The sequence below is a fragment of the Paramormyrops kingsleyae genome, chromosome 12, assembly GCF_048594095.1.
Source record: "Paramormyrops kingsleyae isolate MSU_618 chromosome 12, PKINGS_0.4, whole genome shotgun sequence".
Taxonomy (NCBI): domain Eukaryota; kingdom Metazoa; phylum Chordata; class Actinopteri; order Osteoglossiformes; family Mormyridae; genus Paramormyrops; species Paramormyrops kingsleyae.
This window is the reverse complement of record NC_132808.1, coordinates 9,245,332-9,306,279: the sequence shown is the minus strand read 5'-3', so window position 1 is coordinate 9,306,279 and position 60,948 is coordinate 9,245,332. Positions and strand designations below refer to the sequence as shown.

The 60,948-nt window shown below is 41.0% G+C and overlaps 1 protein-coding gene and 1 long non-coding RNA gene across 4 annotated transcripts in view; one reads left to right on the top strand and one right to left on the bottom strand.

Annotated features, from left to right (window-relative positions):
- Positions 1–226: 226 nt before the first annotated feature.
- dnaaf9 (dynein axonemal assembly factor 9) lies at positions 227–31,439 on the bottom strand. Of its 3 annotated transcripts, XR_002836216.2 has the most exons (38): positions 31,284–31,439; positions 28,262–28,341; positions 27,266–27,385; positions 26,646–26,770; positions 24,446–24,542; positions 23,894–24,000; positions 22,948–23,025; positions 22,598–22,699; positions 21,487–21,536; positions 21,221–21,356; positions 20,715–20,796; positions 20,046–20,082; positions 19,763–19,847; positions 19,271–19,347; positions 18,496–18,540; positions 18,243–18,288; positions 17,966–18,077; positions 17,725–17,795; positions 17,185–17,235; positions 12,386–12,476; positions 11,837–11,940; positions 10,571–10,717; positions 10,228–10,319; positions 10,000–10,101; positions 9,645–9,762; positions 9,452–9,540; positions 9,196–9,339; positions 7,996–8,121; positions 5,799–5,836; positions 4,734–4,869; positions 4,565–4,651; positions 4,170–4,276; positions 3,993–4,064; positions 2,164–2,333; positions 1,788–1,853; positions 1,487–1,640; positions 1,047–1,140; positions 914–930 (listed from the first exon to the last, which is right to left on the bottom strand). XR_002836216.2 is itself a non-coding variant. In XM_023795637.2 (37 exons), the coding sequence occupies exons 1-37, from the start codon at positions 31,355–31,357 to the stop codon at positions 824–826; spliced, it is 3,465 nt and encodes a 1,154-aa protein (XP_023651405.1). In that variant the 5' UTR covers positions 31,358–31,439; the 3' UTR covers positions 227–823. The 3 variants fall into 3 exon arrangements, 2 of the variants coding, with proteins under 2 accessions (XP_023651405.1, XP_072574729.1); XM_023795637.2 differs by lacking the exon at positions 1,487–1,640 and having other exon boundaries at positions 227–930; XM_072718628.1 differs by lacking the exons at positions 914–930; positions 1,047–1,140; positions 1,487–1,640; positions 1,788–1,853; positions 2,164–2,333 and adding an exon at positions 2,370–3,906 and having other exon boundaries at positions 3,945–4,064.
- A 26,866-nt stretch (positions 31,440–58,305) lies between these two features.
- The window catches only part of LOC140593613 (uncharacterized), a 7,086-nt gene continuing 4,443 nt past the window's right edge, over positions 58,306–60,948 (top strand). The window contains exons 1-2 of the long non-coding RNA XR_011994025.1: positions 58,306–58,651; positions 59,688–60,948. The exon at positions 59,688–60,948 is cut by the window's right edge and continues 417 nt beyond it. This is a non-coding gene — a long non-coding RNA (uncharacterized lncRNA). The remainder of the gene's footprint in view (positions 58,652–59,687) is intronic.

Below are 60,948 nucleotides of genomic sequence, written 5' to 3'. Positions count from 1 at the left end.
ATAAATACTGCTGGACCCCTCCTCCAATTAGGACTAACTAGGTCTGTCACTGAAACAAGAGAAAGTCATGCATAGGACTAAAGACACAACAGTTGGAGCGCAGTGCTGCAACTAACCTACTGTTGCAGAGGATCAACTGTGCAAGCACACAGCACAGGCATTCCAGAAGAATGCCTATAATCATTACCCCAACTTCAGCTGAGCTGCCCAACCCAATCCAAACCCCCCCCCCCCCCCCCATATAATCCCGAAGCAAAACGTGATGTTCTGCCAATGACTGGAGCTCAGTATAACGAAAATTGTTAAAGGGAACAGCTAATTTCTTTAGGCATATACTATTCTCTGTAGGTCACCCATGAAGAAGCCAGATGCAGAACATACTGCATGTTCATACTGCCAGAGCCGGAACGTGTGTGACACTTATCTACGCTGCAGTAGGTGATATAAGGCTCATTATGAATCTGTTGCAACATAAATTCAGCAGGATAACAGGTGGCTGCAGTATTGGGTTGCTATCATCAGCCTCTTCATATTAACACTCTGTGGAGATCTGATAACTAGCCCACAAGACCAGAGTTAAATGCAGACTTCATTGTGCATTTTGCCCAACTAAGTCTGTCACCACTTTGAAGGACACTCATATTTATACAGAACAGAATCCTGCTGTATGGTTGTATTAAGAGGTTTATGCCCTTAGCTGTAGAGATGACCATATGTGAGCTTCTTGTATAAATACGGCATATCCATTGCAGTAGTAGGACCCCCCCTCCCCAACCCACCCATATCTTCCCTTGGAGGATGTGAATGTTGTGGACGGTTGTGTCTAGGGGTCAAACAGATCACCCTGGCACTGCTGCTCCAGCTGGTGGTTGAAGCGCTCAATCTCTTTGTTGGCTTCTTCTAAATACTCATCAATGAACTCCTCCATCACTGGATAAACTCCAGGTAAGGAGAACACAGCATAGAGCCTCATACTCTAATTATTGAGCAGAAATGGTACATATCACATGCAAAGACCAATTTTTCTTCAAAACGTGAAAGGATACACGGATGAAAGGTCATTTTCTCCCCAAAAAAGGTCACATACTGGCTCCCATTGTAGAAGTACCCCACTGGCAGAGGGTGTAAGTGACGAGATACCTGGAAATATAGGAAGCCATAAACACTTGGTGGTATTACATAATTTGATATAGAAATAAAGCGGCTATTAAACATAATTTTGATTGTAGGCCAAAAACCAACTGCAAAGGTAAAGAAAGTAAGCTAAGGCTTATGTTATGTCAGAAAATAAGCCAGGGTAGTTTTGAACCAAACCAGCAAGGTTCAAATCATAAACTTATCATTTCAGCATACTGTATGTGCTGCTTTCAGCAGGGCCACTGCATTGTGTGTTGTGACACATTACTCCCGTGAATATCATCAATGTTATCTGCCAAATGTGCCACTGAAAGTACACACCACGGCTGGCTGTTAGCAGCCCACACACCTTGCCATTTCAGAGATGCCCTGACCTAGCTGTCTAGCCGTAATCATTTAGCCTTTGTCAAAGGCACTTGCATCTTCACCTCTGCCCATTTCTTCTGCACTCAACTTGACTACGAAGCACCGAATGTTAGCTTCCCACCTAATGTATCCCTGTCCTGACACACAAGGCTTTTTTACAAAATAGTCAACATTATTTGCTTCATGTGAGGGTGGTCATAATGTTTTGGTTCAGAGGTGTATAACTGTCATAAATCAGTTGGGTGAAAAAACAGGAAGGAAAATATTCATTTTTGATGACTCACGTGGATGATCCTGATCTCCTGAGGGGTCAGTGTCTTCCTTGTTTTTAAGGCTTTCCTTGCAGCTTTCTGGAACAACATTTAAAAGGAAAATTATTTTAAAAAGCTTTTAAAAATAATTAAAAATCAAATGTTAAAGGATGCAAGATTTCAATTCTGCGGAACGCAAGTCTGAGTTGAGCACATGCTACTCCAAAACTGCACATCGACTACATGCTACTCTTCATCAACACTCAATGTTAACCATGTTCTACCCTTTCATTTTCACTGTACTCTCATTCCCTTGATTCTTCATTACTGCATTGAGTATGGGGGGCAAGGTCTTTGCCCATTAAGAGTTGATGGGTCATGCTTCTTCAGGGTGGCTGTGATCATGTACCTGCGGAGTACATTGGCGCAGCCAGTCCTTCAGGCCCTCCATGGTGAGGTCCACCCCATAAAACTGCAGGGAGCAGATGTGGGTGGGCAGGCTGGAGTCCTCCATTGCTGGGACCATGCTCAGAGTTCCACTCACTGAGCCGAAGCTCAACTCCATTAGCTTGTCGGAGTCTGGAGGAGAACAGCTGTTACTCACTGCACCAAACAACATCTTGCTCCATGCCAAAAGACTAATGTTATCTTCAAACAATGTTATCGGAATGCTATGAAAAGGTTATGCATATACACCACTGGGTGGCACTAATAAAATGTATGTCCAAGCAATATCTGAACATAACACACACCTCAGTCAATGTACAAGTAAGAAGGTGCTGACAGCCAGGAAATGAACATGTGCTTTTCAAACATGTGGGCTAGTTTAAATAAAACAATGCAGCTGCTGCGAGCTGTCTTCATATGGCATCATGAACCACCATGCTAATGTTACTGTGCTCTCTTCAAATGCCAAGCTCCTGTCCCACTGGTATTCTGCATCGTTTTATCTAGGATCCTAATTTAGCCATTCAATCAGATCTCTAGTATTAAAGCACAAGAATCCTGTCTGACGTCTGCCAGTGGGTACAGTAGCTTTTAATTTGGTCATATTGTACTACTAGTAGGGCGGCACGATATCACATTACGATTTAATTGCGATTATATGACGCTTGCGCAATAATCACCAGGGTTTTAGGTAACAGGTGAAACATTTGTCCGGATGCTGACTTTTCAGTACTATATGGATGTTTACTTACACCCACAATTCGATAAGCAGATTAGTAGTACACCTAAAATATTAATGAAATGTGTATCGCGACGCCCAAAAGTTAGTAATCTGTATAAATTTGGCGTATCCTTATGTTTATTAAATTCGGTTAGCAGAGCACACCACATGCTACTGTTTTGGTAAATCATGGAAGTGATAAGCACTGAAGTGGCAATGAAGAAAGGGACAGCTCAACAGGCATGACATCTTTTAGAAGAGGAGATAAACAAAGTAAAAAGATTTCTGTGGTATGGCAGTACTATTTGCAGTATAAAGTCTGACATGTTTATTAAACATAAAGATACAGCAAATTTATACAGATTACTAACTTTTGGGCGTCACATTACACATCACATTAATATTTAAGGCGTACTACAAATGTTTCACCCATTATCTAAAGCCCTGGTGATTATTGTGCATGCGACATATAATCACGATTAAATCACAATAGCAGCCCTAACTACTAGACATTGCCACTTTGTTTGGTTGTGTGAACTGCAGCACGTTCTCACTGTGAAAATGAAAAATAAGACTCAAAGAACATGTGGGAAAAAGAAAGCAAAACCGAAGGGAACCAACATTTATGACTTGAACTCTAAATGTTCTAAATGTAGACGTAAGATGCAGAAACACCAGCAAGTTTCTTACCGTATTACAACTTCGGTACATGAGCACTTCCTCTAAAATATTCAATACTGTTTGTGTTGAAATACAATTAACACGCAGTATATACCAAGAAAGTCCACATCTATAATAACGACACGCTTCCAGGTAGGTGATAAGACACCTGCTTACTGAACATGCAGTGTAATGAAGGAGAAGTAAACAACTGCCAAACTTTAAAATATCACAGTGTGAGGCCAAGGTGCTCACGTCAAATTCGGAAGAGAAGTTTATGCACTACTCAAAAAAGGCAGTGTTTACCAGAAAACTACACACTTACAGTAACTGGAAGTGTTTACCAGAAAACTACACACTTAACTGGCAGTGTTTACCAGAAAACTACACACTTAACAGGTAGTGTTTACCAGAAAACTTGACTCTACCACAGATGTGGTAGATATTTCCACAGAAAGGGTCAGGTCTCAAAGGCTTCAACTCTGTGGAAGATAAGAATTAATGATTTAAATACAAGGATAGTGAGAAGCCAGCAGCAAGAACTACAGGGTGATGTGTAATGAGTCTGTAGCATGATGAGGTCCTACCTTTGCATCTAGCCATGAACTGCAGCCGGTCAAGTGGACGACTAAAGGTCACACAGTGGTGGTTCATTGTGGGAGACATGTCACCGGAGCAGAACTTCCCCATATTCCTGGATACAAACGCAGCCAGCGTTGTGAAGCACCAGACATATCAATCAACAATTACATACTTTGATGCTTAATTACATTTATTTTCCTCTGCTATCAAAATGGTCAGCCTCTAAACCCTAACCAATCACCTGAAAATGTCTTCTCTCAACCTCAGTGATGGACTGTATTTTACCAGAACATTAGCCTATAAATGTTAATACCTATACTGAACCAATAAGACTGGGGATATGACTTCACTGCCAGGTGTCCATATGTCCCAGGTGTAACCCGCTTAGAATTATACATACAATCCAGGGTACAGGAGGTAACGAGCCGTTAGCATCAGGGGTTCTGAAAAACTGCTCTCAGATAGGATCAGCTCCACGTCTTCATTCCTATACAGGACATCATCATATTATTATTTGAGGCAAATCAGCTTTACACTTCAGCTCAGGCAGCAGGGATATAGGGACATACCTGGTCACAGCACCCTTCTCGGCCAGGATGAAGGCGGCACCTGGGTTGGCAGCTCGCACCAGCTGCTGTACCTGCTTCAGAAGAGGGTGTCTCTGCTCCTGGGTCAGCCCCGTAAAAACTACATTGCTCACCAGACCTGGGGCACAAAGAAGAGAACATAGGTCAGAACCTTAGCTCAAGTCCAAGAGTGCCTCTGCTGTAATAACCTGATGGCAATTAACAGGGTGAAAAGTAACAGAGACAAACTTTGGAAACTTTCCAGCAGGTAGCAGTGAGCTGTTATGGTTTTAGTGCAGCATCATATTTATATACCTAAACTTTAAAGAAGGTTAATTATGTATAAAAATGCACAAAAAAAAAACAAATTTCTTGAAAATATCACGTACGTGGCTAGGTAACTGAGCCTAGGATGGGCACTGAACTGCCCCTGTGTATCATCGCTGAGATGTGCCCAGTGCAGGGCAGCCCTGTGCATAAGTCTTCCTTGCCAATACACAACTGTGATGTTTGCCAAGCTGCCTCCAGGCAACAGGCAAACTGGCAGGGGATTTCAGAAAGGCGATGGTCATCAGAGATGAGCAGTCTCACGCTGAACAAGAATTCCCTGACATCCAGCACCCACTGCGGATACAGTACGTGTAGGAAGACCAATAGCCCACTATAGGTGGCCCCCCAACAGACCAGAAGCCTGGCCCCCTGCTTCTGATAACCCTTCCCACAGGAAATCAGGCATAAAGGCAAGGACACCTCCCACTGAAAGAGCTGAGAAGCCATCCATGCCAAGCAGAAACTAATCTAAAGCAAAAGATAGAAACAACAACACTATCCACCCGGATAGCTGATCATACCCATCAGAAAATTTTGCCCAGCTGTTGAATATGCCACAAACGAACACATTGCCTCATGGTTAACAGCATGAAACAACAACATGAAATGAGCTTCTGGACTACAGCCATGACCTGGACAGGCTCAAACAAACCCACACACACCACTGTCATCCATATTCCACGATTGCTCAGAGTCTGATGGTAACCAGCTGTTGGGGTAAGCAGCTACACAACTTACCATGACTGCACTGTTCCAAGAGCTTGGGAAACGCATATCTGCATGAAAAAAAAAAAAGAATTCATTAATATTTAATTTATGATTATCATTATTATACTTTAAGTCTGCAACTGAATGCCTTGGTTTCGTTCGGTAGACTGGCATTCGATTCAGGCCCTAGTTTCATGCCCATGCTGACCAAGGTACATGGTTAAAAGATGGATGGATGGTTCATTTCAACTGTAGCTGTCAAAATACTAACTGAAAAACTTCTTATAAATTGATTTTGTTGGCTTGCTTACGTTTCTTTAAATATAAAGTGGGACTCTTGTATACACGGTTTCAGTTAATCGTGGTTTACCACGGTCCGAAAAGAAAACTTAAAAAATTCCAGAATTGGTTCATAAGTTTCAAACTGCACACCAGACTAGTACAGGGCGCAAGCCAGTGAGTACCCACAATTGGCTAAGATATAAAAAACAGGTAAATGACGCAATATTTTTCACTGCAAAATGCGTAACAGTAGGGTATGTTTTTTCATTGTTCCTTCGTCCTTTGAGGGGTATAAAAAGCACAATTTTCAATGCTTCATCATCCCTTGATACATACTGTATTATTTCATTGCTATATCATCTTTTGAGAATTACACTAAAACGTCAGTATCCTTTTCCATTCGAGAGAGTACAGTACTGTATAGTAGTGTACAATGTACTTTAATGTTACCGTATTTAATATTGGCAATGACTGTGTATAATTTATCAATTTAACTTTACCATATGTATGTACACAAAAATAACATTATATATGGGGTCTGCGAATGGTTCGCTATTATCTACAATTTTGGCTATCCACAGAAGGTCTTGAAACCCACAGATATAAGGGACTACTGAACAGACCATAGCCCGTTGATTATTTCTTCTGCAACATGTGTTCAATTTTGACAGGTAAGTGTCTGCCATGTTGTCAAGACCATGACACTAATAGAAAACCAATTGTGACACCAGGAATAAATTGATACAGTATAAAATCAGATTTCTAATAATAATTAAGGACCAGTTAGTGCATGAGCCCTTTTGTAGAGGGACAAGTGACATTGACAGAAATTATAAACCAAGCTTGATTATTCTTTCTCCCTGATGCCATAACTGGCTAATTGCCTCACTGAGGTACATTTTAATGGGGAAATGATGAATCCTTCTGTTTTTCTCTAGTACAGGACGACCCTGACAAACATCCTATGGAGCCCAGTTCAGACGGGAAATCAGCAAACAATTTCAAGTTTCAAATATGCTTATATAATATTCCAGCGTTAGTTTTGAGTTACATTGTTCAGAATAAACAAATTATATTCCATGAGCAGGGAAACGTTTTGCTTACCCCGAAGCTGAAATGAAATACAGGTAAAACTAAAAAGAATAAATCAACCCAAGATATAAACATATGTATCAGTCATTGCTATATTATCACAGCATTCTTCAGTGAAGTGTTTGCAAGTCCTTAAGTTTATTAATTTATCCCTACTCAAAGCACACAGAGCCACAGGTAATAAATGAATAGTCAGACAGACTTAATCCTTTAATAAATACCACCAGCATTTAAATGTATTGGCAAACAGCTGGGGGGGTGGGGGGTGGGGGGGGGAGGTACTCCACAGGTCTTCAGGTAGCTCAATGCAACAAATCAGGCCAAAATAAAAGGCTAAATGTAAAGTGCCAGCTGATGTTTTTAACTGGTGAAATAACTTAAGCTGTAAGCACTTCCAAGACATTCCTGTGCAAAGCTAGAGCTGTTAACTATTTCCACTGAACCACCGACAAGCCCCATGCAGCTAATACAGAAAAAAAAACAGAATAACAAAGTATGTTGATGTGTCAGCAGTGGACACTTTATTCATTTAGCAGACACTTTTATCCAAAGAGATGTACAGTTCTTTTAGAAAGGAGCAGGCAATTCCTGGAGCAATTGGAGATTAAGGGCCATACTTAAGGGGCAAGTGGTGAAATCACTTTGGCCTGACCTTGGGATTTGAACCAGTGACCCACCAATCACAGCCAGAGCCTCCTAATCTCACTGAGTTACACACCAATCACAACCCCCAGCTTAAACAGGGCGACCCTCACTAACGCTGTACAGCAATATCCACAGAGCCACCTATAAATTATGTCTTAACGTAAAAGGATATATAAACGTTTCATTTCATTGTGGTGGGATTATTCACCTGTGTTCCATAAAGGAGCTGAGGGGGTCCACACAGGCAGTAATGGCTCCCAAGCTGAAGGCATCTCGGATCACGGGGTCTGGGTGGGCGAGCGCTGCCTGCACCACGTCTGCCACATCCGTGTATCTGAAACAGAGGGAAGATGTCAGATGTGAGGCCAAGCGAATACAGAATACAGATGCCAAGCTAAAGGACAATAAGGGGTTCAAGCAGAAACACTTTGAAACGGCAAAAATCAGAGATAATATGCACCTATTTTAGGGCCACCCATATGCATTACACTATGGAGTCAAGTAGGGGTCACAATGCACAGAATATGATTTTGTGCATAATGCTGCGATATATAAAAGTATATCTAATGATAGGAAATCAACGTGACCTTAAGTACTGTTGAGAATAAGAATCAGAATCACACCACATTTACACCACATACTTATGATACAAAATCTAACAAGCACAACATGCTTCTTGATTAATTCCCTTTATGTTATGAACACTACAACACGGTACTCTTCTATTCCACTATTATACTGTCTGGCATAAGCTTCGGCAATTCACCCTTTACCCTATATAAAAATCTGAAATGCAGTTGATTTTTTGGCCCTGTTGTAAACATTGTGACACAATAGGCAAGCTGCTATGACACAAAGCACGCTAATCTTCTGAAGTCATATATCTGGGGGGGCTCATTATGAACTGACACGCCTCTCTGACACAACCACGCCTCTCCTTTCACAAGGAGATCCTGCGGTTGGCTGTTTAAAGGACAGCAAATGTATATAAGTGGCACGGGGCACAGTCTGGTTGGGTTACAGCGCAGTCCCACACGCAACACTGAATCTGGATCAGGGGCTTATCAGGTCCGCCTTCAACCACAGAATTCAAGCCTCCACTGTTTTAACCTCTTATTTAAATTGCATTGTATACAAGTGGCAAATAGACTTACATATACAATTGAAAAAATATAACAAAAAGTCACAATCAGTGAAGTAGCTGTCTACATTTACAGAGTTAGCGAAGCAGGATTTCAAACACTGGATGGGGTTTTCGAGTGCTACCTGTCATCGACTGCCTTGTAGGCAGCAATACACTATAACTGTAAAACTCGAAAACCCAACACACAGGAGGCTGGCTGACTGTGCAGTTAGGCACTGAAACACATTGACAGTGTCGCCCCCTGCATTTCGCATGTGGTATTACCCAGGGGTGAGCACCAAAAGCCGGCACTTGCTGGGACTCAGGCCAGTGTTCATCTGACTCTCCAGCAGAGAAGACAGGTATCGCTGAAAGTGCGCTCTGCAGAACACCTCGTGTCTGTCCAGGGGGGGACGGTACACCATCCACCTGTGGGCCATCATAGCACAGCACTGACGCTTATGATGGCAGAGGCAATAAATTGAAAAGACAAAGAAGGGCTTCCGCGTGAAAGCTGACATTCAATATTAATGTCCCCTACCTTCCATAAGACTTATTCAGATTCATCAAGAAGTTACAGAGGTTGTCCTTACAGCTGCCGGGAATCCCAGTTAGAATGGTCATCACAATCTGTAGAAACAGAAACACACACACACAAACACAACGTGTCATACACACATATTCCCCCCCCCCGCCGTAGTGGCCATTCCCCAGACGGGACACGGCAGACACACCTTGCAGTCTCGGGCGTGCTGATGAGGGGGGGTCTCCCTTCGGCTGAAGAGGACTTCCAGGTGGTTTCTCTGCACTACTTCCTGGCCCAGGCTGCTGAGGGCAAAGTGCTGCAGGAACCTGGGGGAACATGAAGATTGTAAGGGCAGTCGTGCTGGAAAACACACACTGAACCACTGCACCCTGCAGAAAACAACCAGGGACCATGACAGGAGAGTCTCACACCACGCACCAACATCTGCATCACAGTAGATCATTCTCAGTCCTGCAGAATGTTACACACATTGAGCAGAACGGCGACAGAACGGCAGAGTAAGAGAAAGAGAGGGCAAAGCATACAGGTGATGGGCTACGTACGCTTCGAGCTCTGGGGGCGCTGTGCTGGAGACCTTCAGGGAGCCACTGGGCAGTGTGGTTAGGGGGGCGTGACTTTTACACAGGCGGTCAAGTCGGCAAAGCCTGTAGGAGAAAGTACATGAAGGGGGAGATCATCGTACCCCAAAGGGCCATCACACCCCGATGGGGCTTAAACTTCACTGATTTGGCATAAAGCTCACACATCTGCAAGACAGCTTGGTGGCTCACATGATTTTCTGCTCGGGGGTCAGCTGATCCCTGCTGACTGTCTGGACAATCTGCCCGACGTCACATTTCTGCCGCAACCACACGGGGAGCACCTGCGGCACAGCGGCAGGCATGAGGATAGGGGAGATGGGCGGGGCCAACTGCTTTCGGGGACCGTTCCCATTAATGATGGGGAGAAGCTTTTACTCACAAGGACATGTAGCTGCATTGACAGACTACTGCATGAAACATGAATCATACGTGTTAGAATACCTAAAGGTTTTTATCTGAACACACACGAGGCCAGCTCAAGGCCATCAACGGATCACGGCTCCCTTTACTGTCTCTCAACAGCAGCTCCTACCTGTGCACAAAATGACCTGTAGCTATTGGACTTGGCCTGCAAGCCAAAAGCCAGACTGTGGGAGGCGCTACGGAGCTGGAATGGCAGGAAGGGGAGTATGGAACTCTTGCACTCCAGAAAAAGGGCTGCCAGAGTCCTAGACGAGTCCTGTCAGGCACACAAAGAGGACACAAACAAGTTCAAAAATATGCTTCAGTTCCTGAGAAGGTGGAACTTGACACATCTGAGCATATTTCTTTCAATAATGTTCAGTAGCTAAACAGAAAGTGCCTGTCATTTCAAGCAGGGAAATCTCATACATAAAAACAGGGAGCCCAGAAAAAGCCCAGAAGAATCCAGAACATGAGCCGCGTCCCTGGTACCGAAAGGCCTGAAGGTGACTTGGCTGGGGAGCCGGGGCAGCTGCAGAATGGCTGTGGAGTGACAGGGCAGCACCGGGGCAAGAATGAGGCCCGTATTTGAGGCACCATTGGTATTCAGAGCGCACTACTCCGCTGGCCCCGGGGGACGGCCGCTCTTCAAAACAAGCTTTGTTACCAAACCCTTTACGCTACGATAACATGAATGCAAAGTAGCGCTTCATTCCTGCCCCCCAGGAGTCCCTTTCCCTCCACGTTCGGGGCCCTGCCGCTTAAGAGCACAAAGAGCCTCGGCTTCCGTGTTTGCGCTGCTGACAGCTGAGGCGTTTCCGAGCGTCTGCGTCCGCGGGGCCCGTGAGAGACGCCGTCGAGACTTGGAAACGCCGAGCCCGATTAGAGCCAACACACAGCTCCGTGGCATCCAAACACAGCCACCTTCGGCGCAATAAAGCGCCGTGGAGCTCGGCTCCAAATGACCTCATACAAAACCGGTCACTATGTAGCTGTGTTCATTTGCTTTGGGGCTGTCCTGTGTGTCACAGCACAGAATTTGCTCATTTCCACTTAAAACTAAGAACAATGCACAGAATTCAGCAGTAAGAATGCTGCACCCAGCCATAATGATGGCTCCCCCGTGATACAATATACCAAACAGGGGGGTTCGCCGTGATATATTTTGGGGAACAAAAATACAGCGATATACCCAAAATACTGTGATATGCCACAAGTACCACGGGATACTGCATTACCGTAACACTACTCCAGCCTAGGTCTTAATACCCATGGAGAGCTTTGCACGCTCTGTAATATCCATGACTCATTCTCAATAGCAGTATCTGTAAAGTACGGTGTAATTACAAGGAAGGTCCTTCAATAAACCAGAAAATGGCAGAAACATGTCACCTACCCCTTGGTAAAATTTAAGGCCACAGATGAGGTTCCTTGGCAAGGTCACACTGCCATATTGAGGATGGACAAAGAGGATCCCCTCGGAGAAGAAGCTGATTTTACCTGCAATTGAAGATTACACAAATGCAGATGATCTGAATGATCTGTTAACTCCACACAATATGTGGGCTAGCTTTCCCCAGTACACTTTTGAAAATGCTCTTTTGAATAACACTGGTGTTTTTGCATGTGTGTATCTCCAATGTATGTGTTTTCCTGAGTATGCAAGAAGCCATAACTGTATAACTGTCGCGCTCACAATCGTCAGTCATATTAGGACTGCTCATGTCACCTCTACATTGCCTGAAGGCTTGTACTTCATGCTGGCAGACTGACAAGCAGCCTCAGAAATCTGTGAAGCACACAGACTTCAGCATGCTGTGGGCACGTGTCACTGGTGTAACACATACTGTACTTTGCCAGTGACTGGCACACTGTGTGAAAGACAGCACTGAAAAGTAGGTTTCTCAGTCAGGTTGGCACTGCAGTGAGCAGGAAAGAGCCTTACCTTCCTCAGCAGTGGTCAGTAGGTCACTGGAGGACATCAGGGCTGTGTCCCCTGCTGACAGCACCACTCCAAGGCAGGTTTCTTCTTCCTGCTGTGAAATACACACAAAAATATACAAAATCGAAGACGCACACGCACATTGGTATTCATACTGTATGTGGAGCTGCAGAGCAATTAAAATCATGCTTTGACTCGACAGACTGCAATGTTTTCAAAACTGCTACTAGCAGCTTGGATGAATACATGGACACTGTAAAATCATACATAAGCTTCTGTGAGGACTCTTGCATTCCCAAGAAGTCCGTTGTCAGGTACTGTATAACAATGACAAACCATGGTTTGCAGCTGAACTCAGGCAGCTTCTTAAAACAAAAGATGAAGCCTACAGGAGTGGTGACAAAAACCTGTTTAAAAATGCGAAGCGCAAACTGGAAAAGGCGATCAAAGCTGCCAAGGTGGATTTTGCTAAAAAAAAACTGGAAAATCAGTTTTCAACCAACAAGCCATCTACAGTCTGGAAAGGAATGCAGACATCAACCAACTACAAAAAGAAAAATGCCACCCAGCTACCATCAACTGCCCAATACAGTAAATGAATTCTACTGAAAAGCCACATTCACGCATCATACAGCCCTCGCCTTCACAGCCCTCGCCTTCACAGCCCTCGCCTTTTCATTGGCCTTCTTCACACCTGGGCTCCTTCACACCTGGGCTCCTTCACACCTCGCCCACACTCTCCCCAACTCATTCAGGAGTCAGAATACAAGGAAAGCTCCTGGTCCAGACTCTGTCTCCCCAGCCACTCTGAAGCACTGTGCAGATCAACTGTCACCTGTCTTCACAGATATTTTCAACCAGTCCCTGGGTCTTTGTGTTGTTCCAGCCTGTTTTAAATCATCCATAATAACACCTGTTCCAAAGGAACCCAGAGTCTCTTGCCTCACTGACTACAGACTAGTGGCTCTCACATCTGTGGTTATGAAGGTTTTTGAGAAACTTGTGCTATCATACCTTAAAACCATCACGGACCCATTGCTCGACCCCCTACAGACCTGCATACAGAACCAATAGATCTGTGGACGTCACAGTTAACATTGGACTCCATTTCATGCTTCAACACTTGGGACTGTCTTGAGACATATGTTAGGATTCTGTTTGTGAACTTTAGCTCTGCATTTAATACTATTCTCCCAGAGCTAATGCGGACTAAACTCTCACAACTGTCTGTGCCTGAACTAGGAATCGACCAATATTGTTTTTTCAGGGCCGATGCCGATACTGATTATTGCTAGTTAATGATTACCGATAGCCGATATTTGGAACCGATATACAGTACTGTGCAAAAGTCTTAGGCAGGCAAAGAAAATGATGTTTAGATTATCCTCGTGTTGGTGTAAAACTATGATATTATGCCTGTCAAAGTGTATCAGCGTAGCCATTTCAGAACCTCTGCTAAAATCACCCCAGTATTTGCAGGGACAGTCCAGTGCAGCCATGCATTTTTTGACTTGGCCACTAGCACACCTCACACAGCTAGTCAATCTGTCACTGACTTTTTAAAGAAATGTATTTAATTATTTAATTGAGCTGTTGGTGAAATTTAACAAAATCATGGAACGGCTGAGGTGCCCCTAAGGAGAAGTTTGGGAACTAAGACTTTTGCACAGTACTGTATATAAATTTACAGTAAAAATGAAAATCTCTGAAAACTCCAACACAAAATATTGCCTTTATCACTAATCTTTTTTTTTTTACATTAAATTTGGTGTTTTCTTTGCATCCATCTGCAATGAGAAGTAATAAGAATGAGAAGTAATTATAGTAAGGCTGCTCTATTTAAAGTCAATGTTAAATTGACTTGTAAATGTTAAATTAATGGCAAAATTATTCATTATACAAACAAAAAGTGTTTACTTTTTAGATTCTTAAGTATTCATAATAGAGTTGCTATAAATAAAGCATCTAATAAAAACTATAAGTCTGAGCTGGACAAATCAAATTAAAAGATTTAAAATGAAAAGGTTTTAATTCATTTTGCTTAATTACATAATAGAGAATGAGAAAATGTTGATAGGTCGACAGTCCTTCAAATTCTGCAATGTGCAGACATTATTTCATTTGTCTAGTCATTTATATTGATGTTAATTCTAGCACCAACTCGTATGGAGGATTAATGTACGTACTGCACGGGTTTAGGTGCTTAGAGCTTGATCATAATATGATTTGCTAACACTTTTTGTACTCATAAGGTTTTTTTATATTCAGCTATGGACCGCTTCATGTTTGAACATGACTGTTTCAAGGTGTTTCTTGTGTATACAGCTGATTAAAAATGGCGATTTTTTGCGTGTTGGTGAAAGTAGGGGTGGACAAGTATTTTGAAAAATTTCATAAGCCCTGGTGATTCTATTGTTAACACTTGGTTATTACAGGTACTAACAATGCATGCACATCCCACTGCATGCTCACATTATCACTGCAACAAAGTCCGTTATTCTGACATTTCAGCGCTATAACCGGGAAGGCTTTTCATTATGGAAACAGCTCACAAGAGCTATGTTGTGTGGAGGATTGTATAGTTTTCACTTGGGAAATATGAGCTGCTTTTCCTTCAGTCCTCAGTAAGGTCTCACGCTCCGCTGCTCTCCTCTTCTCCTTGATGCTTCACGCTGTGCTTGAGTGACGTGTATGAGTGACAGCGAGGCTTCAGTGGTGATTGGCTATTAATCGTATGTCATCTAGCCAATCAGAGATTGTTATTGGTGGGGGAACTTTAAATGAAGCAGCGCGGTTCCTCAGGCACAGAGGAAGAGACGGTAACGGAGCCGCATTAGCGCACTTTGTAATAATATCGGTTATCGGTAAAATAAAACGCAGATATCAATAATCAGCAAAATCCTAATATTGATTCCTAGCTTGAACCGCTACAGCTTCCTCACAAACAGAACACAATGTGTGAGAATGGGCAAACACACCTCAGAACCATGAACCATCAGCACCAGAGCACCACAGGGCTGCGTGCTTTCTCCTTTGCTCTTCTCTCTGTACACAAACAACTGCACATCAGGGGACCCCACTGTAAAACTCATTAAGTTTGTAGATGACATAACCCTGATTGGACTGATTCAGAACAGCGACGAGTCAGCATACAGAGAGGAGATCAAGCAGTTGACGACATGGTGTTGTTCATATAACCTGGAACTTAATGCCCAAAAAACTGTTGAGATGGTGGTGGACTTCAGGCAAAATCCCCCACCTAGTGTCCCACCCATAACCATACAAGGCTCAACTGTCAGCCCTGTTGAATCTTTTAAATTCATAGGGCCTACAATTTCCCACGACATGAAATGGCAGCTCAACATCACCTCCATCACAAAGAGAGCCCAGCAGAGGATTTACTTTCTGAGGCAGTTAAAAATGCACCATCTCTCTTATTCTATGGTGGTCCAGTTTTACGCTGCAATCATTGAGTCCATCCTCACCTCCTCTATCACAGCCTGGTTTGGATCAGCCACTGAACGAGACAAGGCCAGACTGCAACACATCATCCACTCAGCAGAGCGAATAACCGGCAGTAACCTGTCTACCCTCCAGACACTGTACATCACCAGAACCAGGAAACGGGCATACAAAATCTTTGAGGACCCATCTCACCCTGCTCACCACATCTTTCAAGCCTTACCCTCCAGGAGAAGACTCATGGCAATCAGAACCAAGACCACAAGACACGCCAAGAGCTTCTTCCCTCAGGCAGTGTCTCTCATTAACCAAACCAGCCTCTGAATGGACGTTCAATTAACCATCACCTCTACGATTAGATTCTAAACTCTTGCACATTGTGCACAGATACTGCTAACTCTGTATACATATTGCTTTCTCACACATATAGAGTTGACTTGGCTGCTACTTAAGAGCCCTTAATTATAATTTATTATATCATATATATAGTTTATATTCATATAGTTTTATATTCATACTACAATTATTACTACGTACATACATACACTTACATAATTACGTTTAATTATATAATTATCATCATTACTGCTACTGTTAAAATGAATTACCATATAATTATTACATTACCCAATTGCCAATCTAGTGTTTATTACTTTTCTGTATATACCTTTACTAATTGTTGTATGTTTTTTGTAATGTCTTCTAAAGGCACCACCAAGGCAAATTCCTTGTATGGAAACATACTTGGCTAATAAAAAGGTTTCTGATTCTGATTTCTTTGTGGGGACCATCCATTCATTTCAGTGGGAAAAACCCAAATCACGACAATGACAACCTTAACCCCTACCCAGCCATAACCTTAACCATAAGTAACGAAATGGAAATACAAGACTTTTGACATTTTTAGTCATAGATTGCAGTGACAGATTTTTATAAAATTTTGTTTCCCTAAATGATGGACTACAACATAGAATGTGTACTGTATATCAGTGTGCCTAAGTCTGCCACCCTTGAAGGCCACCAGCAGGGGAAATTCTCCCTAGTGGGGAGGGAAAAACTGGTCCCCACAACGTCAAAAAGTTTTTATCACATTGTGGGGACTTTTGATCCCTATGACATAATATATAAATAACACGCAGATAAACACACATACACACAAGCGCACACATATACAGTAGACACACCTACACACACACACACACATATGACAGCTCAGAAGTGTTACACAGGATACTGCTAAAATTCTTGTGTTCCTTGGGTGGTACCAACCATTGCTGATCATGTTAAAGCAGCTTAACGGTTTGTTTCCTTACAGGGACCTGAGGTGTTGCTGCTCCTACCTTCAACAGCTGCTGAACACATTCGGAGAGCTTCACATCACACTCGTCCACCTGAAACACACGCAACGCAGCAAGAGGCCTTTATAACAGACCTTATAACACACAGATACGCACTTTACGATTTCCTAACATACTGTACAGAACAATTTAGCACTGCTATCTGTCAATCCATCCATCTTTGAGTGGCTTATCTGGTCAGTGTTGTGTGGAAGCTCACACAGGGGGAGTGGGGTTATCCCAGGCAGCATATGAAACAAGGTTTGGCTACACCCAGGATGGGATGCCAGTCTATTGCAGGGCACATACACTTACACAGAATTTGATACCGTGGCAATTTAGAGACACTAGTTACCCTAGCTGCATGCCTTTGGACTGTGGGAGGAAACCAAAGTTCCCAGAGGAAACCTACACCTGAGATCATACAAACTCCACACATAATTATTCCTTATTGAAAATGTTGCTGTGTTATAAAGGAATCTGTCATCAGCCTTGGGGAGAAACAGAGATCAGGGGTCCCCAAGTAAGGAAGAAAACACTAACCAGCCAGGAGACATAGCGCGGGATGTCAGCGGTCAGGATGGTGAAGTGGCTATCTCGCGAAACGCTGCCATCTACAGGAACGACCCAACAGATGTCACATGCCACACAGACTACCAGCCAATCGAATGCTAATGAAGGCCGGATTTACATAGACTGTGCAACGTATCTGATTGGAAGAGTCCCATTTCACTTCTCTCCCATCTTTCTCCAGGTTGTGATGTCTATGTGAGGCAGGCGTTACCTTGCTCCTGGACGTAGAGGCAGGATTCCAGGAAAGACTCTGAGAAGACGAGGGAGCCGAGGACCTCTCTACCCTCCAGAGGGTGAGGAATGTCATAGACTGCCATGAAGGCCTGTGAGGAGAGAGCAGACTTCTCCATGAAGCACACTTAGGGGATTACTAAATCAGCATCAACCTATATAACTGAAAGGCCTTTCCAGAGGCAGTAAAAATATATATGATGATAACTTATGCCTTAGTATACGCCCCATAAGGTTAGACGCGATCGATCACTTACAGTTTTCACCATGAACCTGCTCTCTACACTTTCCAGGGGAATTACTCTGTGAAAAATGTAAATAATTGCAGGTTAAAACGATGATAGACAGGAATGATGGACTACAACATAGAATGTGTATATTAGTGCCTAAGTCTGCCACCCTTGCCGTCCCCCAGCAGGGGAAATCCCATTGCTCATATCATTCATGAATAAAGTCTCATTTTCACTGAGAGATGTGTTTGCGTCAAGAGTACATGCAGAATGTACCAACCTTCCTTCATTATTTACAGCTTGAATGTTGAATATGGTTTTCGATCTGTAAAAATATCACAAATATCACTTTTTCCTGAAGTTACAAGTCACAACACAATACATCATAAAACCGATCTCTCTGTGTGGGGGGGTGTGTAGAGGAATACAATATCTAAACATCTCTTAACCCAGGCCAACTGAAAGACTAGCCTGGAAGGAAACAATCCCCCAATGTACAAGTAAGCTTTTAACCCGTAGCCCTGGAATATGGAAATGACATTACCATGGGAAGAGCCATTGGAAATAAGAGATTGTAAGCTGTTTTAGAAAAAAAGTGCTATCATGATCTACACAGCAAGTTAGTGCATACATCTGTTTGATTGCCTAGTTAAATGTATAAAAACATATAAAGCATGAATTTCCCAACTGCGATATTCTGAATGAATCCAGATTGATGGACTTTGGAGAGTTAGTCAGAAAACCCATGTCTTTAATTCACAGTAAATGACATATGAACAGAAAGCATTTAGCTTCCACTAAACAAAAGCATTGTTCTGCTCAATTGATGTTTGTTTAATAGAACTTAGTCGAATAGAAAAACGGTCTCAAGGCGGCTTTAATGAAATCCAGTTTTAACCTTTTTGAGGTAACACGATGGCGAGGAAAAATCTGGCAAGAAGGCAAATTCGACTACCAAGATAGTCAAGATCATCTGCAGTCAAAGTTCATTAAGCACTAAATTAAGGAGATTCGTAAGAAGCAGCATGTGCCGGGAGGATTAGGGCATGACTCACAGGAGAGAGCTTTTATACTGGGTCAGGCCGTGTGCATCTAAGGACAGCTGAAAGCTCTGCTCTGCTGCATCCCATGCCTGTGGAAGGGACAGAGGTCAAACCTTTACTTGTAATTCAAGCAGGACATGCAAGAGGGATAGACAGACAGATGGACAGACACGCAGACAGAGTGAAAATACGTGTACAGAAGTAATGATTCACAGTTTGCCTCAGGTGGCAAGAGTTTGAGAACAAGAGTCATTATGGAGTCTGACTGTCACTGGCTGTAAAGAGCAGCACACCTGACAGTGTCTGTTACCAAAGGGTCTCCTTCACATGGCCAGTATGACGTGCAAAAAACATCACCTAAAATGTTGAGTAATTTATTAAGTGTCCCTTCCTTTGGCGAGACCAAATGAGTAGAAAATATACCTCAGTACTTTTATGAAGAATTGGATGTCCGGGTTGTGCACGTGGACACGGACTACAAGCTGCAGGCCTGTGAGAGCTCACCTTGGTGGTGCTGAAGGTGTTACAGTAGCATCTGATGCCAGTCAGCACTGCTTGGACCATGGTGCTGTACAGCTCAGACAGAAGCCTACGAGTACAAACAATGCTGTTAGGGTGTCACATCTTACAGCAAAGTGTTTAGGGTCATAATATACCCATCTATTTATACACTGATACACAGAAACACACACGATCACTTTGGTCATTGACAGACGCGTACACTGTATACCTTGCCTACAAGGGGCCCAGTTTGCTGTTTGAGGCCATAACGGAAAGCGGCACTTACGTTATTTCTGTCCTCTTGTGGGACTTGCTGCCATTCCCTGTGAGGACATGAATGAGGAGACCTTATGAGACACTACCTTCTGACACACTGACTGGTGTTTAACAGCTACCACCTTTATTTGCTGTATTGAGGAAATGATTTCATCAACATTTCATAAAGGTAGCGAACTGGAAATACTGTTCTTCAGCTTCTCCTTCCATTTTACCATGATGATAACAAACTTGGCTTGTTGCAGTACTGCTATGCAGCAAGTGCTATAAAGGTCAGAAGCTGATGTCAACTCAAGCAGTTGAACTCCCTGTTTAAGAAGACAGCATTGTCACTGACCTCTTGTCATCAGCTGTCTGCATTTCAATGCCAAAGCTAAATAACATTTATTTCTCAATATAGTCAAACATAGGCATGGGGTGCAACATAAACTAATCACTTTTTAGAGGGTGGGGAGGGACCAGTCAAGAGATCCTGTGAAAGCCAAATGTATGTATGATGTGATGATTTTAAAATCAATTCCAGTCTTTATCAAATGATGTGCATTTAACAATAAATATATATGTTAAAAAAACCTCTTCATTATGACTTTTATTTTGATTTAGAAATGAAATAGTAGTGCTAAACAAGTTAATGGTGTACTGTTAACGTTAACTAAAGGGCAACTAAAGGGCAACTAACCTAAATAAGGAGTGTGGGTGGTCCCAAAAAAGTAGGTCCGAGCACATGCCAGAGGGCCCTCTGGTGACACACACTGTACTACCTGGGAGTGAGAAGAAAAGGTTAGCTGTCAGAGAGCCTGTGTCACGCACACACACACACACACACACACACACAGACAAACAGGTTTGTAATTATATCTTTGTGGGGACTCTCCATTCATTTATATGGGAAAAACTCCAATACCAACATGGTGACCTTAACCCCCACCCAGCCGTAACCTTAAACATAAGTAACTAAATAAAATATGAGTAATGCTGAATAGGACAGGTGATAACAGAAAATGGATGGTAGGGTTCATAAACATCAAAATAATGTCTTCAGGGCCAAACCGTGGTATATGCGGGTTAATGCACTCTTGCCTCTGTAGCAGTGACCCTTAGTTATCCCACAACGATGGCCAACCTTCAGAGTATTACAGGTCTGGCACTTGGTATCGCTCTGGTCTGTCTGACCGGCATCCTCACCATGTGCTTGGCTGCCGTCCCCTGGGGGCCTGTGTTCCGCACCTGGTGGCTCTCGGAGGGGAAGCTGAAGCAGTAACTGTCCATGTGCTCCCTGGTAGAGTGGCCTCCAAAGAGCACGAAGGGCTGTCGGCTGTTACTGTCCCGAGAAACCATGGGCACCGTGTAAGACTCACCCCGGAAGCCCCCACCTGCCATAGGAGGTACGGCCAGCAGAGACCCAGTCATTTCATTTGGTTCATAGGTGGGTGTGCAGGCAGCACTGTTACCTTGTGATTTGGCGGGAAATGAGGCCATGGGAGAAATAAGTCCGGAATGGCTGTGAATTCAAGAAGACAGTATAAATTAGGAAACCATAGTATTCACCAGCGTATATAGTTTTTACATAATCCAAATATTACATAGCTCACCAAATATTACAGTTCACATCTGGCCAGCTGACTGATGTGACTGTGATTCCGTAGGCAGGCAATTATTAATCGACTGAAATATACTTGAATTTGGAGGGACCACATTTGGCAGAAATTGCTCCGTATCTATGCATTTTTTTTTCCTCTTTTTAACTCTGTACAGCGTTTTTTTGGCAGATCTGTCCACCACTTGGCAGGCTTTTTCAAATCTTTCCGTTAATTCACAGATTTTGACAAAGACAGTGAAGGTCATGCTGTTCCTTATGCATGAATCACTCCAGGGCAGCTATGGCCTTTGACTTTATATCTGAATGATAGGTCAGGTTTTCTCTAGCTGACTGAAAAATATTTTCCTTTAGTCACTTCCTGTCACTTTTGCCCAGTTTTTAGACATTTCAATCTTCTGCTGCAGAGAAATATCATAACTTTGAAGTGTTCTGGACATTTCTGAATATTTCTTCCAACTCAACCTCTGTACACTATCGCTCTTTCAAGGTTCAAAGCTCCCTCTCTGACTCCAGTCCAGAGTTGAACCCTAATGCGAAAATGTGCAAATCCTTGACAGTCCATGGTGCTTTGTTTAGATAGATGTGTGTGGAGTAGCTCTGTCACTGTACATGTATTCCTTATGTACCATTCGGTGCACCATTTTCGGTTTGGTACGCCCAATGAAATGAATTAATACATTTATTGAAATTGGCGGGACTTAAATTCACAAGCAGATGTTCAACACATCGACAAACATGGAGCAATACAGTTAGATTAGTCCAAATTCCACCTCAACACAACTCAAATCACTACACAAAGTAGCAGTGAATGAGAGGATCCCCAAAGCTTTGGTAGGAGAGGCTTTTACAAAATTAAAGTACTTCTGGTAGTGAAGATGTTGTGCCGCAGACATAAATACAATTATAATCTATTGCACAAAAACCCCTTCAAGACCAAGGGCCTGACATATAAATTACATTACCTCCCCGGCCTGGGCTTCAGAAAGCTCCAAGATGGTTGAGTAGCTCTCTATAGCAAAGTTGGAGAAAAAGCTGGTCCACTGTTTCTCAAATGTCACCAAATCCTGAAGAGCAAAAGATGGGGTAGATATTCTTTCGCAGTGTAAGTCACTTACCAGCTATTTTATAATGTGCATCAGAATGTACATTCATGGCATTTTACTGGCTCAAAAATGTTGTAGCGAAAAACAAAATTTCTGGAGTTTTGATTTTGGTGGGTGTTCCAGACTGCAGGGGAGATTGTCTCCCTCTGCTGGTCAAAACAGCATTGTACGCCTTTGCAGAGTAACCATGAATATACTAGTTGGCCTACCTCTGTCAACAGGATGTCCAGGGAAATAGGATCCATTCTGCTGTAGGTTTGCCAGAGCTTCTCACTCATGTCAATCAGCTCAAAATCCAAGCAACAAGAAAAGTGAATTATAACATAATTTCACCTTTGCATTCTGAGTGAACAGAACCCCTTAGATAGTAAGAGCACACGGTATATTTGAAATGTTATCACTACACAAATCACTCCATATCCTAAACATTCGGAGTCTGGAAGAGGCTTGTGGGCATCATGATCCATCTTATATGATCCGAGCAGTGTTGGGAAGGTTACTTTTGAAATGTAATAAGTTAAAGTTACTAGTCACCTAATTGAAAAAGTAATATAGCTATTTTTATTACTTCATCAAAGTAATAGAATAATTAAATTTGATTACTTTTCTAACAAATTCTTAAACTGGCCATCAATGCTGAACAGCCCCAACAGCTTTTCTGAAAAGATGCAAAGCAGCAAAATGAATGTTACATTCTACATATAAGCCTTTTTACCGAAAACAATATATTCGGATTTAACCCTTTGTAATCAGCAACATTTTGATTAGTAACTGTAATTTAACTATATGTTTTTTTCTGAGTAACTGCAACATATTACAATTACACTTATTTTGTAATTTCATTACGCAACGCTGTTACATGTAAAAAGTTACTTCCCAACATTTGGTCTGAGTGTACAGAGCAAATAAACAGACTTTTCTATGTTAATGACAGAAACTGGCTTCATGCTTCATGTATAATAGCTAAGTGTTTACTGTATTGTCTGGAAACAATTCAGGTTCATAATTTCTATCTATGCTTTTGCATATATAGGGAGGATAGAAGAAATTTAATTTTTTCAAATGATCAACTGGTTGGAAGTGCTGCTGTTCTAATCTTTTTTTCATGTGTATCTAAAGCAGACTAAGCAGCATGTAGCCATGGGAGGAGGGTACCTTATGTTTCGTGGTGAAAAAGCCCCCGCCCCCGATGCCCTCCAGGGCGTAGGCTTGAATGATTGGCCACTTCTCAACAAGGAACATGTCAAACTTCTGCACGTGACCTGAAATGTCACACAGTGTCCATTACAAGGCCGGAAACATGCAGGTAGGCTGCCTTTGTGTCCTGTAGCAGTGCCAACAGCACCATTTACATACAGTAGCTATTCCGGTCGATGGCTCCTGACCCTTCATGTACAGTGCTCACAGAAAGTTTTGGGAAGCTGAACTTTTGGAAAAAATGGTGCAAAAGAATTGTTTTCCTCACAACAACCCATTGACAAGCAATATTTAACACATTTGCACATATTTTCCGCACAGACATTTTCATTTTATTATAGGTCATAATATTTTTGTCTGACTCATTCCATTCTGTTCTTGCCATCTGTAGTCACTGGCTTCCAAAGGGATACTAAACACAAATTGTTGGTGTACACAACTGAATAAAGTTTGTTATAAAATCAATATATCTCCAATATTTTTACAGAATTAGCACTGTATATGTATTACCTTGGGAGCTGTAGGGCACCCCGATGTGACTGCAGTCCTGCACCATCTTCACGAAGCTGGAGATCTTGAACTCCTCTGCAGCTTCCTCATCCTCATACTGCGTGTGAGGGATGGATGAAGCAGCGTGACACACATGTGCTACCACACATCTTCATGATGATCACACCACATGCCACACCATATACCCGCACGTCCAACTACTCTGCACCAAAGTACTTCATTCTTTCATATATTTATGAAAGAATGTTAGTGTCACTATGTGCAGGTTCTTCAACACAGTGTCTAAGGTTTCACATATTACAATTATGACAATATATATTTATATATTTAATATTTAAAACACTTAATAAAATGTCATTTTAAGATCCTTCATCACCAGGTTTACAGACTTCTCAATATAGCCTATCACCATCTTTGGCAGCAATCCAAAGAAAGAAGCTGCTTTGGTGATCGGTGCAAATACATAAACTATGTATTTAAATAGGTCTATATTGCTCACAGAATGTCAGTATAGGACAGAAAATTAGAGCGATTAGCAAACAGCAGTGCTGTGCTCAAGAACATTTGCATTAATTTAAGAAAGCGGTATCTGTGCCTCATTGCGGGTGTATTTAGACTTTATGGTCAACTTTGGTGGTAGATTATTCCCTTCAAATGTTATAAAGAAATGCTTCAGGTTTTTATGGTCCTGAATATTTGCTGTTAATTTTGTTTATGTGAAACTTTCATTAACATTGAAAAGAAACATAAAACTTTCTTGTGTACTGCATCTGTTATACACTATATTACCAAAAGTATTGGGACACCTGCCTTTACACACACGTTTCATTACTTGTGCTATGTAGCTCATATATACCATGTCTTCGACAATCCCTGGTAAAATGGCCACTATGCACAAATTGTGTAGCTTAATACAACTCATTACACTTTATGACAATTGCAATCTTTAGCAGTTATCACTGTTATTATATAAGGAAGTAATTAAATTCATTACAGAGTGGATGTCAAGTAGAGAGCATTTGTGTCTGCAGTATAACTAAAATAACTACTACACTATAATTCAATGTCTATGGGGTTTGAAATTTATCCTAATCTAGAAACCTACGAGGAAATTTCAACAGCCGGAAAAAGGCACCTAGCAGGAATACTCTCTTAAGCTAAGAGAAGGCTGTGATCCTCTTACGTCTTCTGAGTAAACAATCGCCAACCTCTGTGGGCTGGAGAAGACATTAACAGCCTGTTTAAGGCTTTTTAAAAACAACATGCTGAAATCAAAAATGTAATAAATGGTTCAGCATTAGGGCTGTAACAGTACATATAATTGTCGTACACTGTTCAGTGTATCATTTTCAGTTTGGTATGCACATTTTGACAAGCAAATACATTTATTAACATAGAACCTAAATTCACAAGCAGATGTTGAAGATTATATTAATTGTGAGTGAGTTGGCTATGGCTAATGCAGGTTATAGTTATAAACGGCAGTTTTGCAACATTTTGGTTTACCAATAGATTAAAGCAGCTCCAGAGTAGTTGATAAGAACAGGACTGTCTGCCGGCTCTGTAATACCAAACTCGGATATGTTACTGCAAACACATACAATGTGCTAGTTCATTTAGGACAATATCATCCAAGTATGTGTACGACCAGAGCACGGCAGAAAGTTAGTCGCCCCATGGCATTTAAGGTGTTTTTCTTAGTTCATTATGATTCTTATGATGTTTTATACACACACATACACACACACATGCACATTTTATGAGTTTACATATGTACGTTTACTATGTGCTAATGTGTATCTCTTATTCAAGTTTTGTTACTCAGATATGTCGACAGACATATTGCCTTTGACTTACAACTATTTATAATTGTGTTTTTACTTGCAAATTTAACAATAAATAATTTCAAAATAAACTGTTTTTCTTGAAATTACACCGAACCAGGAACCGATACCCAAAGTCTGTACCAAACTGTGAATTTTGTATACCGTTACACCCTGTTGGTTCAACCAAAACACGAAAAAGCTGATTGGAAATGAGGAAATGACTAAGTACTAGAATGTACTGTAGCAGGTGATATTTCAGTAACTACTGGAAGAGACATGCATGAAGTAAATTTTGTTTTGGTAAATGCTCCATGAAGTGATAACAGTTTATATTGTATTTTAATGACTGGATATAATGAGATTTTCTTGCTTACCTCTGCCTCAGTCATACAGTGGATATGCAAGTTTCTCCAGTGGGAGATGTATGGCAGAAGGGAAGTGTAATTAACTGGGTTACAATACAGGTGTACGCTGTCAGCCTTGATGAGAAGGATCACATCTGGTAAGGAAAGCGGTAACAATGCATTATGCTTAGCTAAAGTATAGTACAGTGAATTATTCACAGCTTTCCTGAAACTGAAAGTTGAACATTTTTCATAGATTCTCGTTTTAGGCTGTAAGTTGGGATTGAGGTATTCACTGACTTTCACTTTCACTTTCTAAAATAGTTTGACCAATGGTTGGCATTGCCAACACCATATCCAGTATTAGCTTTCGTGCAAAGACACGTGAGCCAGTCTTTAAAAATAAGCAAACCAACAAATAAATAAACTTGACTGATTACATTAACTATGAATTATTGTTTACACAGCTAGGAACAGAAAATGTTACTAAAAAATACAATCTGGGTACATAAACACACTGCACACTGATTGGGTGTAAACACATAACCAGTCAGGGGTATCATGCACAATTCCCAGTCACAACCATTCTTATTGCTGTGGCACATTTAAGATTGTATTGACTGTGTAGGTGAAAGGTGAGGGATCCATACCATCTAGTAGTTCTTCTAAAAATTCTGAGAAGTTTAAGTCCAAGTGGTTTTGCTTGTACAAGTCAAAGAACAAGTAGTTGGCTAGCTCACTGCATCCCAGGTTGTATCTGCTATCAATGCCTGCAGAGAACAAGGACATTATACTGACTTTAGATTTCATCCAAAGGCTCACGCATGTGGACATTCAACAAGTTTTGTGCTCTTCATTAATACACCATAATTACACCAAAGCATACGTTACATTGCTGAGAATATGGATGAACATTTATCTCAGATCACACATCTTATTATCAGAGTGTGACAGAGCATTAACAAGACAAATATATGATTTGTAATATATGCTGATATTATTTAATTGTAGCAACAGTAGTCAATAAAGTACGGAGCCCCTGAAGAACCTGTGCAAAAAAATTAAAAGTTCTTACTTTCACCGAGCGCACGAGATAATTTCGGGTGCGCATGACTTACTTTCGCGTATCTCGTGCGCACACGAAAGTAAGAGCATTTTAATTTTTTTTTTTGCACAGGTCCCTTCAGGGGTTCCGTAATAAAGAAACTATAAATTTATAGTCTTCTTCTAAGACATCTTGGGATGAATCTAATTGTATTTACTCCAGTCGACCACTAGATGGCGACAATGCACAACTGTACATTTTCACAAAAGCGTGAGTAAGGGGCAGCTGTTATTGGCACCTCTGCCTCACATCTCCAGGGCAGGAAATATGGCAGGCTGTAGCAGCTGAACAGCATACAAAATAATGAAAATCACAGAAAGCTGTGAAATTCAAATGTGGCTGGACATCTATGGCAGCAGTGATCAGAAAGGTAACAAGTTTGAACACTAGATGACATACAATTGAACTCTGTCATGCTAACTATCAATAAAGCTAGCTACCAATTGCCATGAGTCTGTTCAACGATGCCTTCAGTGGAGCCAATCAAAAAACATTGAATTACTCGACATCATCGTATACAGGGGTGGAAGAAGAAACTCACCTAGAGAGCATAGAATTCCATCAGGAATGGATTTACCACTGTCCCGCAGGATGGACTGGATGTGACGTAGGCGTAAAGAACTACAGGGGAGGAAAGCGTTTGGGCAGACATGACATGACCGCACACAGAGTGACACTGGTGCAGACAGAGTGACACTGGTGCAGACAGAGTGACACTGGTGCAGACAGAGTGACACTGCACTCTTATGTACACACAAGCTACAGTAAGCAGCACTGTCAAAGCAGGCCTGTCGGGGAGTCCACAATCTGCCTTTGTGTCCTAGACAAGAAGCTTAAAAATCTTAAAATACAGTTCACAGAAGACTACAGTAAATGCAGCTCAGTGATACCCCTTTGCACATCTAAGCTAAATATATATAATATAAATTTTAAAGTGTGAAAATATTACATTTTTAGTTGTAATGTTCAACAGCAGATTTGTTTATGTGCCAGCCTTGCATTCTGCCCACAATGAATTAAAGAAAATTTTATGCTGTTCTTGTCTGTTTTTTCTTTTACATAGTTTGTATTTATTGCATATTTTTCATTAGGCTAAACTTATCTAAACCTAAAGTATAGCCTTGGCGACTCTTGCTACATTTAATTTGAGCCTTAAATTCACAGCATCAAGCAAAACAGATAAAAACACAAAGGCACTCATGAGAAACATTTAGATTTGAAGCAGAATTCAAAAGAGAACAAAATCAGCTGGAACCAAAAAGAATTTCTTCCTTATTTCAACAGTTCATGTACACTGAAGACCATAATCATACATAAGACTTATAACACATTCATTACTCACAGTGGGTTACTACAACACCAGTGTTCTGAAACTTATTCTTTTTATTCTCTTTGCAGTTCTTGTGTTTGAGCCTAAATATAACGAGGACCCCAGAGCTTATGTTTAGGTCTCAGGACCTCCTGTGCTTATCTCAGATAGGGAGTGGGGGTTGTTTTTGTTTCCGCACGCCAGTTCCTCTCAGAGCCAAGAATATATCATATTACTACTACGGTAAGGCAAGCCTGGCAGCTTCGGCCCAGCCATTCACACCGGGGGACCTAGGGGAAGACCGCAGCTCACGGGGTAAGCTTCCTGTCCCACAAGCTAGGGGGTTGGAAATATGGCAGCGTAATGAATACAAAGCTTGTTGGGACCAGGAAGCTGTCAGGAAGCTGGCTCTCCCAACATGCCCACTGTTTTCATGACCAATTCTCAAAGTGTATCTGACAGCACCTATTCCCAGCATGAGCGCCACCCTGCACTTCGCTCATGTCTCTTATTTTTACTGTCTTTTGTGTCTATAAATTATTTTATATCAATATATTGTACTGTGTGCATGCTTCTATATCTATCTGTGCATATCTATCTATGACTATGCACATACTCTGATAACAGACAATGTCAGTGACTCGGTGTCATAACAAGTATGTTCTTTGCTAGCTGGCTGGTATAAAACCCTTTGCATCAGTGCCGTGACTGGCCACCGACATTACATCCAGGCAGGATCATTTTGGCCAGGCTACTGCCATATTTTTCTAGTGATCACAGTCTATCTATTTGAATGACAGCATTTCCTCTGAGCTTTCCAGGCAATGCAAGGCTTGATTTCTCCCACTATTAAAATGTACAACAAAACACACTGAACCCGTCATTAGATTCTGCATCACTGCTTCCTTATTTCAGGTTTAATAGGTGATCAATAAGATTTTCCATAAGACTTGCAAAATGATTGACAAACTTGAAGTACAGCCTTTTGTTTTGCAGTACTTGTCACATTTAATTTGAGCCTTAAATTCACAGCATCAAGCAAAACAGTTAAAAACACAAAGGCACTCCTGAGAAACAGGTCCATTTGCAATCAGGGTTGATGTAAGTCCTTCATTTTGAATGATTATATGGGAGTGAGCCATGGACGTGAGGCACAGAAAAAGTTAAAAATACAGTTTAAATACAGTTGTGCAAATGGGTAATGTAATTAAGTGAAAAGTAATACGAAATGAATAGATTTTGGTTTCTGTGCTATAATTGGAGTGCAAAAAGGTAATACTGGGTGTTTTAACAGACGCAAGGCAGAGTATGGCCATGTAATTTTATATTGACAAATATTTTTACTTATTTAAACTGGTCCACATATTATACTTATAAGATAGTATTGTTAATAATTTTACTGTCTTAATTGCTTTTCCGTTGTCGTTGATTCCTTTTCAAAACTTTTTAAATTTCATGTAAAACAACTTAAACCGGAGATATTTACAAGACACATTAACGCTCGCTACCACTGTTGCTTCTTGCATTCCTGCAAAAACTTAAACAAACAGTAAAGCATATAGTACAGTATTGTAAAGCGAACCTATTTTACCAGGATCTACGCTGAAAAACCAAATGCCAGAAAAATACCTAATTAAACTATAATCGTGGCAGTGTGACATTGGGAACACGATCTGAGACTGGAAAAGATGGGCAAGCTTTTAAAGCAACAGATATATTGATAGCAAGTAAATCAGGGGAAAAAATCAACGCCAAAGCAAAACACCTTCATTGTATTGTATGCAATCGCATACAATTTTCTTAAGTTTCCGTCGTTATTAAACATTTTTTTTATTTTAATGTATTTATAACGCTACTAAATAAGGGCAGGCGCAAGCCGATGCGTTGTCAGGGTGATTTATACACAAACAAGCGCCGCCAGCTTGTCACTGACGGATAACGGAATAAAGGTAACGCTAACGACAACGGCATGACGAGCGGCGGGGCTGAGCCGCCCAGCCCGCCGGCATTCTTACAGCCTCTTGCGTCGCGAAAGCGACACCTACACTGTCAACACGCATCTAAAATAACCCCATTAATATGCCTTAATCCGTGTGGATATATGTAGTCTATAAAATCCCACTAAAACAGTCGTAGAATGACTGGCACCAAGCTGCCTGGATAACTGATATGTGGCGGGGAGAGAGAAAAAACCGTGCTCCACTTCCAGAAAAGCATCGTAAAACATAACTGTCAAGACATTTAGGTGTTTTACCTGACCGCAGAGGGCGTGACCTGGTGTATCCCGTTTTTGTTTCGTATTCCAGCCATTTTTGTCAGTCCAAACATTAAAAAATAACGTTTCAAAATGTCATCGCCATTGACAGCCCTAACAAGGGGGCGGGGGTGAACGAAAAGCGCAGCTTGGAAACGGACGAAACCATTCACGAGTTTCAGGGGTTTCTTGGATATTTCGGTATTTTGGATTATTGTTACTGTTCATTAGCAAGGTGATTACCGTGCTAATTTAATAAATTCAAGGTTAAATTATCTTATTAATGCTACCTTGGGGATGTTTACTGATTATGTACTAGCCCCCGTAAATTCGTACTCCCCCGGAATAGTTTATGGTTAATTACAACAGGGCCGTTGATGCAACTCGGTGCAATCCAGATGTGCTGATCCGATGGACGTTTGTTTCAGTTCTACATGTGTGCGGTTCACGTAGTCGCGGCAGCGTAGAAGAAGAATCGATAATGCAGTCTAATAACCATAAATGTGTATCTGCATTTACTGTTGTATAGACTTGGTTTTTGATTTTGGATCACAAACGTCCACCCTCAAGGATATTATGTATGTTACATTATAGTAAGGGAAATGTAATCCACTAGTAATGAAATGTAATAAAATCAAGCTTTATTTGCCATTTTTACAAGTGCATATGGATGTGTCAGTTTTCCAGTATCCCTTATTGCTCTCCTTTTAAAGACAACACATACAGCTCTTGAAAAAAATGAGACCACTATTAAAAAAAAAACAACTCAGCATTTTTATATCCTAGTTTAGTCCTGGTTCTGCTGGCAGAAGGCTACATGGCACGGCAGGCTGCTTCCAAGCTCAAAATTTCTAAGACAGCAGTATACTCGAACAAGGTGAAGCAGGAGACGCTGGAAACAACCAAAAACTATAGCCAGGTAGAGGGCGGAAGCAACTTTCTAATGCCAGAGATGACCATGAACTTATCCGGTAGTGCCTCATGAATCAGAGGGTGACATCATCTAACATCACTGTTAGTACAGTTTACAACAGGCTCCAAGAAGCAGAACTATAAAGTCCCATAAAGCAAGGAAGAAGCCCTTCATCCACGAGAAATAAAGAACCAGGCTGGAGTTTGCAAAAACAAAAAAAATATTATTCACAGGCGCACAACCATAAATTCAGAAATACATGAAACAAAAAAGTTTGCTGTGGTCTCAACATTTTCCAGAGCTGTACAGATGTGAGAACCTATAGCTTGTGATAAGAGCACAGGGTCAAAGGAACTGATCTAAGAACAGATACATCAATCTCCAAACATAGGATGTATAGTACATTACAGTAAGGAAGTGATCTGGAAACAGATATTAACTAATCTGCACAGAGTCTATGCTACATTATACTACTGAATTTGATCTGAGATCAGACATTTCCACCTCCAATCAGGCATGATTCATTATAATAAATGATCAGTGAACAGAGCCTTACACTTTTACATTCAGGGTATATGGTACATTCTATTAAAGAACTGATTTGGGCCCAGATACATCCATCTCCATAGATAGGCTGTATGATACTTTATAATATGGAACTGTACTGAGAGCAAAGAACTCCACTCCCAATCACAAGGTTAATGGTATACAGACTAAGGAAAGGATCTGGAAAGTATGCATTCAACTTCAAAACACAGGGTCTCTGGTGCATTATCTAAGGACCTGATCTGGGAACATGTCAGGGCTCAGCATGGCACAGGCAGGAAAAAGATGACAATCCATTTACGACTCCAAGACAAAAAGGGGTTTATTAAACAAAAATATAATATAAAAGGGGAAACCAGAAAATGTCAATGACAAAACAGGAAATATAAGAATTAACTGAAAGTAACATTAGACCCCTTATGATGAAAAATAACATAGATTCACGTTTTCCCTTGCCTGGACGCAGGTCACCGAGGCCCCCCCTGGAGCCAGGCCTGGGGGTGAGGCCCCCCCTGGAGCCCAGCACCGCTGCTACCGACACGGAGCACAGCGCACCCCCGTCGGGAACTGAAACTCCTACACAATCCTCCAGCTCTGCACCCGTGTCGGCTACTCCAAACCTCTGCCTTCAAACAAAATATACAGTCCGGTCTGCGTGATTTAAATATGGATAGCCCATCCCAGCCCATTTTAATTCATTATCCCAAGCGCGCATTCGGAAAGACACTCAGACGTTTTAGTGCAAGCTGGTTTCAGTCTCGACCATGGCTTGAACATTCTGTTGTCCGTGATGCCAGCTTTTGCTTTGCCTGCCGCAAATTTAGTGTTTCCAAATCGGACCGCGAGGACATATTCACTAAACATGGCTACGCTAATTGGAAAAAAGCTCTAGAAAAAGACGGTGGATTCCACAAACATGCGTCTAGTATCCCGCACGTCAGAGCCATGTCTGCATGGCAAGAGTATCGGCGCCGGGCAGAGACGGGTGAAAGCATAGTTCAACTACTGGGTACAACCCAGATAGAAAAGAATAGATATTATGTGAAAAGCATTGGGGAGGCCGTTCAGTTCCTTACAGTCAATGAACTGGCTCTGCGTGTCACAATCACGAAGGTGGGGAGGAGGGACTGTTCCTTAAGTTATTTGATTACACAATCACAAAAATAATAAAAGTTCCATTGCCTCTGTTAATTTTTATTGAACAATCGGTTATGATTTATACCATAATTTTTGCTTTTATATGTTATATAAAACGAAGTTGTTATTATTATTTGACCCCCCTACAAAAATGGGGATGGATGGATATTTTTTGCCCCCCCCAGACAAGCCAAATGCCCACCCACACATGATGTTCTGGTCACACCTCTGGGAGCCAGATGAGGTGGCTCGGGCATCTGGTCAGGATGCCTCCTGGACGCCTCCCTGGTGAAGTGTTCCGGGCATGTCCCACTGGGAGGAGGCCCCGGGGAAGACCCAGGACACGCTGGAGGGACTATGTCTCCCGGCTGGCCTGGGAACACCTCGGGATTCCCCCAGAGTAGCTGGACGAAGTAGCTGGAGAGAGGGAAGTCAGGGTTTCCCTGCTTAGACTGCTGCCCCTGCAACCCGACCCGGAAAATCGATAGAAGATGGATGGATGGATGGATGGACGTGTTAAGTTGCAGGTAAGCTAAACTGTGATAGGTCTTCAGTCAAGATTTAAAGACGGAGACCAATACAGCATCTTGACCATGAGCCGGTAAACTGTTCCGCAATGTAGGGGCCCTCCGTCAGAAGGCTTTACTGCTGTTTCTTGATTTATATGTGGAATGAACAGGAAGCCTGTGTTCTGTGATCTGAGTGGAGGATGCAGCTTGTGAACTTGTAGTCAGAGTGCGAATTACCCCTCCATAATTGCGGGGTACTGCCTTCATAAGACTTCTATGACCATTATGGTCCGCTACCGCGTCAATATGAATAGTCGCCACCAGGATCAATGTTAAGAGTGCAAGATGCGCTAGGGGTAACATGTATGCAACACACGGTCATGGTCTGGACATGCGACAACATGAGAATCAATACAGAAGATCTTGTTATCCTTATCCCTATTAAGTTAACGGACTCTTCCTTCAAGTCTCAAGGAAAATACTGTAAATTCAGTTTTCCACAGTTTGTTGTTCCAAGGAATATTTCTTAACTGTTTATTTTCAGTTTTAATTTTTCATTCTGCCAATGCAGAATTGTTTGTTTAATAAATGGTGTTGTTCACAAATTGGTTTGCGTTCCTTGGAGAGGACTTTTTGGGTGGCATTTCTAAAGATGGATAAAAGAAGGAAAAAAAAGAATATTAATTCAATATTTCCGTACTCTCCCAGTAACAAATCATCTCAGGCTGTACACATCAAGAAGTAAACTCATCCCTATGGATGAGTGTGGGTTTATTTCTAGTGGGTGGAGTGTTAATCCTGCTACTGTCCCCCATTATTCTCTGCATGTTGAACTTCTCTACTAGGCTGGATGATGATTGACGTCACACCCAAGGTAGAGAAATTGCTCAAGCACAGCACAGCAGGATTATTCCTGGCATTCACAGAATTTAAACCAGCAACATTACAATTGCTAATGCAGACCCCCAGCCTAAGGCTACTACATATTTAATAATACAATGGGAGAGACTAATATCTGTGGCATTCCATTTTCAGTTGCTGTGGGATTCAAAATATGGACTTCCAAAACTCAAGCCTAATAAAAAAATTAAATATTAAATGAGCAAATTGATTTGATTTGTTCTTCTATCCCAACTTGTGATCTAAAAGCAATGAGGCTGCCACACATAATATTTGCTCTATGGAAATGCACTCCCATAGCCACTAGGGGAGATCTTACCTTCTTTCAATCCTGCTAAATTATATTGCAATTCATTCCACTTGAAAAGATACAATTTAACTCAAGTCAGTGTAAGTGTGTGGTTCAGTAGCCTAAGTATTTGGTCTTGTAATCCACAGGTTGCTGGTTCAAATCCAGCTTCAGCTAGACAACTGCATGTTTATGGGCCCTTGAGCCATGAAAAATAATGAATGTAATAAATTACTATATTCTCAAATTACTTTTTGTAGTTTTGTGAACAACACCATTTATTAAACAAACAATTCTGCATTGGCAGAATGAAAAATTAAAAATGAAAATAAACTATTAGTTAAGAAATATTCCTTGGAACAACAAACTGTGGAAAACTGAATTTACAGTATTTTCCTTGAGACTTGAAGGAAGAGTCCGTTAACGGAAAATGTGCTGGTAATTTTCTGCCAGTACATTTTCTGTTTTTTGACGAATTTTTATTTACAGTGTGCCACTTTTAGATTTACTCAGCCAACATCTTACATTTACTAACCCAACACTTTTAGATTTACTGTCTCATTAAAAAGCTGAAGTTGGTGATATGAAATGTCGGCACGCGCACGGTCAATTGAGTTAATGACTCGCTTACTGCCATGTTTTTTATAATAACCAAAAAGTCCCCTTTGTTCCACAAAGTCAGTTGTCAGTTAAGGGAGCAGTTACCTTATAACCTGAACCTACTGTATATTCATTAGTAGGTCTGGCCCTTACCTTGCTAGCTCATTTGCTTGGGTATCACAGGCACTGTCTTGTTTTTTGGGGGGTCTTTTCCATTATTATACAGAACGTGATGCGTGATGAATGTTTTTAAATGAACCCTTTCATCAGTATTTCAATCCATCTCCCCACAGCACTATCTATTCCAGGGCTGTGGGTGATGGTTTCCAGCTGTTGTGCGGAATCACGGGATGTCAAGTCTAGTGAAGTTTTATTGCCATGTCAGCCAATACACAGTGAAACAACGATGCAATGACAGAACAGACATTACAGTGCTAAAGACAGAGCTACTGAATAATTTATTACAGAGAGAGCTTAGAAGTCATGTTAGTCTTTCACAAGATATAAAATAATAAAATATAATATTGAAATATAATGATTAAAATTTAAAAGCACATTGATATAGATAGGCATAATATTCTGATGTTCAAGAATATCCGGAAATTCAGCAGCAGAATTGTGTTCACCTGTCAAATTTGACAGACTGACACATTTGCTCTTCCTGCATTAAATTTATTTTCTACAGAAACGGTCATTTTCTGTTATATAAAGGGAAACAGAGAAATTCCATGTGCAACATCAAAATCTTAGTATCAGCCCAACTGAATAAATAGTTCTTAGTGTTTATCATTTTATGAAAGAGATTTAAATCTAAACATGTCGGTCAATACCAAAGGTGGTAGGCAAATTTCCAGATTAGCAATTTGAATACTTCAGACTGATTTATTTTTCTTTATTGTGCATTTCGTTTCATAAGACATTATTCAAAATTGGTTTGCAAATGTATTGCTTCCAACACACCGGCCAACCAGTCTCAGCTTACAGCTGACATTAATCATTAATGATTTATAACTGAAGGTTAGATAGACTGAAATGCACATGCCAATTATATTTAATTTTTCTACTTGCAACCTAAATTATGGCCACACTATGATATTAATATCGTCCCAGTTTGTGAATTGTCTTTGTAACAGATACTGAATCTGGTTTGACCAATTCTTGTCATTATACCCTGTACTATAGTAACAGCATTTTAACAGAATAATCTTACTTTCCAATCAAGATGAATCAGACAGCTGCTGTTTCTCCACAGGCTTCCACATTAGATAACCATTTTTATTTTGCTATTTGAGAACCATTGCGTGACATTATTTTTCTTAGCTAGTGACGCAGGATTGTTTGACAGTTGACGGTTTGCAAAGTCTGGAGAAAAAAAACAGGGGATGGACCAAATTGCCAAAAACAAGCACAATTAAAGACGTTATGTATATAATACAATAGTGTTTTATGCAAAGAAACAATGACAATGGTGTTATGATTATTATAGGAAGGTAGTTGACCACAGTCATCACCAGGATGACCAAGACAGTCCAGAAAGCTCTCCTCTTCATAAGATTCATTTCATTCCTCTTCCCTTCTCCAGGATGTGGTTTCTTCAGGGCTCTGAGTATGGAGATGCTGCAGAAAGCGTTTACAGCGACGCACAGGATAAATGTGGTCCCTGAAATGAGATACGACTGAACATAAAGTAAGATTACATTTAATACAAGTGAAAGTGACCAGATACAACCCAGACACACTGATCTGCATCTCAGACTTCTGTATTTCAGGTAGGTGACTGGGTGAATCACAGCCAGGTAGCGCTCCACACAGATACAGCACTGAAAGAAGGGCCGGGCGATGAGGATGAATGCAAAGACAGAAAAAACAGGCGTAATTACAAGCAAAATATTTTTCAAGAGAAAAACAAGGATCAAGCAGAATGTGAGTGAAGAAACAACAACTTCAGTGGAAGCAAGGCCAAAGGAAAAGATATCAGATATCAAATTTCCTACTTTTCCACACAACAAGAGCATCACAATAACAATATTAGATAGAAAACTTGCTACAGCGTCCACCAACACAACTACAATAGTAATCAAGAAAAAAAATCTTGTGTGATAACATGATACTGGATCAGTAGGCTCAGTAATTCCATTTCCTGAGGACATATTTGCTAAAGATGTGCACATGGTTTGTCTTTCTTTCTTTGACTGCAGTTTGCTCCCAATCCTTGTGTCTGTGGAAAAAGATACAGACGGTTTATTTTTGTATTTTCATATAGTGTATAAAATATCCATCCAGTTTACAATAAGTAATTAACAAATAAACAATTACCCAGTACAGCATTTCAGTCTGGAATCTATACCAGGAACTACAAGACACCAGAAGGCACTTGGAATAAGACCAACACATATTCACCTGTTTCTGGGCAGTGAGAGGAAACCAAAACACCCAGTTTATGTAGCTTTAATGGTGCTGTAGCCATTCACCACTGTCATTCATGGGTGAAACTTGCTTGAAAATGCTGGTAGCCATTTCTCTCAGTCATGACTCTGCAAACTACCTCCTGCTCCTGGATTATTGTCTAATGAATGTAACTTCTCTGGATATTACGGTCATACACCAGTTATTGCATGTGTATGTTTTCTGCACCTCAACACAATTCTATACCTTTTCATGGCTACTTTTGCCTTCATTAACATTTTCAGAAGCAATAGAGTGTTCAGCTGAGATACTGAGCTTTTGGTATTATACAGCAGTAACTAATAATCTATTTTAACTTATATTCAGTGCTGGGAGTGGGTCAATACTCAGTAGTACACATTTCCAGCACCTCTTTGCATTTCTCTTTAAAGTACTGGCATCTCTCAAAAGTACCGACAACAGGTACTGAATAAAAAGAGCAGTACCAGCACGTGGTTTTCCACACTTCAAGATACTGTATTACTTCACAGATGCCTGTGCATTATCACTCAGCACCATGTGACATAATGCATTGCAGCTCAGGACAAGGATGGAAAGCTGACAGAATCTGAAAGTCACATTTGGCTAAAGTATCTCATAGACATCATTGCTGTTTGTGCATTTAAATTATTTACTTTTGAATAAATAAATATATAGTTCTAATGGCTTAATTTAAAATGTGAGCAGACAACAAATTTTGCAATCTCATTAATGCTTTGACCATCAGATGAACAAAAAAAATTTAAGAAAATCATTCATCATAAAGACAGCACTCTTCAAAAAAGTGGTTTTAAAAGCACAGCACCAACAAAGCTAATAAAATAATGACATAATCAGATTACTACTTATTATGTATGTGCTAACTCATTTTTCAAAAAAATTACTAATAAAAAATTTAATATTATTGTATTAAATCTCGTAGTCAACATGCTGTACATAAAAAATCTTACCAGTTGTAATTCAAAGTGTACCATTCACCAAATGTAAAGCTGGAAACATAAAATAATTCCAAAATACTTTTGATATGAATGATTTCAAAAGCAAGTTTCCTGTAGCTGTGAGAGAACATGGGTTTTGCTAGAGCTAGAGAACAGGAAAGGTGATACATTCCTGGGAGGTATTAAGGTGGAGTCTGTATGAAAAGTTTATCAAAACTTATTACACGGCTCTCTGGAATGCTTGATTCTGATTGGTCAGTTGAGACATTTGCAGGTTCATTATTTTCAAATAATAACCGCTCCAAAGTAATAACGCATAGTCACGTGGTACTATATCGTTTCGCGGAAAGATAAAAATGTTATTTTAAAACAAATATGCCAATAAAATGTTTCAAATTCATATTCATGTCCATGTCATTTTCCTTATGTGGCAAGTAGCCGTGTAATAAGCGGGATAATGTACAGGCAGCCGGTAGTTATCGCGAAATAAGCCCCTTCAGTGTGATACAAGACCCTCCGCTTCGCGTCGGGTCCTGATCACACTGTCGGGGCTTATTTCTGCGATAACTACCGGCTGCCTGTACATTATCCCTTACATAATAAACCACAGCCATCATTATGGATCACAATGGATTGCTTGAATTTCATAGAATAAAAGACTGGATATGTAAGCCTTTTCATGTAGACACCTACAAGTTTGCTATGAAAATAAAAGAGAAGTTTCCACAGTGTTTCCTAGTTGTGTAAATGTTAAAATTTTCAAAACTTTAGTTGCAGTCACCAAATCAGTTTAGACTGTGATACACCTGTCAGGTGGTTTCAGCCAATGAGCTTCCTCATTGTTCTTGAGTTTGAGCAGTCGGATGAATGTAATGGAAACTGAAGATATGTCTGTGCCAAACTGCTACACAATGGACCGCTGTGGAATTAACCGAGGGAGAGCGCAGAGGAAGAGCAGGAGGAAGAGCTCGCCCAAGAAGACAAACAGTACTGAAGAAAATTTGGGCTACAGCAGTTTGGCTTCCATAAAATGATGTTTTAGAAATGAAAACAGGTAAGGTGACTGTTCCATTGTTGCACTTTATGTAATCCTTATTGTTGGTTCTTCAATGGAGTATGCATGCTGACTGTTACATATACAGTAAAGGAAATATTCTGTGTTCTTACAGAGTATAGAGACATGACCCCCAAGGGGTGGGGGGCAGCTAGCAGAATGACAATATTTGATAGAAGTCTTTAAATATGTTATTAATATCTTGATGGTCATGAGTAAGTCCACAATGGGATATGATTCTAGAAATGATATGGAATACTGAAGACAGCCTCAGCTGGTGAGCAAGAAGCATTTTCAATGACAGTGTTTTCTAAATGATCACAAGAGATTTCAGTTTTGAGAATTGTGTCTAAAGTACAGGACTGGGTGTAGTGTTTTGCAAAAAGAATGTTATAAATTTGCAAAGTCCAAAGCAGAAAATGTGCTTGTGATGTTACTGACTGGGTTAAAGATCTGGGCCCAGTTTCCCAAAACCTTCTTTAATATCCTGAGCGATCACTCGGAGTCGAGTATGATGGTCCACCTGGGTGGTCCATATTGTGGATCTTCAGATGGCTGAAGAGGCCAATTCTCGAACCACAAGCCTTGTCACAATGTGGCCATGGATATGAGGTGCTGGGGGTAGGGTGTGGGGCAGCCTGTTTGGCAGTGACTCTCTCCTTTCTTTGCTGCCGTTTGACTTTGGCAGCCTGTCAGAGATTGTTCTCAAGTTTGGACTTGGCTTTGAAGCGATTTACATTGAACAGCCTTCCATCAGTTCTATATAAGATCTGGACAATGGTGGATAAATTGTGTCCAATAAGGTGGAGGATAGCTGCTATGAAGACTGTAAACAGGGTGGGAGTAATGATGTGTCAACTCTGAATGGTTCAGTCTGACTGCCATTACAGAGAACAGAAGCTGCAAGAGCCTTAGTATTCTGATATATTTTTTTCTGGACATCCACATTTTAACAGGATTTTCTAGAGGGCCTGACAATTAACAGAATCGAAAGTTTTAGTGAGATCTATATTTTTCTTGCAGCTGTCTCGCTGCGAAGATCATATCAGTTGTACCCGGGGCATGACAAAAGCCACACTGAGATCCAGGGAGGATCTCCTCTGATAGGGGGAGGAAGAGAATGCAAGCAACGATCTTCCCGGTGGTGGACAGGAGAGAAATGCCCCTGTAAATTCCACAATCTGCCCTGTCTCCTTTTTTTAAAAAGGCTGACAAGTGCATCTCTGAGGTCTGATGGTATCATCTCTTTGTCCCAGATCTTCATAATGAGAGCATGAATATGGTGATGGGGGTTACCCACTCCGACCTTCAGAATCTCAGCTGGAATCACATCAGGACCAGTAGCCTTTTGTTGTGCATTGCTGAGATGGCATCACAGACCTCTGACAGGCTTGGTGGAACACTTATGCAATTTTGCAATGCAATTTTATTTATATAGCGCATTATCACAACATTACATTGTCTCAATGCGCTTTACATTTCTGCCACGTAAAGACCCCCCAGTGAGTAAGCCAAAGGCAACGGTGGCAAGGAAAAACTCCCTAAGAGGAAGAAACCTTGGGAGGAACCAGACCCAAAGGGGGAGCCCATCCTCCAGGGGCCGGCAGATGAGGCAAACAAAACAAGATATTATGACTAAGCTAATACAGGGGTTGAAATATCAGTCTCAATGCAGCGGCCGACCGGTGCAGGCACGGGGTGCTTGATGCACGATGGCAGGATTAATAGACACACAGCCGCAGGGAAGGATGGAGAGGCATCGCGTGAGCCCAGGGCAGGCAGGTTGGAGGGTAGTTGCCGGAGGTGGAGGTAGTTGTCTTGCAGGCAGCAGAGGCATAAACTCTTCAACGACATTGTGCTCCAGGCAGCACACCCCAGAAGGGGTGAGGGAGGAAGTAAGAAAAATAGTGTATTAGCCAGAGTTGAGGAAACCAGAGGCAATGCAAGCAAAATGATCGAGTGCAATATTCATCTAGGCTCCGGCAGATCTGGGTATAGCAGCATGAGAAAGAGGGAGAGACAGGCGGGAACACAGGCATGGGGACTCCCTGAACATCAGCACTCTAGTGTAAAGCTAGAGTGACAGCACTGACGCATCAGTTTATCCAAAGCCAATGACACCGATCCCCACCCAGCCCATCACCTCATACTGTTAGTCTGACTGGGAGTGAGGGACTAGCTGGAACCAGAACTAGGTTTCCTATACGCTAAACTATACAAGTGCGTTTTTAATCTAGACTTGAAAAGCGAGAGTGTGCCTGAATCCCGCACATCCGCCGGGAGACCATTCCACAGCTGCGGAGCTCTGTAAGAGAATGCTCTGCAGCCTGCCCCAGCCCTGTCTACTTTAGGAACTAATAGATATCCTGCTACTTGTGATCGTCTTCTTTCACGGGATACCGGGGGATCTTGTTCAGTACCAACTCATCAACCGTTGTTCTCTGGTTTAATAGATCCTCAAAATACTCTTTGTTATTGAAGAAATTTATGACGCTTGGTTGGTGCTTTAGAGTATGACATCGCTTTATTGCTGAACTCAGGGAGCAGCCACTTTGAAAATGTCTCCGTGGTAATGCTCAAAGAACTTATAGGGGTACACAGATAGTTCGTGCCCCCCTTCTCTGAACCAGATCAAACTGGTTAGGGTAGGGCGTGCACTTTGTAGCACATATGCTTTATGCAGTTTGCATCTTGCAAGCACATACTTCACGTGATCATGACAAAAGATGGCTCAACCCAGTGCCAGTGCCCTATCTTTCTGTTTTGTGTGGGCTTTGCATTTTACCACTGATAATTGTTCAGGCTTCATGATGGCCTGGAGGAGATTTTGGACCAACAATTGGTTTCTATGGTCATGTTAGCTAGGGTTATTGGCACATTCTGATAATGTGTAAGCTGGGCGACTGTCAGGTGTGATGTTTTTACCTGTGTTTGGAGGACAACTTTATTTTGCATTAAATTAAAGAGTAAAGAGTGTGGCCGCTCCAAACTCACCCATCCTAGTACTGTGATTATAAAAAATCACAGGGGGGGGGGGGGATACAGAAACAACAATCGTAACAATAACAGACATTAATCATCATGGGGAGAGGGGGAAAAAAATAAGAACAATATATACATGTATACATTGTTATACATAAGAAACACTCATTACAAGGACATCAAACAACAAAAATTATAACAACAACAATATCAACAACAGCAACAACAACAATGATAATAATAATGTTACAAATAGGTATTATATATATGTAGCATGTCATACACATATACTGTACATGTATATTTCAATTCCTATATCTATAACATACGCTAAAGAGAAATAATAATGATAGTGATACTGATCGCTCAACCTCCAATGCGCCCATTCATGTACAGTATGTGCAAGTGCAGGTGTGAACTGATTTGTCATTGGATGTGCTGGCATTTGATGCTGTCATAGGACGTGACAGCGCAACCCCCCCACCCACCCATCCACGGACCCAAGGCGAAGGAAGGGGGAACCAGGCAACCGAGGCCCCCACAGCATAAGGGCCCACAGCCACGCGTCCCCGAGACAACCACCCGCCCAACCTGAGAGGAAGCCCGCGAGGGACTAAAGGGGTGCCAACCCCCGTACAGGGAGGCCCGCTGAGGGGGGGCGGCCAGCGAGCCCCCCCCCCCAGCCCAAACTGAACCCCCCAATTCGCCTAGCAGGGCCCAGAGCGTCCCAAGATTCCCCGGACCGCCCGCCTGGGCCCCACCGGCCAGGGCCGCCCGAACCCCCCCATGATGGATCTTCCACCCGCGCAGGGCCAGAGACAGAGAGTTCGTTGACTTGAGTCCAGTGACTTGAACCAAGCCAGTGGAGGTTGACTCGGAACCATTGAGAAATAACCTTTAATTTGAGGTGCCCTTATCGCAATGCCAATGTAGTCAATTGCTCCAGTTACATTAGGAAAACAAGACAATGCTGCAAATGTAGTTTGTGTTTCCATGTTCACCAACAGTGTAAGGAAACATACTGTAGCACCAGTGGGGATCAGCATACCCCAGCAAACACGAGGGCAATTGTAAATAGCCCCTTATTGTATTGTTATACTTTGTGTTAATAGTTGTATTTCCCCAGTTGTGGCGTGAATGTTTGTCCGTATCTTATGTGCACCCTGTCTGATTCTCACGTGTCTTTAGCATTGTGTAAATTACCAACCATGTGTGAACCATACAGTTTGCCGTCTAACCTCCCTGTGTTTTGCTATTATGCTTGGGTTGGTGCTTATTGAGTGCCTGCATCTGTCCTGTTACAGAATAATAAAAGAGAGTGTTTTTCCCGACAAGCAAATCTCCCCCTCATTTGTCGCTCTCACGATGCCCCAGTCTGCCTGGTGCTGCAATAATTTTTATGCAAATTTCATGTAGTGCAAACAGTAAACAAATCATTAAAAATAATTCTGGTGGTCCATGAAAAATTGTTCCAATCCAATCTTTCCATTTACTGATTCACTAGCAAGAATGCCATATAATTCTCGTGACTTTAGAATGCTATGTTTATACGTGAATTCATGCATGTGAATATTTGACACCTAATTCACATTTAGTGCAACTAGTTACAATTACAGATATTTTCGATTGATGAGATGGCAAGATGTAATATTTGAAATGGCAAATTAAATTCTCCCAAAGCTAACAAAAAATGGTAAACCAATAAATGCCACATTTAGATTTACTCAGCCAACATCTTACATTTACTAACCCAACACTTTTAGATTTACTGTCTCATTAAAAAGCTGAAGTCGGTGATATGAAATGTCGGCACGCGCATGGTCAATTAGCTGGTTTACCTGCAGTTCTCTGCTTTACAAAGTGTCGCCTTTTCCCAATTTGTCCAAAAAGTTGTGTACACCTGTCCCCAAGTTACACATTTTTCCCCCCATCAAGTTTTGTTTGGTAAATTGGTAAAAAGTGGCTTACGCCGTATTTCTGTGTATGCAACTTTGATAAATGAGGCCCCAGGTATCACGCCCGGCTTGTACGATCCTCCTGTGTGTCACGCCCCCTCATTAACCCTGTGTGAAATCCCGATGTTACCAGCTGTTTCTTGTTGTTTCATTAAGTCCGGTGTACTTCAGTCCACGTCAGAGTATGTATCCCCAGTTCCATCAGTAACGTCATGTGCCTGGTTATGCCCTGTCAGCTCGTATCTTCCAATAAACCCCGTATTCCTGAAGCTCCGTGTCCTGGATCCTGATTGTCTGTTCCCTGCTCTGCCTGCTGGCATGACACCAGGTTCTTCGGTGGGAAAGCGCCTTGAGTTAATGACTCGCTTACTGCCATGTTTTTTATAATAACCAAAAAGTCCCCTTTGTTCCACAAGGTCTTCGTGACTCATTTGTTGTCAGTTAAGGGAGCAGTTACCTTATAACCTGAACCTATATTCATTAGTAGCTTACCTTGCTAGCTCATTTGCTTGGGTATCACAGTCACTGTCTTGTTTTTTGGGGGCTCTTTTCCATTATTATACAGAACATGATGCATGATGAACGTTTTTAAATGAACCCTTTCATCAGTATTTCAATCCATCTCCTCACAGCACTATCTATTCCAGGGCTGTGGGTGATGGTTTCCAGCTGTTTTGCGGAATCACGGGATGTCAAGTCTAGTGAAGTTTTATTGCCAAGTCAGCCAATACACAGTGAAACAACGATGCAATGACAGAACAGACATTACAGTGCTAAAGACAGAGCTACTGAATAATTTATTACAGAGAGAGCTTAGAAGTCATGGTAGTCTTTCACAAGATATAAAATAATAAAATATAATATTGAAATATAATGATTAAAATTTAAAAGCACATTGATATAGATAGGTTAATATTCTGATGTTCAAGAATATCCGGAAATTCAGCAGCAGAATTGTGTTCACCTGTCAAATTTGACAGACTGACACATTTGCTCTTCCTGCATTAAATTTTTTTTCTAAAGAAACGGTCATTTTCTGTTATATAAAGGGAAAAAGAGAAATCCCATGTGCAACATCAAAATCTTAGTATCAGCCCAACTGAATAAATAGTTCTTAGTGTTTATCATTTTATGAAAGAGATTTAAATCTAAACATGTCGGTAAATAGCAAAGGTAGTAGGCAAATTTCCAGATTAGCAATTTGAATACTTCAGACTGATTTATTTTTCTTTATTGTGCATTTCGTTCTAAAGAATATCAGTCAAAATTTGTTAAATTACCAGAGTTCTTCACATCTCTGGTTAGCTTATTTACATTATCCAAACGATATTAGTTTAGAAAGGTACAACTGAAAGTGATCACATTTAAATTTGCTGAAACTTGTAAGACATTATTCAAAATTGGTTTGCAAATGTATTGCTTCCAACACACCTGCCAACCAGTCTCAGCTTACAGCTGATATTAATCATTAATGACTCAGATTTATAACTGATGGTTAGATAGACTGAAATGCACATGCCAATTATATTTATCTTTTCTACTTGCAACCTAAATTATGGCCACACTATGATATTAATATCATCCCAGTTTGTGAATTGTCTTTGTAACAGATACTGAATCTGATTTGACCAATTCTTGTCTTTATACCCTGTACTAAAGTAATATTTTAACGGAATAATCTTACTTTCCAATGAAGATGAGGCAGGCAGCTGCTGTTTCTCCGCAGACTTCCACATTAGATAACCAATTTTTTTTTTATTATTTGAGAGCCATTGAGTGACATTATTTTTCTTAGCTAGTGACTCAGGATTGTTTGGCAATTGATGGTTTGCAAAGTCTGGAGAAAAAAAACAGGGGATGGACCAAATTGCCAAAAACAAGCACAATTAAAGAAGTTATGTATATAAAACAATAGTGTTTTATGCAAAGAAACAATGGCAATGGTCTTATGATTAGTATAGGAAGGTAATTGACCACAGTCATCACCAGGATGACCAAGACAGTCCAGAAAGCTCTCCTCTTCATCAGATTCATTTCATCCCTCTTTCCATCTCCAGGATGTGGCTTCTTCAGGGCTCTGAGTATGGAGATGCTGCAGAAAGAGTTTACAGCGACGCACAGGATAAATGTGGTCCCTGAAATGAGATACGACTGAACATAAATTAAGATTACATTTATCCCAAGTGAAAGTGACCAGATACAACCCAAACACACTGATCTGCATCTCAGGGTTTTGTATTTCAGGTAGGTGACTGGGTGAACCACAGCCAGGTAGCGCTCTACACAGATACAGGACTGAAACAAGGGCCGGCTGATGATGATGAATCCAAAGACAGAAAAAATAGGGGCAACTACGAGTGAAATATTTTTCAAGAGAAAAACAAGGATCAAGCAGAATGTGAGTGAAGAAACAACAACTTCAGTGGAAGCAAGGCCAAAGGAAAAGATATCAGATATCAAATTTCCTACTTTTCCACACAACAAGAGCATCACAATAACAATATTAGATAGAAAACTTGCTACAGCATCCACAAACAAAACTACAATAATAATCAAGAAAAAAAAACTTGTGCGATAACATGAGAGCGAATCAGCAGGGTCAGTGGTTCCATTTCCTGAGGACATATTTGCTAAAGATGTGCACATGGTTTGTCTTTCTTTCTTTGACTGCAGCTTGCTCCCAATCCTTGTGTCTGTGGAAAAAGATACAGATGGTTTATTTTTGTATTTTCATATAGTGTATAAAATATCCATCCAGTTTACAATAACTAATTAACAAATAAACAATTACCCAGTACAGCATTTCAGTCTGGAATCTATACCAGGAACGACAAGATACTAGAAAACACTTGGAATAAGACCAACACAAATTCACCTGTTTCTGGGCAGTGAGAGGAAACCAAAACATCCAGTTTATGTAGCTTTAATGGTGCTGTAGCCATTCACCACTGTCATTCATGGGTGAAACTTGCTTGAAAATGCTGGTAGCCATTTCTCTCAGTCATGACTCTGCAAACTACCTCCTGCTCCTGGATTATTGTCTAATGAATGTAACTTCTCTGGATATTACGGTCATACACCAGTTATTGCATGTGTATGTTTTCTGCACCTCAACACAATTCTATACCATTTCATGGCTACTTTTGCCTTCATTAACATTTTCAGAAGCAATAGAGTGTTCAGCTGAGATACTGAGCTTTGGTATTACACAGCAGTAACTAATAATATATTTTAACTTATATTCAGTGCTGGGAGTGGGTCAATACTCACTAGTACACATTTCTAGCACCTCTTTGCATTTCTCTTTAAAGTACTGGCATCTCTCAGAAGTACCGACAACAGGTACTGAATAAAAAGAGCAGTACCAGCACGTGGTTTTCCACACTTCAAGATACTGTATTACTTCACAGATGCCTGTGCATTATCACTCAGCACCATGTGACATAATGCATTGCAGCTCAGTACAAGGATGGAAAGCTGACAGAATCTAAAGGTCACATTTGGCTAAAGTATCTCATAGACATCATTGCTGTTTGTGCATATAAATTTTTTACTTTTGAATAAATAAATATATAGTTCTAATGGCTTAATTAAAAATGTGAGCAGACAACAAATTTTGCAATCTCATTAATGCTTTGACCATCATATGAACGAAAGAAATTTAAGAAAATCATTCATCATAAAGACAGCACTCTTCAAAAAAGCGGTTTTAAAAGCACAGCACCAACAAAGCTAATAAAATAATGACATAATCAGATTACTACTTATTATGTATGTGCTAACTCATTTTTCAAAAAAATGACTAATAAAAAACTTAATATTATTGTATTACATCTCGTAGTCAACATGCTGTACATAAAAAATCTTACCAGTTGTAATTCAAAGTGTACCGTTCACCAAATGTAAAGCTGGAAACATAAAATAATTGCAAAATACTTTTGATATGAATGATTTCAAAAGCAAGTTTCCTGTAGCTGTGAGAGAACATGGGTTTTGCTAGAGCTAGAGAACAGGAAAGGTGATACATTCCTGGGAGGTATTAAGGTGGAGTCTGTATGAAAAGTTTATCAAAACATAATAAACCACAGCCATCATTATGGATCACAATGGATTGCTTGAATTTCATAGAATAAAAGACTGGATATGTAAGCCTTTTCATGTAGACACCTACCAGTTTGCTATGAAAATAAAAGAAAAGTTTCCACAGTGTTTCCTAGTTGTGTAAATGTTAAAATTTTCAAAACTTTAAGTGCAGTCACCAAATCAGTTTAGACTGTGATACACCTGTCAGGTGGTTTCAGCCAATGAGCTTCCACATTGTTCTTGAGTTTGAGCAGTCGGATGAATGTAATGGAAACTGAAGATATGTCTGTGCCAAACTGCTACACAATGGACCGCTGTGGAATTAACCGAGGGAGAGGAGGAGGAGAGCGCAGAGGAAGAGCAGGAGGAAGAGCTCACCCAAGAAGACAAACAGTACTGAAGAAAATTTGGGCTACAGCAGTTTGGCTTCCATAAAATTATGTTTTATAAATGAAAACAGGTAAGGTGACTGTTCCATTGTTGCACTTTATGTAATCCTTATTGTTGGTTCTTCTATGGAGTATACATGCTGACTGTTACATATACAGTACAGTAAAGGAAATATTCTGTGTTCTTACAGAGTATAGAGACATGACCCCCAAGAGGTGGGGGGCAGCTAGCAGAATGACCCTAACATGGGGAGCAGAAAGATCTTTAAAAACATTGTTCTCATGTACACTGATCTGTTCTTCAGAAGTGTACAATATTTGATAGAAGTCTTTAAATATGTTATTAATATCTTGATGGTCATGAGTAAGTCCACAATGGGATATGATTCTAGAAATGATATGGAATACTGAAGACAGCCTCAGCTGGTGAGCAAGAAGCATTTTCAATGAGAGTGTTTTCTAAATGATCACAAGAGATTTCAGTTTTGAGAATTGTGTCTAAAGTACAGGACTGGGTGTAGTGTTTTGCAAAAAGAATGTTATAAATTTGCAAAGTCCAAAGCAGAAAATGTGCTTGTGATGTTACTGACTGGATTAAAGATCTGGGCCCAGTTTCCCAAAACCTTCTTTAATATCCTGAGCGATCACTCGGAGTCGAGTATGATGGTCCACCTGGGTGGTCCATATTGTGGATCTTCAGATGGCTGAAGAGGCCAATTCTTGAACCACAAGCCTTGTCACAATGTGGACATGGATATGAGGTGCTGGGGGTAGGGTGTGGGGCAGCCTGTTTGGCAGTGACTCTCTCCTTTCTTTGCTGCCGTTTGACTTTGGCAGCCTGTCAGAGATTGTCCTCCAGTAGAGTGGCTCCTTTATGAAGGCTGTTTCTCTATGTGCTTCTGTTTTTAGCTGTACAGTATCTTCCCGGTTTGAAATGTTTATTTGAAATTTCTTCAAGTTGGTTTTGATGTTGTCCTTGTTGCACTTTTTCTGTCCTCCAGGTGCATGCTGGCTGGCAGAGAGCTCTGAGTAGAGGACCTGTTTTGGGAGGCGTGTGTCAGGCATGTGTATTACATGACCTGTCCATCTTAGCTGGTATTTTATGATGGTGGTGGTAATATTGTCACAGTTTACCTCCTCTAGGATGCTGACGTTAGGGGAAAAAAAACAACAACAATATATACATGTATACATTGTTATACATAAGAAACACTCATTACAAGGACATCAAACTACAAAAATTATAACAACAACAATATCAACAACAGCAACAACAACAATAAAAATAATAATGTTACAAATAGGTATTATATATATGTAGCATGTCATATACATATACATGTATATTTCAATTCCTATATCTATAACATACGCTAAAGAGAAATAATAATTGTGATACTGATCGCTGAACCTCCAATGCGCCCATTCATGTATGTGCAAGTGCAGGTGTGAACTGATTTGTCATTGGATGTGCTGGCATTTGATGCTGTCATAGGACGTGACAGCGCAACCCCCCCACCCACCCATCCACGGGCCCAAGGCGAAGGAAGGGGGAACCAGGCAACCGAGGCCCCCACAGCATAAGGGCCCACAGCCACGCGTCCCCGAGACAACCACCCGCCCAATCTGAGAGGAAGCCCGCGAGGGACTAAAGGGGTGCCAACCCCCGTACAGGGAGGCCCGCAGAGGGGGGACGGGCAGCGAGCCCCCCCCAGCCCAAACCGAACCCCCCAATTCGCCTAGCAGGGCCCAGAGCGTCCTAAGATTCCCTGGACTGCCCGCCTGGGCCCCACCACGGCGCAGCAGAGCCAAGGACCACCGTGCCCGTGGCCCACGAGAGGAGGCCACCCACACCCGCCAGGGCCAGAGACAGAGGGTTAGGGGGGGGCCCTCGGCCCCCATCCCCTCCCCGACCCATGTTGGTGTGAAGTATGCATGTATATGTGTGAGAGAGTTGTGTGTTTATGTCTACAATGCATTAAAATTAGTGGGTGCAGTTCGGGTATGAGGGTCCCACCACTGGCAGATGAGCAAACTTTTTTTTTTTAACGTTTTTGAGTTTCTGTAAAGTTTTTAAACTTATTTGTGGAGGTTTGGATTTCCATAGATATTTTGAAATTAAGGAGTCCAGTGACTTGAACCAAGCCAGCGGTGGTTGACTCGGAACCATTGAGAAATAACCTTTAATTTGAGGTGCCCTTATCGCAATGCCAATGTAGTCAATTGCTCCAGTTACATTAGGAAAACAAGACAATGCTGCAAATGTAGTTTGTGTTTCCATGTTCACCAACAGTGTAAGGAAACATACTGTAGCACCAGTGGGGATCAGCATACCCCAGCAAACACGAGGGCAATTGTAAATAGCCCCTTATTGTATTGTTATACTTTGTGTTAATAGTTGTATTTCCCCAGTTGTGGCGTGAATGTTTGTCCGTATCTTATGTGCACCCTGTCTGATTCTCACGTGTCTTTAGCATTGTTTAAATTACCAACCATGTGTGTACCATACAGTTTGCCGTCTAACCTCCCTGTGTTTCGCTATTATGCTTGGGTTGGTGCTTATTGAGTGCCTGCATCTGTGTTGTTACGGACTAATAAAAGAGAGTGTTTTTCCCGGCAAGCAAATCTCTCCCTCGTTTGTCGCTCTCACGATGCCCCAGTCTGCCTGGTGCTGCAATAATTTTTATGCAAAACAGATAAAGCGCGAAGACATTTCATGTAGTGCAAACAGTAAACAAATTATTAAAAATAATTCTGGTGGTCCATGAAAAATTATTCCAATCGAATCTCTCCATTTACTGATTCACTAGCAAGAATGCCATATCATTCTCGTGACTTTAGAATGCTATGTTTATACATGAATTCATGCATGTGAATATATGACACCTAATTCACATTTAGTGCAACTAGTTACAATTACAGATATTTTCGATTGATGAGATGGCAAGATGTAATATTTGAAATGGCAAATTAAATTCTCTCAAAGCTTACAAAAAATGGTAAACCAATAAATGCCACACTTAGATTTACTCAGCCAACATCTTACATTTACTAACCCAACACTTTTAGATTTACTGTCTCATTAAAAAGCTGAAGTTGGTGATATGAAATGTCGGCACGCGCACGGTCAATTAGCTGGTTTACCTGCAGTTCTCTGCTTTACAAGGTGTCGCCTTTTCCCAATTTGTCCAAAAAGTTGTGTACACCTGTCCCTAAGTTACACATTTTTCCCCCCATCAAGTTTTGTTTGGTAAATTGGTAAAAAGTGGCTTACGCCGTATTTCTGTGTATGCAACTTTGATAAATGAGGCCCCAGGTATCATGCCCGGCTCGTACGATCCTCCTGTGTGTCACGCCCCTTCATTAACCCTGTGTGAAATCCCGATGTTACCAGCTGTTTCTTGTTGTTTCATTAAGTCCGGTGTACTTCAGTCCACGTCAGAGTATGTATCCCCAGTTCCGTCAGTAACGTCATGTGCCTGGTTATGCCCTGTCAGCTCGTATCTTCCAATAAACCCCGTATTCCTGAAGCTCCGTGTCCTGGATCCTGATTGTCTGTTCCCTGCTCTGCCTGCTGGCATGACACCAGGTTCTTCGGTGGGAAAGCGCCTTGAGTTAATGACTCGCTTACTGCCATGTTTTTTATAATAACCAAAAAGTCCCCTTTGTTCCACAAGGTCTTCGTGACTCATTTGTTGTCAGTTAAGGGAGCAGTTACCTTATAACCTGAACCTATATTCATTAGTAGGTCTGGCCCTTACCTTGCTAGCTCATTTGCTTGGGTATCACAGGCACTGTCTCATTTTTTGGGGGCTCTTTTCCATTATTATACAGAACATGATGCGTGATGAATGTTTTTAAATGAACCCTTTCATCAGTATTTCAATCCATCTCCCCACAGCACTATCTATTCCAGGGCTGTGGGTGATGGTTTCCAGCTGTTTTGCGGAATCACGGGATGTCAAGTCTAGTGAAGTTTTATTGCCAAGTCAGCCAATACACAGTGAAACAACGATGCAATGACAGAACAGACATTACAGTGCTAAAGACAGAGCTACTGAATAATTTACTACGGAGAGAGCTTAGAAGTCATGTTAGTCCTTCACAAGATATAAAATAATAAAATATAATATTGAAATATAATGATTAAAATTTAAAAGCACATTGATATAGATAGGCATAATTGGTACTTTATTGATCCCCGTGGGGAAATTGTTTTTACGCCTCCCTCAACTTGCTCTTTGTAGAGCCTGATTTGTATTCTGATGTTCAAGAATATCCGGAAATTCAGCAGCAGAATTGTGTTCACCTGTCAAATTTGACAGACTGACACATTTGCTCTTCCTGCATTTTTCATTTTCTGTTATATAAAGGGAAAAAGAGAAATCCCATGTGCAACATCAAAATCTTAGTATCAGCCCAACTGAATAAATAGTTCTTAGTGTTTATCATTTTATGAAAGAGATTTAAATTTAAACATGTCGGTAAATACCAAAGGTGGTAGGCAAATTTCCAGATTAGCAATTTGAATACTTCAGACTGATTTATTTTTGTTTATTGTGCATTTCGTTTCGTAAGACATTATTCAAAATTGGTTTGCAAATGTATTGCTTCCAACGCACCTGCCATCCAGTCTCAGCTTACAGCTGATATTAATCATTAATGATTTATAACTGAAGGTTAGATAGACTGAAATGCACATGCGAATAATATTTAATTTTTCTACTTGCAACCTAAATTATGGCCACACTATGATATAAATATCATCCCAGTTTGTGAATTGTCTTTGTAACAGATACTGAATCTGGTTTGACCAATTCTTGTCATTATACCCTGTACTATAGTAACAGCATTTTAACAGAATAATCTTACTTTCCAATCAAGATGAATCATGCAGCTGCTGTTTCTCCACAGGCTTCCACATTAGATAACCATTTTTATTTTGTTATTTGAGAACCATTGAGTGACATTATTTTTCTTAGCTAGTGACTCAGGAGTGTTTGCCAGTTGACGGTTTGCAAAGTCTGGAGAAAAATAACAGGGGATGGACCAAATTGCCATTAACTAACACAATTAAAAAAGTTATGTATATAATACAATAGTGTTTTATGCAAAGAAACATTGACAATGGTGTTATGATTATTATAGGAAGGTAATTGACCACAGTCATCACCAGGATGACCAAGACCGTCCAGAAAGCTCTCCTCTTCATCAGATTCATTTCATCCCTCTTTCCATCTCCAGGATGTGGCTTCTTCAGGGTTCTGAGTATGGAGATGCTGCAGAAAGAGTTTAGAGCAACACACACGATAAATGTGGCCCCTAAAATGAGATACGACTGAAAATAAAGTAAGATTACATTTAATATGAGTGACAGTGACCAGATACAACCCAGACATACTAATTTGCATCTCAGGCTTTTGTATTTCAGGTAGGTGACTGGGTGAACCACAGCCAGGTAGCGCTCCACACAGATACAGGACTGAAACAAGGACCGGGCGATGATGATGAATTCAAAGATATCAAAAGCAGGGGTAATTACATGTGAAATATTTTCCAGGAAAAACACAAGGATCAAGCAGAATCTGAGTGAAGAAAGAGCAACTTCAGTGGAAGCAAGACCAAAGGAAAAGATATCAGATATCAAAGTTCCCACTTTTCCACACAACAAGAGCATCACAATAGCAATATTAGACAGAAAACTTGCTATAGCGTCAACCAACAAAACTGCAAGAATAATCAACAAAAAAATTCTTGTGTGATAACATGATACTGGATCAGTAGGCTCAGTAATTCCATTTCCTGAGGACATATTTGCTAAAGATGTGCACATGGTTTGTCTTTCTTTCTTTGACTCCTGTTTGCTCCCAATCCTTGTATCTGTGGAAAAAGATACAGACTTCAGATCGACTAAATGACCTGGTTATTTATCACATAGAGGTAATGACCTGATGAATGAACTGCTGTGAATGTTGTCTTTTAAATAAAACTGGCATGTAGCTGTTCCTAGTTAATAACCGAAACCTTGTCTGTAATGCTTAACTATGCAAAAGTTATCAAAAATAGCGATTTTCAAAATAATCAGATGTTTCTTCAATACAAGTTATTTTTATTCTAGCACAGAATGTGTTCCATCCATTTCGCATGAACTAATTAAGAAATAAACAACTACCCAGTACAGCATTTCAGTCTGGAGTCTATACCAGGAACTACAAGATACCAGAAAGCACTCGGAATAAGGCCAACACAAATTCACCTGTTTCTGTGCAGTGAGAGGAAACCAAAACACCCAGTTTATGTAGCTTTAATGGTGCTGTAGCCATTCACCACTGTCATTCATGGGTGAAACTTGCTTGAAAATGCTGGTAGCCATTTCTCTCAGTCATGGATCTGCAAACTACCTCCTGCTCCTGGATTATTGTCTAATGAATGTAGCTTCTCTGGATATTACGGTCATACACCAGTTATTGCATGTGTATGTTTTCTGCACCTCAACACAATTCTATACCTTTTCATGGCTACTTTTGCCTTCATTAACATTTTCAGAAGCAATAGAGTGTTCAGCTGAGATACTGAGCTTTGGTATTACACAGCAGTAACTAATAATATATTTTAACTTATATTCAGTGCTGGGAGTGGGTCAATACTCAGTAGTACACATTTCCAGCACCTCTTTGCATTTCTCTTTAAAGTACTGGCATCTCTCAGAAGTACCGACAACAGGTACTGAATAAAAAGAGCAGTACCAGCACGTGGTTTTCCACACTTCAAGATTATATTACTTGACAGATGCCTGTGCATTAACACTCAGCACCATCCGACAAAATGCATTGCAGCTCAGGACAAGGATGGAAAACTGACAGAATCTGAAAGTCACATTTGGCTAAAGTATCTGATAGACATCATTGCTGTTTGTTCATTTAAATGATTTGCTTTTGAATAAATAAATATATAGTTCTAATGTCTTAATTAAAAATGTGAGCAGACAACAAATTTTGCAATCTCATTAATGCTTTGACCATCAGATGAACAAAAGAAATTTAAGAAAATCATTCATCATAAAGACAGCACTCTTCAAAAAAGTGGTTTTAAAAGCACAGCACCAACAAAGCTAATAAAATAATGACATAATCAGATTACTACTTATTATGTATGTGCTAACTCATTTTTCAAAAATATGACTAATAAAAAACTTTATATTATTGTATTACATCTCGTAGTCAACATGCTGTACATAAAAAATCTTACCAGTTGTAATTCAAAGTGTACCGTTCACCAAATGTAAAGCTGGAAACATAAAATAATTGCAAAATACTTTTGATATGAATGATTTCAAAAGCACGTTTCCTGTAGCTGTGAGAGAACATGGGTTTCGCTAGAGCTAAAGAACAGGAAATGTGATACATTCCTGGGAGATATTAAGGTGGAGTCTGTATGAAAAGTTTATCAAAACATAATAAACCACAGCCATCATTATGGATCACAATGGATTGCTTGAATTTCATAGAATAAAAGACTGGATATGTGAGCCTTTTCATGTAGACACCTACCAGTTTGCTATGAAAATAAAGGAAAAGGTTCCACAGTGTTTCCAAGTTGTACAAATGTTAAAATTTTCAAAACTTTAAGTGCAGCCACCAAATCAGTTTAGACTGTGATACACCTGTCAGGTGGTTTCAGCCAATGAGCTTCCACATTGTTCTTGAGTTTGAGCAGTCGGATGAATGTAACGGAAACTGAAGATATGTCTGTGCCAAACTGCTACACAATGGACCGCTGTGGAATTAACTGAGAGAGAGGAGGAGGAGAGCGCAGAGGAAGAGCAGGAGGAAGAGCTCACCCAAGAAGACAAACAGTACTGAAGAAAATTTGGGCTACAGCAGTTTGGCTTCCATAAAATGATGTTTTAGAAATGAAAACAGGTAAGGTGATTGTTCCATTGTTGCACTTTATGTAATCCTTATTGTTGGTTCTTCAATGGAGTATGCATGCTGACTGTTACATATACAGTAAAGGAAATATTCTGTGTTCTTACAGAGTATAGATATGTAGCCCTGTTAATAAAACAGTTCAAGTTCGTGCCTATTTTGGACAAGATGTTTGTTTAAAATGTTGTGTTAAAAATGTAGTTTGTGTTATTTGAAATATGTCATTACTGTTTTATTAAAGTTTTGTATTTCAATGTATTTTATTTTCTGTCTGTCATTGATTGGTATACAAAATGTTTGAGGTACTGTAATTGGTGGAGGAAGAATTGGGGGAGGGTGTGGCGAGAGGAGCGGAGAGAGCGCGAAGGGGGAGAAGGAAAATGGTGGAGTTAGTGTGTGTTCGGGATGACATAAAGTATTGATAAATACATAGTCCATGTGTTTGTGGAAAAAACTTTAAAGCCAGTGGCGTATGTGTGCTGTGAACGGACAGTGAACGTGCTTATGTCCTCCACTTGGTTATTACGGTCCTTAAACACCATTCGTAAGAGTAGGCTAATGTTAGCTCGCCATTGCGGGGAGCTGACGCCATCATAGAGGCTGAACAGGCGCTAGCCCAGCGAGCTGTGAAGTTGGACTGCTGCAGAGTGGAACAACCGAGGGGACTGTCGTCCACACGCGGCCGGAGGACCAAGAGAGGGTCAGTGGTGGATTTGGCGTAGTGTGGCTCGCTACCACACTACGCCAATGCTTAATGAGTTTATGGGTTTATGGGACTGATTCATATTATAATTGTGTTATATTTAAATTGTGATTGTTGACTGTATTGTGAGGGATTTGCAAATAATCAATTGGGTAAGCATTTAATTAATATATACTGAGGGGCTATACATCCTAGCAAACTAGAATTAGACATATTTATTTGGGAAGTATTAAAATAACTCAGGGAGCGCCATAATAGGTTTGTTAGGGGTGCTACAGATACATGACCCCCAAGGGGCAGCTACCAGAATGACCCTGACATGGGGAGCAGAAAGATCTTTAAAAACATTGTTCTCATGTACACTGATCTGTTCTTCAGAAGTGTACAATATTTGATAGAAGTCTTTAAATATGTTATTAATATCTTGATGGTCATGAGTAAGTCCACAATGGGATATGATTCTAGAAATGATATGGAATACTGAAGACAGCCTCAGCTGGTGAGCAAGAAGCATTTTCAATGACAGTGTTTTCTAAATGATCACAAGAGATTTCAGTTTTGAGAATTGTGTCTAAAGTACAGGACTGGGTGTAGTGTTTTGCAAAAAGAATGTTATAAATTTGCAAAGTCCAAAGCAGAAAATGTGCTTGTGATGTTACTGACTGGGTTAAAGATCTGAGCCCAGTTTCCCAAAACCTTCTTTAATATCCTGGGTGGTCCATATTGTGGATCTTCAGATGGCTGAAGAGGCCAATTCTTGAACCACAAGCCTTGTCACAATGTGGACATGGATATGAGGTGCTGGGGGTAGGGTGTGGGGCAGCCTGTTTGGCAGTGACTCTCTCCTTTCTTTGCTGCCGTTTGACTTTGGCAGCCTGTCAGAGATTGTCCTCCAGTAGAGTGGCTCCTTTATGAAGGCTGTTTCTCTATGTGCTTCTGTTTTTAGCTGTATCTTCCCGGTTTGAAATGTTTATTTGAAATTTCTTCAAGTTGGTTTTGATGTTGTCCTTGTTGCACTTTTTCTGTCCTCCAGGTGCATGCTGGCTGGCAGAGAGCTCTGAGTAGAGGACCTGTTTTGGGAGGCGTGTGTCAGGCATGTGTATTACATGACCTGTCCATCTTAGCTGGTATTTTATGATGGTGGTGGTAATATTGTCACAGTTTGCCTCCTCTAGGATGCTGACGTTAGTCCGCCTCTCTTCCCAGCTGACACGCAGAATCTTACGCAAACACCTTTGGTGGTAGGATTCCAGTTCTCTTAAATTGCTGCTATATGTAGTCCAGGTCTCTAACTGCTTTATGTACCAGTAGCTTGGTTTTTAAAAGAAGATCACAGCTTTGCAAAGGCCCCACTAGCACAGCAGATATGGTAGTGTATCTCATGGTCGATGTCTGCTCTTGAGGAGAGGTGGCTTCCCGCATAGGGAAAATTATCCACAGTCTCAAGACATTCACCATCAATTGTTATTGTTGGTGGGGATGTAGAATGGTCTGGTGGGGGCTGATGGAGAACCTTTGTCTTTTTGATGTTCATAGAAATCTGTAGGCCCTGGCAAAAGCATTCAGTAAGCACTGGAGATCTTCTTCTGTATGGGCTACAATAGCATTGTCATCTGCATGTCATCTAATGTAGCTCCATGATGGATGAGTAAAACAGTTTGGACTTGGCTTTGGAGCGATTTACATTGAACAGCCTTCCATCAGTTCTATATATGATCTGGACAACGGTGGATAAATTGTGTCCAATAAGGTGGAGGATAGCTGCTATGAATACTGTAATCAGGGTGGGAGTAATGATGTTTCAACTCTGAATGGTTCAGTCTGACTGCCATTATAGAGAACAGAAGCTGCAAGAGCCTTAGTATTCTGATATATTTTTCTGGGCATCCACATTTTAACAGGAATTTCCAGAGGAGGTGACAATGTGCAGTTCCAGGAACTACACAGAAAAGGGTATCACAACTGTCCTGACACATTTCCACATATGATAACCATCCAAGGGCAGGACCAGCAATCAAATACACCTCTATCCCTATATATACCACTATATCTATATATACCACTCAGGAGATGTGCCCTGTACGTTTCCTAGAGTTTTTCTTCCCACATATCAGGAAAAAAAATCACCAGGAACTCAGCTTTCTAATCTTCAGAAACAGTTTCCAAACAGTTTCCCATGTCAGCCCAAGTGCATCCCATGCGGGCCCCACATGGTCAGCAAACAATTCAACCACCTGTTCTGACCACGTCTTCGGTAATCTTCCGCCATCTATCAGCTTCCCTTCTGGACTCAC

Coding starts and splice junctions, on each gene's coding strand:
- dnaaf9 (XM_023795637.2), bottom strand. CDS start 31,357: ATGTTTGGACTGACAAAAATGGCTGGAATACGAAACAAAAACGGGATA. Junction 24,001..24,445: donor GGTGCCCTACAGCTCCCAAG/GTAATACATATA, acceptor GTGACATTTCAG/GTCACGTGCAGAAGTTTGAC. Junction 18,541..19,270: donor CAGTATAAAAGCTCTCTCCT/GTGAGTCATGCC, acceptor ATATTTTTACAG/ATCGAAAACCATATTCAACA.